We start from the raw sequence: 72,089 nt of genomic DNA, 5'->3' as shown, positions 1-72,089 counted from the left end.
TTATTTTTTAATAAATTGTATACAATCACAATTACTGCTGCGGGTTTAACCAATGCTGGCATAGATCATTAGTACAGTGCTGTTTATGCAGTAACCCTTGCTGGTTAGATTTTTGATAGCGAGATAGGTGTAAGGAGGAAAGGACAGAAAAGTTAGAGATGAGAGAGAGAAAGAGGATAGGACAGGCAGATAGAGAGGTATACATTCTTGGATTAACATTAGCGACCGTTATATCAACTGCACTTCGTTTTATCTCAACTCGAGATTAATGTTCACCGTGCCATGTCCGTGCTTCTGAAACACATATGTGAGCAAAAAAAACAGGTTGATAACGGGCGACGTCTAATGTGCGCTGTTCATCAATGTAAAGCAGAATTCAGAATTTGGAATAATCCTCAGATATATTGCACCGAGTGTAGTGTGTCCATACCATGGTGCTGAAACAGAAAGTTAGATACACAGGCAACTTCAAAATTCAAGCATTGGCAACGCTAACAGGTCTGGGATTGGTTGTCAGCCATTATGTTGTTTGCAAAATGTTATTGTTGTGGAAGTTGCTGAGCCCTTGGTAATCTAAAAAAAGAAAGAATATTGGCTAAGAACAAAATTGTTTTTTGGTCTCAAACAGGATACATTTCGATAGCAGTCCCTGGGACTCTGAAGGGAACTACTTTGTGTGGGAGTGTGATTCTGGTATAAGGGCAGAATGCTGTCACTCATAGTGAAGGTAGCCAATGGCTGCAGTGGGATTACCCAGTCAGTGCTTAATTCGAGCCAGTTATTTCCTGTGGGTGACCAGCACTTATTTTTCCAATCAGAAATTTAACAAACTCAAGTGAGGAAAAAAAAACAGCTCGGAAAGATGTAGGAAGAGAAAGACTGCAAAACTGGGAGAAAGCAAGAACGTGCAAAACTGAGAAAAAAGGGGCAGAGAGCTTCTGATACCTGATTAAAGAAGCATAAAGTGGATTTAACCCCTTCGGTGCCCATGACGGCTCCCAGCCATCATGAGTCACGGTGGGCATGTGCTGATGACGGCTGGGAGCCGTCATGACCACGCCCGCGATAGGATTGTTCAGCACTGGCGCGGAATTTCAGCCGCAGCCAAGGTGTTAAACTACCAGCATTAGTATCCAACATGTCAACATCTAATTGCCCCACAGTACACTTCTGAGTAGAGCTCTGGGTACTGGCACTTTTTCTTTCTCAAATTGAGCACTGCCCTCTGCCACATGCTGTAGAAAGTGGACAAAAATTTGAATGCCACAATAATGGGTAAATGGATGAAGAGGGGTGGCTACCATCCTTATAAATATGTTTATTTTATATCTCATTGTAGAAAAAAACGAACGGCCTTGGCTAATTCCAGACTTAAAAAATATAGGAGCAGATTTACAAGTCCTGACGCATCTCTGCAAATCAGCAGGGATGTGCCAGAAAAGTTGCGACACGCAATTCCCTCCCAACGCCACCACGAATGCGTCGCATGTACAATGGGGTGCACCTTGGCACAAGGATAGGGTGATGCGTGTCGCATCCTGTGGTGTAAGTGTGGCGCATTGCTGGAGTCGTGTTGCAAGTGCGGCGCATTGCTGAAGTCGTGTCGCAAGCGCAAAGCTGCTTCAGCATTGCTCAGGGTTGCCCTATGCCTAACATGCTGCGTCACTCCTTGCACTTGCTTTAAGCAGGCGCAGGGTTTTGACGTAGTCTGGACTTAAAAGTGACTCCGTGAAATCTTGTAGATTTTACTGTGTCACTTTTTTACGAGGCGTTCCTGCGACAGAACGCCCACCCTGCGCCGGAACGCCCACATGAAACCTAATACAGATTTCATGTGGCACAGGGCTTTACAAGGTGACACATCTGCCTAGATGCGTCACGTTGTAAATAATGATTCAGAAAAGGGGGTGGTGATGAACAGAGTGTCTGAATTAAGCAGACCACTCTTACCCAGTCCAAAGATCAGGGCTTGATCCATCACCTTTATTTAGCTCGCTGCACCATCCCAGCTCAGAACCTGGCTATATGCAAATCAGTCTGTCCCTGGCCCAGTGCATCATGGGAACAGGGCAGACTAAACTACCAAGCCAATTCTTCACCAGAAAGGAGACAAGCTACAGGGGACCGGTTTCTGGCATTTCAGCTGTCGTCGGCCCGGCTTGCTTGAATCCTGATGGTGCAGTGAGCAAGTTGTAAATAAGGCGCAATGTGGTGCATGGTTTACGCCGCTGCTGCATCACAGAAATGACGCAACGCTGGCGTAAATGTGGTGCATGGGGCTTGTAAATCTGCCCCATATTGTTCATGATTCAGTGATGGAATATTGTTCCTAATAAAACACACACACAAACACACGTGCACACACACAACATAACATACCTATCATTACAAGTGCCGGCTATTGACTGTAATGAAGTGTGCATTTACTATTCTAACTCCACACGCGCTTTGATAGTAGTGGAAGTTATAAAGCAGATCAAGGCAAATATAACTTCACTTTTAATTTTTAGATATACTTGCTTGAAAGTACCTAAACTCACTATTTGGACCAGTCCTTCAGACACACACATATATGGACACACACACACACACACACATCCATCTCCACCCTCCCCCTCCTAAATTTAGCTAGAGGAAGATAAATACAGCAACAAAGGTCATAGATCATGTATTGTGGATGGAACACAACCAAACACACCATTGCATGTATGTAAATGCACCTTTATAAACATACTATCATCATGCAAGTTTAGGTACTAAATTTGTAACGACTTTGCATCCAAACCGCAGTATGCTACTGTGTCATTCTCCTAGTAACGTTGTGAAGGATTACTCACTGTAGCTCACAATTTTTAAAGCAACTGAGTGGCTGCATAATACTAAATAATACATTTCTTTTGGCGTGACTTAGAGTTCAGTGGTAACCGAAGATTCTCTAATATCTGGGATAAACTCAAAATGTGGAATACAATCCACCATTTGATTTTTCCTCTCAATATTATTCCTATGATTCAGCCCGTGAATTGTACTCTATATGCAAGCTTGTCATTACATTTCACCGTCCCATGACACACCACCTTGATTTAGATATTCCTATAGGCATTTTTTTAAATGCATCACATTTTGCTTTAAGGAAAACAGGCTGTGTTTATAAAAATGATTGCTTTATTCAAAAGCAATCACAGACCTGGTGATCTGCTGACCCCAACAGGCCACTGTCCCTATGATGGCAGTAATTCCTAATGGCGCACAATTTATTACCTACCTCATGCGTATTAATGAGGTTGGTCAAATTGTGACCCCCTGTGAATTTTCTGAACCAAAATATTTGAATATATATCGGTTAGCAGAAAAAGCAATACATTCAGTAAAAGTCTTTGCGCAAGTTGAGACCAGTTTTAATGAATGCATTGTATGAACATAGGGCACATCGGGCCAGATGTACTAAGGTTTTTTAGGGGCGCAAAGGGGTTTTTGACCTGTTTGTGCCTGCCAAAAACCTGTGGCCCATGTACTAATCCTATTTTGTGAGTCGCAAATTAAGTTACGAAGTCAGGGTCCGTACATGTATGTTTTCGACTTTTATGGTTTTTATCTAACCGAATAAAGTGATTTGACTGACTGACTGGCATGTTACGACTCGCAAAATAGAATTAGCGACTCGCTATTAGGAAGGAGCGTTCTAAGGCATCCCTTCCTAATAGCGACTCTTTAAGCTATGTATGACTGTTTGTCGAAAAAACAGTCGCAGTTTACCACCCTTCACAGAAGGGTGGTAAACCACTCGCAAACGGGAAGGAGTCAGCTTTGTGAGTGGCTCTAAAAATACTTTTTAGGGCAGGCAGTGGTCCCAGGGACCACTGCCTGCCCTTACCAAAATGAAACTGAAAAGGTTATTTTTTATTATTTAAATGCATCCCATTTTGCTTTAAGGAAAACAGGCTGTATTTAAAAAAAAAAAAATCTTCTTTATTGAAAAGCAGTCTCAGACATGGTGGTCTGCTGATCCCAGCAAGCCACGATCCCTGGGAGTGCCAGCCATTCCCAATGGGGTCGCGAATTGAGCTTGCCTCATTAATATGCAGGAGGCATGCAAATTGCGACCCCATCGCGAATCGCAAACAGTGTCTTAGAGACTACTGTGCATCCCAATTTACGAGTCACAAATTACAAGTAACAAAAGCGGCGCAATTTGCGACTCAAAAACTGGAAGGTCGCACATCTGGCCCTTCATGTTTTCATGTACTGGTTGTTATCTATGAGCCACATTCCTTACTGGGGTGCTAGTGGCACAAAATAAACACAGGCCCAGGTTGTCAGAGAGTTTGCGTTGGGTTTGAATTCCTTTTTTAACACAGACCCAATGAAAAATCCAAGTTGGTATTTACAAACCAATGGAGATTATGATTTGCATAGGTTTGTAACAAAATGTAATGCACTGCTGCTGCCCTGCTTCCCTTAGGGCCAAGGGTGCATTCCATGGGTGCTACATGGGCATTCCCATGCAATCCCCCCATGGGTTTTGATGCAAATCCATATCTAGAAAGATTTGTAGACATGGATTAGCATGAAAATCCTGTGCCTCACTGAGGCTGGCATATCGAGGGGAAATATTTCAATTTCGCCTCTTATTTTCCTGTTTGTATGCATGCTGCATGCAGGACACATGCAAAGACGGAATTGCCTTAACCCCTTGACCGCGGCCGGAAGTCTGCGCCTGTGCGGCAGATTCCGATTGCGGGCGTGGTCATGACGACTCCCGGCCGTCATCAGCACACGCCCACCGTGATGCATGACGGACGGGAGCCGTCATCTGCACGCAAGGGGTTAAAGCATAGTTTTTTGTGCAGCAAGTGGCCCCTCCCTGCACAAAACCTATACTGACCACAATGTACACAACCTTGCACTTTGTCGCTAGGGGGCCTGCGTTGGCGGGCGCATGGCTGCTGAAACTGCACCCGCACAGGGAGCGAGCTGAACGGCGCCACTTCTATGTAAATACGGTGCAGATCTGCTCGCTCCAGTTCATGCAAAAAGCTGCTTCAGTTGCAACAGCTGCTTCACTTGCTCAATTGCGTTGCATGACTTATTTATAAATCTAGGCCTTAGAGTATAAATTACCTGACATAGCAACGTGCACGTGAAGCACATAAGTACTAGAATGATGAGACACGTAAGCACTTTCTGGAAAGAAAGGCGAGTAATGAAAGTGACAGGGGCTGATATTTTCTAAGCTCCTGTTACTGCAACTGTTAATACTCTTTTTTCCCCTAATCGCTTTAAAGGTAGGAAGACAGATTGTCCTTCACCCAGGTGTCTTTTCTACGGGTACGTTTCACACAAACACACCTTACTCTGTGTTTAATTTGAGCCTTGGATTTGAATGTGTGAGCAGCGTAAAATGAAACAAATTGTATTTATTTAAACCAATCTATAATCCAATAAGCTCGCCGTGCAACAGTGCAGCACGTAGCTTCGGGAATCAATGGGGTGTTCCCAAAGGACGCTGTCACATAGCAAAAGAGATGCAATCGTATCTGCAAGGACACCGGATTTGCCAACACATGTAGCTTGGTTGCAAATAAGATTCATAAACAGATTAGTCTAATGTTATTTGGGCAGCACCCTCTTGTCTGAGCAATTAGGCCCGGCGTTTCCTGTGCAGATAATCCAATTAGGCGCCTCGGAGATGTGGCAGGCGGAGGACGGGACAAGAAACACCTTTACTCGGCTGTCAAATTAAAGATTCACATGGCGCGGCGCTGTCTCCTGAGCTGGAAGACAGCTGCTGCTGCAGAGAAAGGCGGCTGGGGGCGCCATGCGCAAGGGAGGGGTGGGACGAGGCATCGGAAATGCAAGTCATTCTGCACACCCGCCACAATACGTTGAAACCTCAATTTCTGATATAGGTTTTTCAACCCTTGGCATATTATTCACTCCCATGGGTTGTATAGTATATATGAAATATTGGAGGTGGTGGGCCGAGCTAGGGGCGTGATTTACAAATGGCCTTCGCAGTCCTGGGGGGAATTTCCGCAATGAGAATATTTTACACAAAGAGACATTCGTTTTTTAGGCTAGGGGAAATTAAATGATTTGCCCAGAATCACAGGATGTTGAGATGATGCCGGGACTCAAACCTGGTTCCCAAGTTTCAAAGTTAGTAAAGGAAGGTGGAATATTATGTAGTGATGCTGGTTAGGCTTCACCGTGCAATGCTCACGAAATATCCCAAAGATGGTCCTCGAGTTCACAATAATAAATACTTAGCTCAGTCCAGGTAGAGTGGCAAAAAGCATTCAGGCTTTACTAGAGGAACGAACGTGTTAAGCATTTCAGAGTACCAACATGGACGAGATTCTGTTCTGAGCATGTAGACTCCCCCTCAACTGCGGTGCCTCCGCTATGAGTGTGGAGGCCCTTTGTGAATGAGGCCCTCAGTCTCTGGGATGTTCCTCACTCTGTCTCCCATACCAAATCACTTGTATTGTTCTCTAGAGTTCAATACTCACACCTAGATTTGTTCCAGACATACGTGAACCCCCTGTGAATTCTGTTTTCCCTGCAAAACATGTCATTACTCCAATGAGCTAATAACACCCAACTCTAGCTCAGAGTTTGTCCACCAATGAAATCCAACGCCACATTGCCCGCTTAAAAATGATTCAAACCTGCATGTCCATCATCTACATGAAGCTTAAATCAACCAAAACTAAGCTTGCATTCAATATTAGTTGCTACAAACATCCACAAATAGATATCTGCCTTGCAACTCAACCTTAAGAGTTTTGTCCCTACCCTCAACACCTCTAACAGATGACTTGGAGACACCAACATAACAATGAAGGGTGATGTCAAAAATGATTCAAAAACCTTGTGTCCAATTGCACTTCTGCTGCAGAATAAATTCCTTTCTATCCCCTAACAACTCTTGGTTGCCCAGCACCAATGGGGGTCACATTTTGCTTAATGGTTCTTCGACGCGCAGTTGACACCCGTAAAAGATGAAATATGAACAATAACAACCATTGGGAATATAACCACATTATCCCCATCCTAAATATTCACTTTCCCTCTGTCCTTAAATGTAATGTATTGAATGGTGGTTGTTGCAAAGTGAACCTTTTTGATTTGTCACCCCCAGTTTTTCATATTGAATGTGTCGAAATTAGCTTGAAACCCTGATTGACAAATTTAAAATGTCCTATAAGGCCATAGCATAAGGTGCAGAAATACACCTATGGTTTGGAAAATTAAGTGCCACTTGTGCACTGCAACACCTATTGTGGCATTGTGACATCCACTACAGTGATACTGAAAACATGGCTCCAGGTTCACCTGGAGTAACCCGATTGCTGCAGAGTACAACCAGCTGTCTAACCTGTCAAACTAACCCTTTTAGACAGACCTTCCCATTTAAATATCAGTAAGGGACCCCTATGTAGGCGTGGTAGCCTACAAGGAAGGTTGAATGGTATTTAAAAGTGGGGCATGTAGAAAATGAATGTTATCATATCTCTACCAGGACAAGACTTCAAAAGCTATGTTTACTGTGGCAGGCATATCTCTCATATATACAAAGTCAGTACAGATTAAAATAGTAATACTGCTATCTCGGGATTGACACCAGCTAGAAAAATAATGAAATCAATATTTTTAATACTTATGAAAAATCCAATTTAATGGTGCAGTTGGATTTTTATTAATATTAAAGGAAGGCAAACATTTCGAAAATTACCTTTTTCCTGCCTGAACCTTCAAGAAGCTAATTGGCATTAGCCTCTGACAGCTGGTCAGCCTGTACTTGGCCTGAACAAGGTGTGACTGAGGTATGAACTTCTTCCCTGGAGCTACACAATAGGTCAGTTTGATTGACTGGCCGACCTGAATGGGCAGGGATGACTTCCCTGGAGTTTAATATAGTGCAAACTGAACCTGAAGGTATTGGAGTGCTTTACATGAGCACCGGTTATGTCACACAAAGAGTCATTTGTTTTTAAGGCTTGGGGAAATTAAATGATTTGCCCAGAATCACAGGATGTTGAGATGATGAGGAGACTCAAACCTGGTTCCTTAGTTTCAAAGTCAGTATAAGAAGGTGGAATATTATGTAGTGGTGCTGGTTAGGCTTCACCATGCAATGCTCTCACAATATCCCAAAGATGATCCTTGGATTAATAATAATAAATACTTAGCTCAGACCAGGTAGAGTGGCAAAGACCATTCAGGCTTTACTAGAGGAATGTGTTAAGCATTTCAGAGTACCAACATGGACGATAAGTAATTGACACAACTCGAAAGAACTTCAACACCAATGTATATAAATAAAGCTGCATTCTTTCTTAATTTAGACAACAAAACAAACAAAATTAGATACATATAAATCACAGAAATTCACTAATGCAGAACTTTTGCATTGCAGTCAATAGGAAAAAGTGGTAGTGCCAATTGGTCACTTTGAGGTCGAGTTGCAGGGAACCCAAGGAGGGTATAGGTTTACCTTGCTTGAGAAGCATGGTTGAAGAGTTGTCCTGGCTATCCTTGGTGCTGAAGCGGGAGCCTCAGTAGAGCAGGTTTTATCACTTACAGAGTGCTGGTGGGGAACAGGGTGCAAAAAGTCGACATCGTAGCCACTGCTGATGTTGGATAAAGGTTTTGAGGCATTCCCTTGAGGTGCAGTGAGAAGTAAAGAGGTGGCTGGCTGACTGTCTAACATCAAGCCTTGGCAGTGGTATGCACAATAGAAAGTTATTTTAATGTCCAGAGGTCCTGAGGAACACAGTAACCGCCTGAAACTTTGTGGAGGTCAGGACTACATTTCCCACAATGCGCTGCACCGTTTACTTCTGGGCGATTCCTCGGGGGGCTTGATGGCCAGCCATTCGTCGGTTCTGGTACATTGTTTTTACAGGGGACTAGTGCCACTAGTTCAGGTGAGTCTGGTGATTACTTTGGCTCTAAAAGGGATTCCTCTGCCTGGGGGAAGGGAGCTTTGTTCCAGGATGAGTTGCGTTTGTGCAGTTACAGGAAGGTTGTCACAGGTGATGAGTGTCACGCATTATGTTTGTGCAGCTCTTATTGTCGCAGACACAGGTCTCTTCATTTGTCCTTGTTACAAACCAGATCAGAACTGAAGTTCTGGTGTAAGGGGAAGCCCTTAAAGCCCTTAAATCATAGATTTAGGGATGTGATGGGGTGTAGGTGCAAGTGGCCAAAGTTATACTAGCCCAGTGGTTAATCTCCTGAGGTGACCACATCTGGAGGTGTAGGTCACCTTTTCTACACAGAACCCACATTCTACCATTTTGGAAAGTGGCAGAAGTCTTCCTTAGCTGTACAGAGCAGGTATCCCACCCTAGAGGTGTGGCTAGCCTTCTGGCGTTACCTCCTAAATACCTAGTTTTCCCACCTGTCCAGATGCATATGTGCCTATGTGCCTGGGTGCAGGGGGGAGCCTGGTTGCATATCACAGGTGGCACAGCCTTTAAAGCTCAACGCCTTGATGTGCCACTTCACTAGTCGGCTTGTCAGGGAGGGAGGTGGGATCTCCTTCCCATCCAGGCCATTGTTTCTGACTCTTGGAAGAGTTCTCACCTCCTGGCAGGAGGTCAGATTCCTGTCTGTGTGGCAGCCAGCGCAGGTTGGCAGCCAGAGCACAGGAAAGGCTGGGGCAACCAGGTGGGTAACCTCTAAGGTAGCCACCTGAGTGCATGCCACACCATCCTCACCACTGAATTTGTGTCAGAGGTGATAAGGTACCTTGTTGATTCCAAACACAACATATATAGGCGGTTCCATAATGGAGTTGCCAACCTTAAGTTTGCCCGGGTACCAGCCCATGTTATCCTATGGACCATCTATTACTTACATTGTCCTTTAATGGTACGGACCACTTGAGGGGCATATAGCTTGCACCTACTGGTCCATACCCTAACTATAATGCACCCTACCTCGTGGGGTTTAGTGGGACTTCCTTAGGGGTGACTGGCATATATCAATAATAGTGCATTGACTTTGCCACACATGGTAAGGGCAGAATCGAGTTTGAGAAGTTTGCCCTGGTTTTGCAGTCTGCAATGGCAAGCCTGCTGTCAGGAGTTTACTTGGATCATTCAGGGTGGCATGAACAGTGCTTCAGACCCTGGGGAGCCTTTCAACATCCATGCCCTGGGTACCACAGGTACCACATACTAGGGACTTATAGGGGGTTAAAGCCCTTTGCCAATTGGGCTTACCAATTCACACATATCAGTTTTAGGGAGAGAGAACACTGAAACTGGGGACTAGCTAGTAGGCTTCAGTGCACTTTCAAAGTCATAACCATCAGCATTGGGGCAAATAATTGGGGGCTTACCACACATAAAAGGCACTTTCCTACAGTCAGCAGCTCTGGTTGTAACACCACTTCCTCTCCCCAGCAGTGTCAATTCCCACAGGCAGGTCTACCTGAGGCACATGTAGAACATTTTCACTCTAGAAAGGGATCAAACTTGGCCAGATAACAAATATTGTGTATCTCTTTTCTGGTTACTAAGGGACACTGTTTTGTTTTACTAGACTTCTCGCTCCTGTTTTGTTGTGGGTCCAGAACTTGCTTCAAACTGGACTTTAGTTTTAGGTATGGGAGGACACTGGTGATTTCCTATGACCCTCCCATGCACACCTCTGATCCCAAGTTTAGTGGAGTGCCCATGAGTCCCCTAACCCACTTGCTAGTGCCAATCATAAACGTAGAACACCAATGCACCATCCAGAGAACACATCTTGGACCTGCGAAAGATCAGAAGAGGACTGAGCATGCTGTCTGTGATTTGAGAGGAGCCCTGAACGATTGTACCGGATCCATCTTGTACCCACGACAATCGGACTCCAAAGATCAGTTGGCTGACCTCCATTGTAAGTACAGGTACACAACAAGCTGACAGAGGTCTTTTCCTGGAATTGCCCATCTTCCTTGTAGCAACTGCACTTGGGTTGGAATTTACTGATGACCTCTGTCCATCACTCTCAGGGTCTCTAAGTGTCCTCCCATGAAGTCCTGGGGGCTATAGAAGTGTGCTTCTGAGGTTGTTTGGGAATCAGAGGAGGGTTGTGAACCTTTTATAACTTTTCATCCAGAGCTTCAGTGGAAAGTGCCAGAAAAAATATTTGAGCAGCAGTTTCCACTCAAGGATCCTATATTTCTTCCTCTTCAAAATCCAATTGTACCACCAACCTCAGGGCACTTCCATGGGTAGTACCTATGCTCCCAGCCTAGCATGTCCATATATGTCATAATTTGAGCAAAGGGCCATCTTGAATAGATCCCACCCTTACACCCACAAAATCCTGCTATGGCGTCGGTACATAGAAGACATACTAATACTATGGAAAGGTGACAGGTCGTCATGTGAAGAATTCTGTGGGTGGGTAAACACCCTCAATACCTTCCTGCATTTCACCAATACAATATAAGAAACAAGCTTACCCTTTCTTGACTTACTTACCCCCCTTAATGAGGGTCAGTTAAAAACAACAGTGTACACTAAGCCTACTGATTGCAATGGTCTTCTGATGTACAGTAGTCACCATCCAAGGGCACTAAGTGAAAACCTAGCTTTTGGTCAGTTCCTAATACTACGACAGAACTTCAGTATTGTCCAAGACTATGACACAGAAGCAGACAAGCTTGCTACTAAACTTAAACAACGAGACTACTCTACAGGCCACATTAACAGAGCATAAAAGCTGCACGGAACAATAAAAGAGAGGCACTCTTAGATTATAACACCAACAAATCCACCACAGATGACAAACTCACATGTGTCACCACCTTCACTCCTAACTCAAACAGGATCAAAAAGATCATAATGAGACACTGGGGTATCCTACAAACCGGTGAACTCACCATTCAAAAAACACAATTTGCAATAAAGCAGACAAGGAACCTCAAGGACCTCCTTGTCCTTGCTAGACCACAACCGGCCACCCCTACAGTCCAACACCCTCTCATGAATCTTCCCCCAGTCATGGGCCATTTTCCCTGTGGATCATGCACTGCATGTTACCTGACTGAGCACACAAAAGAACTGCCACTGGCCCCCACATTCAGATGGCTACAAAAAGACATACAAATTGCAATACATGCCCATGTAAGCTCCGATACATAGGGATGACCACCAGGATGGCTAGGACAAGGATAATGGAACATCACAGTAACATACGCTGCCATAAAAGTCACACGAAACTCTACTTACATTTTGACGAAATGGCTCACACGCCAGACACCCTTAAATGGACTATTCTGGAAGCACAACCACATTTATGCAAAATGGCCTTATTCAGAATGGTTCAGAAAAGGGGGTGGTGATGAACAGAGTGTCTGAATTATATTCAGAATGGAACAACGCTGGATTTACAGGCTGTCATCAGACACCAGGGGTCTTAATAAAAATATCCCTTGGATCGAAGTAAATAGATAATGACATCAGGATACACACTAGAGTGGTTTGACTTATTTAGTTTCATAACACTACTTATTTAGCTTTGCCTTCTCCGGCCATTATCTGTCTCTGCTAGGGCTGCTAATACATCCCTAACAATGACACCTCTTTTAATTTTTAAGTGATTGAATTTTCTATATATCAACACACATCATCTATGATACACAGAAGCGTCAATGAATTAGAAACCCCATCCTCCCCGGGCCGGTATAGAATCGACACTATATTGTCATAGGATATCCACCTATCACTGAGTTAGACCCTGGAAGTCCAAGGGGTAGGACTACCAGCCTTGACCACTATTTAACTTTTTACTATCATGTTTTACGCGACATTACGGCACATTAATCCAGGTGATTGGATGATCTTGAGTCTCAAAACATGATGTATTAGCCTCACATTCATGCAACCACCTTGCTGCATCACTATCAATCAGGATGAGTGGGAATCCTGACTCACCCAACATGGCGCCGTTTTAGAGCCAGCTGTTGCCACGCCCAGTGGCGGTGCACAAAACCATTCCAGATGTCTACTGACACACGCCAGTCTCTGCATGCTAGATCAGACTCAGTATATACAGAGCCCCGCATCAGCTACCCCTACTCCCGACTTGGTGTAGGATGGGGTACTTGCCGGCCATCTCAGCAACTGCTGAAAACTGCACAATAATCAGAATCAACTTTTCGATTCTACACAAGCCTGGGTCGCAGCACTATTTCCCAATACGGAGTTACAAACAGCGCAATAACGTTCAACAGTATTTTACTTCAGTTTTTACCATTCGTTTTATTATACTACTCCTGTAGGATGCAATAATTCAGCTTTATCCCTCCACCATTGACTCGAGGGAGCATGTCATTCGCCCTCAGTGATTTTAACCTTGGTGGTTTTTATTCACTGCCCACATCATTATTGTTGGTTCCATTACACATGTGCTACTGCACCTCATTAGTCACGTAAAAACTAGTCACTATTATGTTTCTTATACAACACCACGGAGTTAAGAGGAGGCTACCACAAGATATAAAAGTTGTCAATGCCATTCTAATGAACTCATATATCGCCTTTTTATTCTCCTTCTAAGCTGGTCGACGTTTGTTAAGGTACCTCACTGCTAGGTTATTATTAAAGTGTTGGATCACCAATGTGATATTACAAGTGATCTAACCAAAGTGTAGATAGAACATTCTCAATTGGTCCTGACGAATTGCCAAGTGATCATTCTGACACAATAGGCAAGAAACATGTTGACCTCATAGCACAATGGGACAATGTTCCTATAAATGTCTCTCACTATCTGGTTTCAACAGGGACCAGTGGACTCATCTGAATAGAATTGTTACTCTGGAATACTACTGGCCACCCTTTTTAATCTTATACCTTCCCACACCTACACTGCACATCTGCACTCACATATCTACACCTCTAAGCCCTTTACCCACACTGCACCAAACGGCTTGGGACAAAAGATCTCTGACAAAGAGCCTCTCATAGGGTGCCCATCAGGCATTGCAGCGCCGGCCTGACAAGGAGCATGCCATATTACGAAGCATGACACCAGCCTGGGTATGTTAGGGCCCCACTTACCAAATTGGAAGACACCCTGTCTCCATCATAATATCAGGGCACCACTTTCCTAGCCTTCTCATTATATTAGCTCCTCTTCCCAGGAACAGCATATGTCATTTGATTCTACATTCAAGGATCCTATCACCTCCAAAAATATGTCTAAGTCATATGGTGTTTTGGGGGTTTGGAAAATATTCCGCAAGAAATCTCAAAAACTCCAGTGCTCCTGCAGGGCCAACCTGCTTCAGATATCATCCTTTGGTTCCTTGGCAACAGATACAATTTTGGTGGCAGCCCCTGAGGGAGGATGTTTCGTCTCAAAAAGTAACAAAGTCCCATTTGGTGATGGCACTGTCCCACAAAAAGTTGTCAAAGTCACTTTCTGAAGTGGGTTTAGAAACTTTTTCATACTTTTTGACTTCCAGACTTTCACGAGGACCAATTGACTTATCTAACCAGTGCTACATCGCAGACAGCTTCAAATCACTCCTAGAGCCTGGTCTACTGTGAACATTGACTATTATTGGCACTAAGCATTTCTTGGCTATGTTTGCTCTTAAAATATTAAAAAGCCATATAACTGGTTTTCTTACTGGATTTTTTGTCATTTTGGTCTTCTTTCACCCATAAGATATTTATCTTTATTTTTAAATTGTTTGCAGAGCTTTATTGTTTTTTTGTTTGACTTTTTCTATGTTGTAAGCACTGCTTCAATACTTTACACATTGCTTTGAAATATTGTACCTCTAATACGATTTTCAAAAATATAATGCCATTAGATGTAGATTTTCTATTATTAACTAGAACAGGGCAATATTTTTCTAAACAATATTAAGGATACAATATTTTTGTCAGTCGATATTTAGAACAGGGGAATGCAAAATTTGTGGCATTTGCTTTTGCATAATTATGCAAAAATTCCGAAAACGTAAGGGAAATTATGCATATTTACATAGAAAGCAAAATCTGCAATTTGTGCTATATGTTAGCACATAATGTATCCTCTTATCCATTTTGGACATGAGGATGCATTTCATGCTAAACAAATTGCCTAGACAACACAAGTGCTGCAAACAGCAGTCACTCAGATTCGGTTCGTCCATGTTATCCCCGTGAGCTGATGTAAACATGTTGCCATATTTACATGGTGTAATCGAGTAATTACAGAAACGTTGTGTAGCAAGCATAACATCGAATTACCAAAATTATGAAATGATATTTTGCTATCTGTGCCAACCACATACCATTGCCATAAAAAGAATGTAGATCCCAAGATCCCAAAAGGGTTGATCAAGATAACTGTCTTTTTCCAATGCACCCTACGCTGTAGAACAAACACCTCTCACCTCTCAACGATCACCTTCTACAACAATTCAGTAAGTAATAAGGGATCTACCTCTTCACTCAGTATTCCCATCTGGTAAACAAACGTTCCTGCAACCTCCCACACATTGACTGTCCCACCATCCTCCCACACTGGCACCCATTTGTCTATTATTTAATTAGCTTCTCCCTTAAAATATACACTGGTACAGAAGTAAATCATTTCTCTATAGAATGGAAATGCCTTCAGTAGTTTGGAAATGTACATGACTTGTATTTAGTGTGGAATGCACACAGTTCTGTTATTTATTGGCGATTTCTTAAACACCCCTTGCTGTTGCGGGATGATGCATGGTAGCCTTAATTTAATTTGCATGATATTTTTTAATCTATATTTTAATCATATTGTATGCATGATGCAATGATATTGCTTGTCTGTTTGCTTCCTCATAAAATAATTACAGATAAACAAACAAAGTCTGGAGAAAATCAGCAGTTTGTCTCATTGTCATAGAGAGACTGCACGGTCGTTTGTTGAGTGATGGCAGGCGTCCCTCTTCGGAGGCGGGGCTTCCGCAAGCATAATAAGGCTTCCAGCTACCACAGACATATCCCACAAATGATGAAAAGCAAGAGAGGCACAGAGTGACAAGGTGGAAGGGGGGGAAGGGACAGCGAATGAGAAGGAAATGGATGGCATGCAATGCAAATGAGCGTTTTCTGCGTTGAACCTCGGCTTGAAGGCGCTCCTGCAGAAATGAGGTAGCGGGAGATAAACAGAGCCAGTCAAATGAGATATGATTAATTTGTGGCAGTCCATGGTGGGATAGAAGTGTGCGGAGTGCTGTGAGTGAAGGAGTGGTAGAAGGACGCATGTTTCCTTCAAATAGGAATGTCCAGCATCAGATCATGACGATGGTGGTATCCAAGATGGATGGATGACGTTACAACGCATACTTTTACAACGCCGACCTTTACAACGCATTTTTTACACCGCAACATCCATTACAACGCATACCATTACAATGCATGCCATTACAACAAATTCTTTGAAACTACCTTTACAACGCATTCCACTACAACGCATACTACATTTACAACGCATACCATTACAACGCATTACATTACATTGCATGTAAGGTAAGTATTGGATAGTGTAGGGGTAAACATTACTATTCTAACTCCAGGGGGTGCAACAGTAGGGTAAGTGTTGGCTAGGGTAGGGGTTAAAATTACTATTCTAACTCCATGGGGTGCAACAGTAGGGTAAGTGTTGGATAGTGTAGGGGTTAAAATTACTACTATAACTCCATGGGGTGCAACAGTAGGGTAAGTGTTGGATAGTGTAGGGGTTAAAATTACTATTCTAACTCCATGGGGTGCAACAGTAGGGTAAGTGTTGGATAGTTATGCTATGCGTTGTAATGGTATGCGTTGTAATGACTGCGTTGTAATGGCATGCGTTGTAGTGGTGTGCATTGTAGTGTCATGCGTTGTAATGACTGCGTTGTAAAAGCTTGCGTTGCAATGGGTGTTGCGTTGTAAAAGTTTTGTTGTAATGGTTGTGCGTTGTAAAAGTTGCGTTGTAATGGTTGTTTACCATCCAAGATGACTAGTGTAACTAATTTCTATGCAAATGATTCGCATTCAGATTCATTGTATGTATATTTATCTCACAAGGATATCCTAAAATGTAAAAACTGATTCACACTCACATTCACTGTATGTACATTTATCTCTACGTGGATATCCTGAAATGTAAATGATTCCCATTCAGATTCACTGTATGTAAATTTATCTCAGAAGGATATCCTGAAATGTGAATGATTCCCATTCAGCTTCATTGCATGTAAATTTACCTCACATAGATATCCTGAAATGTTGGCATCCTCCGCCTCTTCCGGACCAATGCTCAATAACCTTGATTTATTCATCAGATTTCGGCTCCACAAACAGCACAATCTGATCATTACCTCTCACACAGAGAGTCAAAAGAACAAAATGCTCTTTCTGTGTTCGATTTTTCCTAAATCAATCTGCAGAGCTTGTGACATTGAAGAGCGCCCAGAGACTCTTTGCTTCCCACCAGTGTTGCAACTTAAAATTCTAAGTTGGAGGATGATGGAGATCACGTCAAGGAAAATACAAATGAGTGATTTTAACCTCCCCAAAAATGACTCTACGGATACATTTCAAAGAGTGATATATATATATATGTAAGGCTGTTCTGTACATTACTAAATGTATTCATTCAACTGTGCTCTTACTTAGACTGCTGAAATACACAATGATTCACTGAAAGTCTGTTGTTTCTAATCTGAGCTGGGTGAGTTGGACAGCACCTGGTGTAGGGTATGTGAACTTTTTCTCTGTGGTTTGTTGCATGCCCCAGAAAGCAGAACATCTACCTTGGTACAAGAAATGGCCCACATATTATGATGGCGTCAGGCCCAATGTGGGATCACTTTTGTGATAACGCCCAAAGATGCAACATGATCCTGTGTCTCTTTGAAGATCCAGGAAGTACCAGGTCTTGTTCTCAGTTCCAGTATGGAAAGCAACAAAGGACTGTTTTCTGCTACCATTCAATCCAGGGTGGCGCCGCTTGGTGATCTCTGTCACTGGGAGGGGAAAATCTGCCTAAGTATGTGATGTGTTGTTGGAGTGAAACTGCCCGCCTTTTCATCAGATAGACCTACAAGTCTAGAGGTCAACATTGGAAGCAGAAGACATTTGATGTTTGCCTGACAGTAATCCTGGACTCTTAAGAAAGGATAGGCAAGCTGACAGGGCCAGAGGTCCAACAGGAGAGAGTATAGGTTCAACGCAGAACGTTGTAGTACAGTTACTTGAACGCAAATTATTTTACCAATGTCAATATTTTCCCAGCACAAGAATTACCTGATCGCAAGTCCAGAAAGGTGGAGCATCTTTGAGCTGTGTCCAATTCCTATCCATTGAAAGTATTCCCATTCTCCGAGACCCTGCACACTGAGATGTGGTTATCTGACCATGCAACAGACAAGAAAGGAGTATAATCTTGGTGGCTCTGAGAGACCATCATGGAAGCCATTAACTCCTCACTTGTGCATTTCAGGTTGGCCATCTACACAGACCTGTAGATTGCTTCATGGAGACTTTTGATTTGAGTTACCAATGATTCAGCATTCAAACAATTCACCCACTGCTGTTCAACACATAACACTGCTGCTGCTAGGTTGTTCCTTCCAGGCTCACCATCACCTTGGGTCTAATTTTATCTAATCCAGCCACTCATCCTACTCTGAAGAACCCCATTGAATGTGAGGACCAATAATCCCAGACTATTCCACTGACAGTGCCCTCCCGGGAATTACATGTAATCTGGGGAATTAATTGTTACAGTTTTTAACATTTTAAACTTTCAGACATTAAGACTATATGGCACTTCTAATTTTACTTGGCAGATGTGGTCTGATCTGCTTGATAACCTCTTCTGCTTAGTTGTTAAAAGGTGCTGTTAAGCATCTGATCAGTGTTATCTGTGTAGTGGGTGCTCTGGGGAATCGGAGTCACTCTGATTATTTTCGATTGGGAAACTACGCGAAAAACTCTCTTATATTCATGGCAGGTTTGTGGCAGGCGTGTTATTGCCATTGCAATATCTCAGGCTATCTCTCCTTCATGAAGAGGGTATTGCTGCAAGGGGACTGGCTGGGCACACTCGTCCTTAGTAGGGGTGGGCATGGCATAACTCATGTAATTCCATTTAGCGTAATCACCGGGATTACCTAAATATTCTGTGAGATTACATTGAATCACGTGAAGAGTAATTCTGCATTTACCAGTATTTTCTTTACACAAAAATGAGCCTTTGCATCCAAAGTGGACGCAAGGATGCATCGTGTGCTAAGAAATAGCGCTAAATGCAACAGGATTTGAATGGCGAGCATGTGCAGCCACACATTTAGTGCACTTGGGGTAGGATTTTCCCACAAATTACTCCCAATATTTAGTGCTAGTTTCTTATAGCCAAATTAGCACCAAATGCACCCTCTTGTTCAAAATGTACGCAAGGATGCATTCTCCATTAAGAAAATAGTGCTAAATGCAATAGAACATAAAGAGCTGCACGAGTAGCCGCTCATGCTCCCCAAAAGTGCTCTTGTGGTAGGATTTCTTTGCCCCATATTACTCCTAATCAAGCAAGCTGTCATAATCGTATTTCTATTAGTAATTCCGCATTAAAGTGTACCATGGAACTACTGGATTTTCTCCAAATACTCCAGTATAATTCAAATTACTCCCCGATTTACTCCTTACAATTATTGCTCTCAAGACTACCTCAAGTACACATCAGAGCAAAATATTCATCAGATTGTCACCATGAGTTACTGCTGCAGTTTTGTTTTTTGGTAAAATTCTAAATAGTCATCTTGATAAAATACAGAATTTCTCCCGTGTGTAGGACGAGCTGTCTGGATCTTGCCCAGACCAACGAAGAATCGGGAAGATATGGCTGGCTTGGGAAGTTATCCAGCAGGAATCATCTGTAGAATGAAGTTCCACAGCTCACCATCAGAGCTCACTAATCGAGTTTTTTCACACTCTGCAATCTGTCCCACCAAGTCCTTGGGCAGAATGGTAAAATCAATCTCTTTGTGTATCTGTGGATGTGAGTGCCTTGTCTTGACTGTGCAAGCACAATATACCAAAAACCCTGAATACTCAGTCCTGGAGCAGAAATACAAATAATTTAACAATTTAACCAACGAATAGAAAAAACCTTCTACTGTGCTGGAGAATGGCAAGCACCCTACTGAACTACATTTCCCAGCATACAATGCACTTAACACAACCTACACAGGCACTTCTTGCTACATACACAATCATCATATCTACCCTTGAATATAAGCAATGAATAAAATAACATCCTCTGATTTATCTCTACATATACTGAATCAATCTACGTAGTCCCTCTCCCGCCAGATGCTCCCAACCCATCCTGTATCAGAACATAGGGAGTTTGAAAGAAGATGGTAGTGACCTGCTCAAAACAGGCTCTACCCACTGGGCTCACAGGCATGGTGGCATAGTAGGATTTTCGTGACCATACTGCAAGCGATTAACTTACTTCCCTGAAACCACAGGTGGGGAATAAAAGATAAATATAACTGCAAAAGGGGCAGTGAGCCCTTCTGATGCCTGGGTCTAAGTACAATTGCTGCACCGATTATAGTCACACCACTAAACAGGTACAATCATCTAGATGCGGATGTCTGAAGCATACAAAAATGGCCACCATCTGAGGACCAGTAGTAGAAGGATCAAGCACTTAGAGGTAACCTTTAGTTATATTCAGTTATAAACAATCTCTAAAAAAGCATCAGAATACCTTTCAGAGAGCCACGGGGCATGCAGGGGCTTCTCGGCCCAGCCGTGTTGGTTGAGGCCTTTTGCTCCTGATGTCCCAGGGCCCGGATCCCACTCAACCCCTTCTGTACTTGACTATCGGTGGTAGCTGTGATTGAGCAGTCAAGGCTCACAGGGTGAGTGGGGGGGATGTAGATACCGGTCAGTGAACACAACATATAACTAAAAATGCAAACAATAACTAAATGTCCTGGCCAAGCACTTACTTTTATAAGAAAAATTAGGATTTTAATTCTAACTCTACACAGGCAAAGAAATGCGACAATTAAATGCGTTAACACAATCCCCCTTGAGGCCGGGGCTCTAGTTGTTGTCTGGTGAATACCTGTCCTACTTTCCTTTGTGTAATGTGTTCAGCGTTATCCCCCATTCACTGGTGGTCGCATCAGGGAAAGAAAACTTTTAGGTCATACTTAAGAGTTCTCCCTCCTGACCTTTTAGGAATTTAGTGAAAAGTCTTTATGATACTGCAGCACTATTAGCAGCAATTCCTCCCGGGTCCAACTGGCCCAGTTCTTATCTTACCCTCTCTCGCAGCACAGAAGAGTTCAACAATGTGGCAGGAGCTGTCAAACAGGCACTTACGACTCCTGCTCAGTTCAGAGCAGCACACGTGGCAGCACCCAGCGGCACAGGCTCTCTCTCTCCTGAGGACCGCTGCTGGAGGTTTACCAAATTTCTGAGCAGCTTCCTGCTCTCGGAAAAGTAGTAATTTGACATTGTTCAATGTGGTTGGAGAATCCTTCCTTCAGCTCCAGACCAGAGCAAGCGAGGAAGCGAGGTAATCCATGGCACAAACCTGCAAGTCTAAGGACCTCCTTACAAGATTGGCAGTGTGGGGCAGTTCACCACCATCCCACTCCCGCACCGCCAAAAACGAACACTGTCTGCCCACCAGATTACGATACAAATCGTTGTCAGGTGGGTGGGCAGCATGGTGGTCCCAACGGCAGTGCAGTAAAAAGGTTCAATAAGCCTTTAATACTGCTCCACCGTGGGACCGCTACAGTGCATTCTAGCACGGCATTGACAGTAAAGTCCTTACCATGCTGGAAATGGGGGGGAGTGTGCCTGCATACAGGGAGGCACAACCTACCTGCATGGGGCCTTTGTTTTCCCACCGCCAGCTTTTACATGGTGGTGCTGAGCACCATGTAAGGCTGTGGTCGGGAAACTGAAAATATGCATGGTGATGCTGCAGCAGACCCATCAGCATATTCTGAGCACCGGACCGCTGCACCACAACTAGGGAACCTGGCGGTTGTGGTGGTCACACGGTGGCCCGACCACCAAACATAATATGGCAGTCAGACTGCTGGTGCGGCTGTGGATGGACCACCACTGCTGTGCTCCCGTGAGTCTTGCAGTCCATGGACCACAAGACTCGTGATAAAGCCCATAGGCTCAGTCTCTTCTTCAGGCAGCAGCCCGAATCCTTTGACAATTATGATACTGGCAGCTCCTCCTGGCATGGCAGGTTTCCATGATGTGTGGTGATATGGGCGTAGGCTCTTTCAGTCACAAGTCTTGGCACTCCTTGAGACGGTGCTTTACCTGCAACCCCCTCTGGTATACAGTGTCATCACATCATGACTGTACTAATGTAAGAGGATCTGCATGGTGTTCAACATACAGTTCAGTCTATGGCAGCCCTGAATTGGCTTACAGGGTCCACTCAAAAAAACTTGCACACGAAGGAAGGCCCAATCGGTGCTAAGCTGAATCCTCACACCTCACACTAGGAGTCGTCCCAGTAGGTTCCCCACTGGACCTTGCCTCCTACAACACCCTCCACTTCATCACACTGAACTTGGCAAGCAGACAGGTGGTGGTGCTCCAGGCTGCAGAACAGGTGGTCTTGATATCTCTGGGTGATGTCCCCTCACCCAGCAGGGAGTCTAGGAGGACTTGGCCCGCAGTCCTGGTCACAGACAGACGTCTTGCAGATCTTACCCTTCTCGCACACCCTGTCTGACTTCTTGGCAGATTACACATTTTTAGGGACTCAACCTCCCTTTCTTGTAGTCCTTTTCCAGACACCAAATGTGATAAGGGTCTGGATCTTTTGAAGTTTTATGTTGGGGTTCTGCTTCGTTTAAAGTGGGCACTTCTCATTTCCACCTTCCTTCATGAGAGGCCTGGCACAGCATGCACAACTCCGAAGCTGATTGCCCACACCATAATTCATGGGGGTGACCAGAGTTTACACCTCAATGTCAGCCACAGTGGTATGTGCTGCTAGGGATTAATTCCAGACTTTCAGATCCTCTTATCAACTCCACCTCCCTTCCTCTCATGTGTCCAGGCCACTTCATTGTGATCTAAAACTGGATCAAAGAGCAGTCTTTTCAGATGTAAAGGGAGTCTCTTCCTTCCCTCCAGTGTGTCCCCACCTAGATCACAGGAATGCAGCAATACACAAATCTGTCTGTGGGGATTCCTCTCCTCCTTGTGTCTTCAATAGGCAGGTCCATGCTTCCTAAAATGGAACTCAGGGTCCTCCATAAAAAGTACCATTGCAGACTCACTCATTCAGTGTATTTTCATAGCACACTTTCCGGTCAGCACTAATACCTCTATGCATTGTTCCCCCAAACAGCTTAGCCAGTTTGCAGTTGGTGTGCTCTCCTTTCTAAGGAAGGTTTGGAACCTTTCAGAGAGAGAGATAAAAATATTTGTCTGGTTTTGCAGTCCCTCCGCCACTCGGGCTTCAAGGAAGGCGTAGAAAACAAATGTCTTACCTCCGAATTTCTCCCCGTCGCACTCATAAATAGAAAAAAAAAGTCTTCAATTTTCCTCTGCATTGATCTGATAGTATTTTTTTTTCTTGGAACGGATCCATACTTCATTAGTGATGTCTGTAGAACAATTGAGGATTGTTTCGTGACCATCTAATAGGAAGATCGTCAGATACACAAGGACACCAGAGTACTGTTAATTAAAATATGAACTGCATCCTCAAATGAAATCTTTTCAATAATCTATGCAGAATCTTAATTGTTCAGAATGGTAGGAAATGAACACGGTCAGCTTATCGAACAAAGACATTCAAACTGCAAAGGAAAACTCCATTCATGAGAGGAGGTGCTGCTGAGTTTTGCGTTAGTCCTTAAGGACATGGCCTCCTTCAGCTTGCATCTGCCAGCGGCACTGCCACAGGAACAGTAGCTGCTTCTGACAGAAAGTGGGTGGGGGATAGATGTCAAGTTGCCAGCTGGAGAGGCTTCAGTGCTGTTCTTGCACCTGCTGTTAGGGGGAGCAGTAGAGATCTGAATTCTGAGAGGAAATAGAGGTGCCAGAGGTTATGGGTTGTGATTAGTAAATTGGCTGTATTACAACTCCTGCATTTCAGCAGGAAGGGCTTATGGAATTGTTAGGAATTTGGGACAGACAAATACTTTCTGGCAGGGCCAGCTTTAGCACTGGTGGCACCGGGTGCAACAATCTTTTTCGGCAACAATCCATGACCTCCTCCTTGGATTCCCTCACTGCACCCTGCAAAAGTGCCCCTCATCTCTCCATAGCCCTTATCTCAAAAACATTTAATTTGTTTTAAAGCGCTGGTAAAGACTGGCTTTACTAATCCACTCAGCTATCCACATTTAATGGGCCGATTATGATTGCGGAATTTCCGCATCCTCTGGGCCGGCGGAAGCCACCGCCGGCCCAGAGGATGCGGAAAAACCGCAGCGGTCCCACCAAAGACCCACCGCCACATTAGGATGTCTGGTGGGTCCTGGTTTCCGTCTGCAGCTTTTCCGCCGCGGTTGGCTTACAACCACGGCGGAAAACCTCTAATATGGTGGCGGTGTCTCTCAGACATCGTCCACCATATTAGGATGGGCTTCCAAAGATGCTTTTCCGCGGCGGGTTTTCCGCTGAGGAAAAGCATGTGTATCTTCACTGGGGGGGCCCGTTGCGGGCCCCCTAGGTGAAGGGGGGGTGGGGGGTGCACATGGGGGGGTACCTATGGTACCCCCCTGCATTTGTATACAGAAATCGGCAGGCACCGCGCGGTGCCTGCCGCTTTCTGCATACAAATGCATTGTATGCATTTTTAACATTGCGGCGGGTGCAGCTTCAAGCTGCACCCGCCGCAATGTTAAAGATATAGGATGTTACCGCCACCCTGGCGGTCACATCCTAATCAGCACAGAGGGAACGCCGCTGCCCATGCGGACGTTCCCTCATACTCTGGGGTCGCGGACGGACTCAAGTCCGTCCGCGATCCTAATGACCCCCAAAATATCGATCTGTTATTTGCAGCAGGCGTATTAACCCGCTCAGCTACTTTATGGCGAGTCAAAACTGCCACTAGGCATAACTTCCATCACTCTCTCTCTAGCGGGAACATCAATCACAAGAGTTACATTGACGTTTTTATTGCTGCCTGAAAGCTGGATGCCCAAGGAACTCTGCAGCAGGTGCTTTGAAATCTTAATTTATGCTCAAACACAGCAACTACCCTCCTCAGGCCAGTGCCCCCACCCAGATCAGCGCCCAGTGAGGCTGCACAGGTCGCACTATCCTAAAGCCGATTCTGCTTTCTGGATTGCATGTCTTTACAGGTGTTTAGGGAATGGTGTAGAGGTGCTGATTATAGAAGAGTGCCTCATAAATTCTGCGCTGCCAGTTTTTCACAACAGGAGATACTTGGAAATGCTTCTGCTCCCGCTTTGGCTCCCATCCATCCCTCCCCCCATCCATTTGCGATATTAGCACACCTCAAAGTGCACTGACATTACAAACCCCACCAGATCAGCGAGGAAGGAGCAGCTGATTCGCTCCTGGGTGCATCGGTGGGGATCCTTCCCCACCAGAGTGGGAAGGGTCGATGCTGTGATGGACTGAGACGGCAAAGCAGCCCTGGCAGTTTTATGGTGTGGGCTGGCGGGGGCTGTGGTAGTGCGAGGGTGCAAGTGCGAAGCACTGCTGCTTAACTAAACCAGCCCCCAGCATTGCTGCTTTTGTTACTCGGGGCTGATAGTGCAGCACTGCGGCAAAACAGGCCCCGGTAACAAAACCGCCCCCACCGCTCAAAAAAGGCCCCCCACCCTTCCAGCCTCCTGGGGAAATTCCCAGTGTCCACTATGGCCAGTCCAGCCCTAGATCAGGCATAGAAGGAGGCATCAATGGAAACAAATTCCTGCTCAGCAACCATGGATGTGCTGCAGAACGCAAGCAGGAGTCCACAAGACCACTTGAGAATTCTGTGGTTTTGGGGGAAGTTGGCCCCTTTGTCACAAGGGGTGATGCCCCATGCAGACATAATTTTTCCAGTGAAATACTTATTTCCCTATGGGGGCTGATTGGGCTCTCTGAGGGCCTGATCAGCACCCCAGGAGAAAAGAAAAACTACAGCCGAAGTGACCTCGACTGTTTTCAACATTTCCCTATTTCCAGTTTCAAAATGTTGGTATTGTTGAAATGTAATTACATTTATATAGTGCTCATTAACCCTGGAGAAGAGCTGAAGTGCTTTATGGCAGGCTGCAAGCTGCCATAGAACCCAAAGGTTAATGGATAATCCGGTGGATATTGTTTTTTATTGCCTGATATTGGGACTAGTCTTGTGCTCTTAGACCAAACAGATATAATTGTCTTAAAAACAAATCCTGACAATTGTATATGAATTCTTTTCATAGACTGGCTGTTGGTTCTTTTAAATCAAAATGTTACGACATTGGTTGTATTTTTTTTATTAGAAAGTTGGCAATCCTGTGAATGCCATAATAAATTAACTGTATCTGGGGCTGACAGTATGAATGGCATAATGAGCAATGACTGGAGTGGGAAAGGCGACTAGCGCTGTAAATGAGTAAGGGCCTGATTACGAGTTTGGCAGTTGTCAGACCACCAGACTTGCGGTGGCTGTGGTCTGTCTGCCGAATTACCACTTCCAAAGTTATTAAGGCAGAGGGTCACCAGCAGTGCCAGAGAACAGTTGTTCCCTGGCAGTGGCAGAGCTGTGCCACAATATAACATGCTGGGCGGGACTGGCACAGAGTGGTCAAGGCATGGACCACATGCAGTGGCGGGGTCACAATGATTTTAGATTGGGACACTAAGGGGGATCTGGAGGCAACAGGAGGAGGAAAGGAACCGGAGCAGAGTTAGCCATGCAAGCGTGTGATTAGGCTGCTGTTTAGGTTTCGCCTGGCGTCCACTGCGCAGCAGTGTTTGCGCAGGCGAAATCTTATGTTAGACAGTACGGGGCTTTGTCCCACCTCTCTCTTCCATTGGCTAGCTCCATAAATGGAGGCTAGCCATTGGAAGAGAGATGTGTCAATCTTCGCGGGAGCAGATTTGTGGGCGTTCCGTAAATTTTTACTCATCCCGCCCCTTTGCGATCGTCATTGCGGCGGTGGGTGGTGTTTTAAAAAAAAATGTTTTAAAGGTTTTTTTGGCCATTTTGAAAGTGTCGTTTGCAGGAGTGGGTTGCGCGATTTCAGTTTCCTGGCTTTGCTAGCAGGTAAGTCGCATTTATTTATTTATTTTTTAACATTTTGTTTTTTACTGCGTCCGTGTTGCTGCAGGTTGGTAACACATTCAGAGTTGGCAGAGGTTTGCCTATTGAAATAACCGGTTGTCCTTTCCAGTACAAAGCGACAGAGGATTTGTAAGAAAGAAGTGCTACTGTTACAAAGAGCATTGTGTTCTGACCCTTGAGGGAGGGCTAGCCAGGGCGAGGCTAGAGGCTGCTCGGGTTGCCGGGGGCGCTCCGCCGGTATTGTGGGGGTGGCGAGACGCAGCGGTCTCCGAGCCAGACAGAGCCCGGCCCAGAGGTTGGCCTTGGGGCCGGTAAAGAGATCCACACCCTCTGCCTCCTCCCCGACAGTGAGCCTCTGCCTGCCTGCTGCTTCCGGGTCTGTGGGGCTCCTGGGAGGCCGCAGTCCTGCGAGGAGGGACGTCTGCAGCATGGCACCTTGTAGGAGAAGCGGCATCACTAGTATTTTATCCTTTAAGTAAGGGGTAGTCTGTAAGAAGCGGGTGGAGTGGGGTTGAATAATTCTTGTGCTGTTGACTAGTCTGACCGAGAATGAGGCAGTGTTTGTAGTACTCGCTAGAATAACAATCCCAAAATCCAGTGTGGAGACTGAGCATTAATCTTCTGCTTTCAGCTGCTTGGAGGAGATTAGTTGCTTGAATTACTTTGAGCAAGAGGCGCTAGGCGTTGGCAGACCTAGTCAATGAGTGGTATGAGAGCGAGGGAAATTAAAGTGTGACCGTTTTGTGCGTTTATGAGATCGAAGGCAAAAATCCATCCCAGCTTTAATACGTACATATGTGTATGCGAGGGTGTAAAGAGCAGTAACTTTTTTGGTTATTTTTTTTTTGCTTGTTGGGCATACGAACATTTTCCAATATCTGGGTCTCCAGTCTTTCCATGCAGGTGCTTCGCATGGAGATGTATTCAATTGTCGATGTTTGTAGGGTTGATCCTGTACAGAACTCAGACGTCATGATCTCCTTCGCCTAACAAGCTGCATTGCATTCCTCTCGCCCTAAGTAAGGTTAAGGAGTTCTAGAGCTGGACGGATTTGCAAGTTTAAGGTCCGACATGGTCCCCCCCAACGCCCCCCCTCCCACACACACACACACACTCACTGTGCCTTTGGATAGGGTTTGAATCGTACTCTGTTTCCTTGCCAGTAACCTTGAGACGTACAGTACCAAACATGAAGGTGCAGTTCTGTGGGTGTGCACTTTAATGTAACCTCATTAACTAAAGCCTAAGCTCTTCTGTCAAACATTATCTGAATATGATGCCACTCTCTTGGGCTCGATGTATGAAATTGAAACGTTTTGCAGAATGTATGAAATATGTCATCTTTTTCATATGAAGGCCAAATTGTGGAAAACTGCTCCACCGGTGGAGACGGGAAAGTGGGCAAATGTCAGTTTTTCCTTACAGTTGTGTTTCACCGAGGACAAAAAATAATCTAGGGCAGTGATTCTTAACCTGTGGTCCGAGGACCCATGGGGGGTCTGACCGGACTTCTCAGGGGTTCTGTGACTGTTTAATAAAATTACATAATAAAAATAATAAAGTATATACAATTAAAGAAGCAACAGCAACATTTAAACTTTGAAAACTTTTTCTACACGTGAATGTGAATTAAACAAAATATTTCAATACTTGAGCACTTGTTTGGTTTATACTTGTTTATGTGTATTTGTGTGTATTTTGAGGTTCAAATCACAGTAGTTGCTTGGGATCCTCGATTTCAAATAAGGATTCAGTCTGGGTCCCCGCATTCAAGTAATGATTCAGTGGGGGTCACTGAAATTAAAAGGTTATGAACCACTGGTCTAGGGAGAACTACACAAAGCCCTAGTTGCTCGTTCTCCCTAGAGCATACAGAGCTTAGAGAGAACCATAGAAGTCCCACTAACAGGCCAGTTGATTTTCTTGCCTCCTGCTTTTTAGGTTTCGCCTGGCGTCCACTGCGTAGCAGTGTTCGCGCAGGCGAAATCTTTAGATTTTCAGTAAGGGCCTTTCACCCGCCTCTCTCTTCCATTGGCTAGCTCCATAAATGGAGGCTAGCCATTGGAAGAGAGATCTGTCCGTAATTCTTGGAGCAGATTTGTGGGCGTTCCGGTGATTTTTTCTCATTCCGCCCCTTTTACAACGTCATGCGGCAGTGGGCGGTATTTTTTTTTTTTTACGGCATGTTTTGGTCTTTTTGAAAGTGTCTTTTGCAGGAGTGGGCTGCGCGATTGTCGTCTCCGTGGCTTCTTTCCGTCTTGTTTTTTGTTGTCATCTTTGTTTTCCGTCTTTGCGTGGCTCGTTATTGTCGTGTCTGTTTTCTGTCTTTGCCTGGTATGTATGCTCCTGTTTTTGCATTTAAGCTAAACTCGTGGCTGTCGTCTTTCTTTTCCGTCTTGTGTGCGTGAGCTCCTCACCCCCCTCCCTCTTGTTCCTTGTGTGCGTGCGCTCCTCACCCCCTTCCCCCTCATTGCTTGTGTGCGTGAGCTCCTCACCCCCTTCCGTCCCTCGTTGCTTGTGTGCGTGAGCCTCTCACCCCCCCTCGTTGCTTGTGTGCCTTTAAGATCTAAAACCAATGCAATCCCTGTCTCACAAGTTTATTGAACATAAACGCCATCCGTCCTAGTTACATCTGATTACCTAGTTCATGCTCATTGTAAATTTAATCTATTTTTATGAGGATGTGGATTGAACAACAATACTGATCGTGGAGCATCAAGTATATAAGTTTAATCAGATGTAGGGGTGCTTGTTACTAACAAAACTGCATCCTTTTCAGCACAGGGCAGCCTAGTGGAGGTAGGTAAAGTCTGTGAGAAAAGTGAAATTGTTAAAAACGCTGTGGTTGTTGGTTAAGTGCCATTGTCTTTTGTTTTTGTTGCTGAAGATGCATGGCGGAAAAAACTGCTTCATTTCGAAGTGGTCACGGTGATAATTACTTCCCGTTTTTTCAATTGTAAGTAATGGGTTTGCTGCTTTAGGGCCTGGCTACCGTTCTAACTTGCTGCGAGTATACTTTAAATCTGTCATACTCAATGTATGGCCCATGGGGCCGCTTGCGTCCAACTTGACCTTTACATGCGGCCCCTCCTTGTAAACAGCAGCAGTGTGTGGGGCTCGCAGTGTGTGGGGCTCGCAGTGTGCGTGAGCTCCTCACCCCCCTCCCCACTCGTCACTAATGTGCATGCGTTCCTCACCCCCTCCCCCCTGGTTGCTTGTGTGCGTGAGCTCCTCACCCTTCCCCTCTCGTTCCTTGTGTGCGTGCGCTCCTCACTCCCTCCCCCTCGTTGCTTGTGTGCCTTTAAGATCTAAAACCAATGCAACCCCTGTCTCACAAGTTTATTGAACATAAACGCCATCCGCCCTATTTACATCTGATTACCTACTTCATGCTCGTTGTAAATTTAATCTATTTTTATGAGGATGTGGATTGAACAACAATACTGATCGTGGAGCATCAAGTATATTAGTTGAATCAGATGCAGGGGTGCTTGTTACTAACAAAACTGCATCCTTTTCAAAACAGGTCAGCCTAGTGGAGGTAGGTAAAGTCTGTGAGAAAAGTGAAATTGTTAAAAGCGCTGTGGTTGTTGGTTAAGTGCCATTGTCTTTTGTTTTTGTTGCTGAAGATGCATGGCGGAAAAAACTGCTTCATTTCGAAGTGGTCACAGTGATAATTACTTCCCATTTTTAATTGAAAGTAATGGGTTTGCTGCTTTAGGGCCCGGTTACTGTTCTAACTTGCTGCGAGTATACTCTATGTACGGCCCATGGGGCCGCTTGCTTCCAACTTGACCTTTACATGCGGCCACTCCTTGTAAACAGCAGCAGTGTGTGGGGCTCACAGTGTGTGGGGCTCGCAGTGTGTGGGGGGGCTTGCAGTGTGTGGGGGGGCTCGCAGTGTGTGGGGGGGCTCGCAGTGTGTGGGGCTCGCAGTGTGTGGGGATGGCTCGCAGTGTGTGGGGGGCTCTGTGTGGGTGAGTGGGGGGGCTCGCAGTGTGTGGGTGGGCTCTGTGTGGGTGTGTGGGGGGGCTCTGTGTGGGTGTGTGGGGGGGCTCTGTGTGGGGGGGCCTCTGTGTGGTTGTGTATGTGGGGGGCTCTGTGTGTGTGTGGGGGGGGGGGTTCTGTGTGGGTTTGTGTGTGGGGGGGGCTCTGTGTGTGTGGGGGGGGGGCTCTGTGTGTGTGGGGGAGCTCTGTGTGGGGGGCTCTCTGTGGGTGTGTGTGTGTGGCATTTGCGAGAGATTAAGCTATTGGCATTGTAAATGACAATGCCATTTATTTATGTTTTCAAAACCAACACATAAATAAAAATCTTGTCATTTACAATGCCAATAGCTCTAACTTTTGCAAAGGCGAAACTGTTGCATTGAAAATGCTTGTTTTACATGCTCTTTGATGTAGCATGTATATTGGGATCCCCAGTATTATGGGGCAAGAGAAGGCCAAACTATGCAGCAGAGATGAGTAAATTATGCAGCAAGAAAAGGCAAATCATGCTGCATATTGTGGCATATTGTGTACTAGTATTACTTCATCATTTGTAAATTTGGTTACACTGTATGGCCATAGGTTGCACCTCATTAGTACCATTTTAACATCCCAATATACCAATAAGAAACAGAGAGGTGACCAGTCCAGCCTTGCAAAGGGTCTTCCACTGCACTGCAACACATGTAGCCGCATTTTTATTACCTTTGAACCATTTAATCTAGAAACAAATTTGTTATTGTTAAAATCTGCAGATTATGGATTATGTGGCAAATGCGGCAAATCTATAACTATGATAAAATGGCAGAGGCCCGGATTTGCAGAATTCAAGTGACCCTATGTATATTAAGCTACAGATATTGTACCTGGATCCTCTTCTTCACTGCGGAGTATTGTTGTTATACAATCTGTGGATATGGTGTATACTTGGAAAATAAATAAACACATATAAAAAAAAGGTTTCTAGGGAGCTTGGGGGGACCCTGTAGCTGCATTTTAGTTAGCACACACAGGTGAACTCCTACTTCACTTGTGAAGATTAAGCCAATTTCTGGGGCTTCCACTAAACATTGGAATAATGCACAAACCAGTGTACATTCCCATTGGTCGCATGGTTTGGGCAATACCCAGCTTTGCACCAGTAATAAGGAGAGACATGTATTTGATTTTGAAGTGTATGCTACATTGCACTGATCATTGTGTAGCAATGCCCCAAGGACCTTTCATACAATTACAGGTTGTTAAAAATACTCCAGGAAAGAATATAGTCCTTGATCCTGTATTAAGGACGACTGCTGTTCACACAGTTCATACCAAGCAAAAGTGCTCATTATGGCATCAAGATATGCATGCTGTGGGAGAGCTCTAATGCTTATATATATAGCCTTAGAGTGTACACAGGGAAGGACTCCACTATATTGATGGTTTCCCTTCTATGCTAGGAATCAGTGTATAGATTGTATGGGAGTTTGTCCAATCACTTCTTTATAAAGGTTATCATTTTTATGTGGACAGATTCTACACAGGAGTCAAGTTACTCAGCAAACTGCTTAAAGCTGCTACTGTGATATGCAGTACAGTTAAATGTCGCTGAAAATGATTCTCTCGGGTACATGTTTGTAAGCAGAGCCAACAAGCCGGGAATACTGGGGCCGATTCACAGAACTAACTTAAGGATAAATCCTAAACTTACTACCATTTTGGTATTTACAGAAGGCACTTACTTATTTTAGTATTCACAGAAGGCACTTACTCATTTCGGTATTCACAGAAGTTAGGAGTCCTAACTTTAGGACTCCTAAATGCCTTCTTAGAATACCGAAAGTCTTAAAGTTAGGATTTTTCTCAGTTTAGGAGTAGTAAAGTTAGGACTCCTAACTTTAGGACTCCTAAATGCCTTCTGTGAATACCGAAAGTCTTAAAGTTAGGATTTTTCTCAGTTTAGGAGTAGTAAAGTTAGGACTCCTAAATGCCTTCTGTGAATACCGAAAGTCTTAAAGTTAGAATTTTTCCCAGTTTAGAAGTAGTAAAGTTTGGACTCCTAACTTTAGGACTCCTAAACGCCTTCTGTGAACACTAAGGGCCAGATGTAGGTAGACATTTACCGACCGGCAAATGGCTATTCTAGATGCAGGTGGGCCATTTTACCGAATCGGTAAATTTACAGAATCGGTAAATTTACTGAATCGGTATTTTTACCGATTTGGTAATTTTGAAATGTAGGTGGGACTCTTCTGAGTCCCACAGGTTTTACCGAATCGGTATTTTACCACCCAATCCAATTGGGTGGTAAAATACCGATTCCAGGTGTGCATGCACATGTGTGCATGCACACCCATGGCATGTGACAGACGGACATGCCCTTAGGGCATGTCTGTGTGCCACATGTCACACATGCCTTAAATCGGGGTGCTATAGGGTGTCAAAGTGACACCCCCTGCACCCTTGCAAAATTCGGTATTTACTGAATCGCTAAATACCGATTCGGTAATGCCCATTGATTCCTATGGGCTTCAATGCCCATAGGAATCAATGGGCATTACCGAATCGGTATTTACCGATTCGGTAAATACCGATTCTTACAGAATCGGTAATTCAATTACCGATTCTTTCTACATCTCCCTCCTTCTATTTTACCGATTCATAAATACCGAATCGGTAAAATTAGGTATTTATGAATCAGTAAAATATACTTACCTACATCTGGCCCTAAAGTCTTAAAGTTAAGATTTTTCTCAGTTTAGGAGTAGTAAAATTAGGACTTCTAACTTTAGGACTCCAAAATGCCTTCTGTGAATACCAAAAGTCTTAAAGGTAGGATTTTTTTCAGTTCAGGAGTCCTAAAATTAGGAGTCCTAACTTTACTACTCCTAAACTGAGAAAAATCCTAACTTTAAGACTTTTGTTATTCACAGAAGGCATTTAGGAGTCCTAAAGTTAGGACTCCTAACTTCTGTGAATACCGAAAGGAGTAAGTGCCATCTGTGAATACCATAAGGAGTAAGTGCCTTCTGTGAATACCAAAATGGTAGTAAGTTTAGGATTTTGTCTTAAGTTAGTTCCGTGAATCGGGCCCTATATATCCATGCTCACTATAATCCATAATGAAATCACTTTCCCGGTCACAGTTTAGGGTCAGTTGGCAGAAGTTCACAAGCTCAACAATACATGGCAGGGTGGATCAGGTACTGCAGCCATATAAGAAGTTGTTTACCCACGTGATCCAGTTAGCAACATACAGTGCATATCCTGTTTACTCTCAGATAACCACAGGGCGATCAGTGTCTTTACTTGAATATAGGTTAGCCATAATTGAAACCAATACTGCTGGAGAAGCAGTAGCCTCTACTTCATCTGCTGTGAAGGATGTTGCAAGGCCACAAGTTTGGCACTTTGCTGACCGTGTTCCTGTGACAAAGAAAACGAGTTGATCATACTGTCATTGCAGAGTTTGCTCTAAACTTGGAAACTGAAATGAGAGTTAGCAATAATGACCCCAGTGGTGTATGATGGTTTTTTAACATGTTAACCCTAAAATGTTTTTTAACTGTATTTATTTATTGTATTTGTACTTGTTGTTTGTGACTTTATGTATATATTTGCCATTGTCTTTGTATGATATTAAGTTATCGCAATAAAGTATTTTGACTGACTGACCCCAGTGCCTTTCTCAGCCAGACCTATTGTACGTAACAGGAAAGGATCAAATTGGGGGCAATGTCAAGCCAACATTGGGCTTCACATGGTCCCTGGTTGATCTGTTTCTGTTTATGGGTGAGACACCCAGCCACACAACTTTGACTACCTTTTTATTGAAAGACATGTGGAAAGGTTGAGTTGTAGGAATTTTGCTGATCTGCACAGATTTCCCTCACAGAAATGTGAGGAAAATGCATGATTTTGGCAAAGTTTGATGTTTGCAGTTCATTGTGGGCAGCAAAACGAAACCGCACCCTGGACAACCAGCTGTCTAGTTTTGAACACCCGGAGGAGTCGAGGGTTTTTAGTTTTCAAGAATGTCTGGACAGTGCGCTGCCATCCTCCTTTGTTTGATAAGGTTTCCTTGAGCTGACGAGCTCCGATTGATGAACATGTGCTCAATGAGAGGTATAGAGACCTGAGAAGACTGTGAACAGGATTTCAGGAACCTCTAACGCAACTGGGTACAATCTACTGAAGAAAGACAATAATACTGAAATAAGGGTCTAGAGAGACACAGCACTGGCTACACCAACAATGATAAAAACAAGTCTTTTGCTGAAGTGTTACCATGCACTGCATTTACCGCAATGCATCTGAGTCAACTGAGTAGTGAGATTTGAGACAGTAGGCTCGCTTCCCCCTTTGTTTTGTTCAGTTTAGTCGAATAGTGCCAATGTTATTAAGGAAATAATGAATGCCTTTTCATGTAAACTTTGACTTAGCCTGACTGCAGAGTCACTATTACTGTATCCGCTTTACACACATATATACTCATATATATAGCAATATATTTTTTATTTTCTTTATAACTTAAGCACCATTTGACAAATCTCTATCAAACTTTAAAAAAAAAGTTCAACCACTTTGGACCTTCATAGAAGGTTTTGCACTGATCCAGCAAGTGGGGGGCTAATAAACCAAGTTAGCTCTCCTATACAGAAAAACAGGTGATCTAAATTACAACAAATTTGTCACAAATTTCGAACTTTACTCAAAAAGTGCGCTTTTTTTGTGATGCTAATCCGTTCACTAGTTATCGATAAATTAGTGAATAAAACAGTGCTATTGGCGGGCATTAAATCTTACATTTAAGAGATAACTGGTACTGCACTATCTCGGCGGATTCAAAATTCAAAAAGACTCAATTTTTTCGCATCAGCCATTTCAGGACTATGGATCCTTGAATAAATTTGTTGACTAGAAACGGTTTGATTGGCTGCTCACAACATTGGTAAAAAAGGGTGCAGCTTCCATTAAGGGGCTGAGTGACTCGGTTCTCGTGACCCAAAAAATAGGATGATTGAGCTGAGAAGTAGGCAGGGTGAGTGACTGCTGACAGTCTGGACCATGTAGGGTGCTCCAAAGATAACCCTGGTGTTAAAGAATAATAATAAAAAAATACATTTTGGACATGGATCCATACAACAACTGAGCAAGTCAGTGAGGCCTCAACTTTGGTTCAGTTCTACAACTTCATGTGTCACACAGCAATCATCTCTACCATAGTGTTGTAGTTCTATGCAAGCTTTGTTTGCGGGTACCAGATCTCAGGTACTGGTTCCTGTACTGCAGTACCAACACCAGGAAATTATGCTTGTAAAGGAACACTTATGGTTTAGCCCTCTGCAAAGGACACTGTTTAACTACCTCATGAGGGATGGGTGTGAAATCTGGCCACAGGCAAGACTGTGTGGCCAACCTCTGTTCTGTACAGACAAAGTATGTACGCAGTGGAGGGTTTAGTTGCTTTTGAATGGTTGGACGCAGGTACTGGCCAGAGGCTAGGCCCTGCAGCCAACCTCCTGCCTGCCTGTTGTGGTATGGGTACAGGTTCTATGCAGTTGAGAGGTAGATCGGCTTGCAACTTTCTCACCGGAGAGAATATAGTAAAAAGCCCTAGAAATTCACTGAAAAAAACAAAGGCTAAAGTGACATTATAGTTAGGTGTTGAAATGAAAAAGAACTTGTATATAAAAAACGAAAAATATTGAAAGGCCTCTGCTTTAGTTTGGTGAACTAACCTTGACATTAGTGTACACATCACTGCTGACATCGTCATTAAACGATTGTGTCAACTATTTGTTTTGTGGGATGGGAGTAATTCAACACGTAAAAAAAGAGACCAATCATTTTATATAAGTTAAAAGATAATAGACACTACTTTTGCTACAGAAATTGAAGATTGTCAACGCACCCACATTTAGTTGATGTCGCCATCTATTTACTTGTATTCATTCCACTGAGAAACAAATAACCTCCATGTATTTTAATGGATTCACATACTTTTTAAAGGTCGACCACCAACAAAAAATTGTTTGTTATGAATTCATCTTAATTGGAACACCAGCTAGAAGAATAATGTACAAGACTCACACCATTTACAATCAAACGCTTTTCATGTATGCATTAGTCAATGATATGCCACTTTTGGCAATGTGCATTGGCTAACCATCTGTCATTTTTCAAATACACTACAAACCTTGATGAGAAGAGCAGAATGGCATACAACTTTAGAGCCATGCTTAAAATCACACTATGAGTTAAAACGTGTAAGTGGTGACCCCTATATTGTACATTCTTGAACAATGTAAAATTACTCACAAAGATCATGGAAGTACTGCAGCTAAACATAAATACCCTACAAACCTTCACTTAACTTAAAATATGTCTATAGCTCAGTATTACACCTTTTGTACAGGGGCTTGTGGCCAGCCATGTACAGATGGCTAATCTTCTATGAACACAATGTTTTACTTTTCTCACAGAATTTCGGTGACAATCTTTGCCATTAAGGCAGAACCTACTTTCAAAAGTGCCTTAGCAACCCATACCAGGTGCATTCAGCCTTTATCTCGTTAAAGAAGCAGTACTGCTTGCACTTGAATCTTTACTGATAGATAAACCATGCACCATGTGATCTCCCCCATGCATAGCTCCACTTTGCTCCAGGGCACATCTTATGTCTATTAAATGCACCCACATGTTTAATCTGAGACATATTTGCTAGTACATGACTCTAAACACTACTAAAGTTTGGCTTTTTTTAGAAAGATACATGAATTTGGGAGACATTTTCATAAAAGTATTATAGATGTCATTAGTGATGCCATTTAACGTTATAAGCAACGCAATATATGATATCATGAGTCGTGTGTGACGGGGCAATAATAACAGTTCACTGAGCTATACCAGTGAATCTTATCACATTTCAACGTCTAACTATGGCATCACTTTAATCTTAGCTTTTTTAGTGAATATATATTAATTCCGTTATAGTTTCTATTGAGAAATGATTTTTATATTTTCCTTTAACGTGTGATCCCATATAAAGAGTTGAACAAAAATTTGCAATCTTCTTACTCATTCAGATAGGTTGTGGCATTCCAAGTTTAATAAAGATTCATCAAACATACAAACAAGTGAAACCCATTTTAGCTGTTTTAGGAAATTTGACTGAAATATGTAGCCCAAATGGCTGAATGGGTTTATACCAAGCTTGGCAATGAAAGTAGAACTTTACTAATAAATCATGATTTATTTTTTGCTTAGGCATTAACCCATTTAGTAGTTTTTGTGATATACCAGCATAAATATTGAACGGGATGCAAAAGGTTAATTCTATTGTTTATCTCAACTCTTTATCTATCAATCAACAGCTTTTATCTCTATCAAACCCCTGACACTCACCAAATCTACAATAAGTAATGCAGTTGATATCAGTAGAGAATTGGGCTCTGTAAACAGTGCTTACTCTGTGGAGAGAGTTTACTCTACACCACTCAGTTTGCAAACAGTGAAACTCTCATGAGAAATACACCACAGAGTATTAAAAAGTATCTACTAAGAAAAGTGCAACAGTTGGCAATAAAAACACTATTGGCTTAAAATAGGCAATATCTGAAGGTGCTAAAGGTCATACTACCTGCAGTTTTCATACTGTGGTAAAAGCTTTACAGATAGCCCAGCTTCTGAAGCAAAACAAACACATGTACATAAGTTAGTACCTGGTACACACAGTCTCACACAGTCTATGTTAAGTAGTGATTGTCATGCTGAGAAGATTCTGTCTAAAAACTCAAGGCTGCTTACAATACTATGTTATGTAGTACGTTGAATCTTTGCCCAGCTGTAAACCTTACAGGCATTACCGAAAAACACAAGTCATATGTCACCTGCACACAGAGCTATGCTTAAATACAAAGATTTATATTGTTGTCATATGGTGTATTAGGAGCACATGTGCTTTGTAAACACCTACACCCATTAGCTGGACCCAGGCTCTACAAACTTAGGTAGAAATGTAATATGGTACTTACATGCCACTATGTAAACTATACAACAAACTAGCACACTTATTTGATGATGTCATCAATGATGTTATTTGTGATTTTATCAGTGATGTAATAAAAGATGTCATAGAACATGTCATGTGTGATGTAAGCTGTGAGGCCATACGCCGTGCATGGCGGGGGCACAAGTTATAGTTAATGCTGCTAACTGTAACTGGTGAATTTCTATAGTTTTGTTTTTTTCAAAAAGTTAATGTTGTCATTGACAAATTCACCTAAGTATAACATTAGTTTAACATTTGTTTTTTTTAGGGAATTTCTAAGGTTGTTTTAAAGAATAAAAACTTATCTTTCCATCAGACCTAACTATAACTTTACTTTAACCTTTGGTTTTTCATTGAATTTCTATTTTTTTTTGCATAAAGTATTATTTTATTAGGGTACATAAATCCAACCCATCACTGCGCTCTGCCTTTGACAGTGCGTATTGGGAGTGTGGCTGCAGGACCTGTAGCATGTGAAATCATAGCAGTAAATAAAACACTTATGACATCAGAAATTGTATTACCTGTCAGAACACAGTGCATGGTACAGTGGCAATAAATAGTTAATGTAGTGTTGCGAATGAGGTGACAAGACTGTGGGCCTGATTTAGATCTTGGCAGATGGTATACTACATCGCAATGTGACGGGGATCCTGTTCGCCTGTATTAGAAGTGCATTATATCCTGTGGTACTGTAATACGGCGGATGAGGTATCTGTCACGTCTGTAGTGGAGTTTCCCACACACAAAGTTCTAAATCAGACCCTGTGTACAGAAGTGCATGAGTGATATAAGTATGACTCATAATAATATAAAAGCGGTGCTTAAATTATAATTTCAACAGATACGTTTTGAATTTGTTATGGTTGTGTAGTTTAAAGGTGTTTTTGGCACAAATAAGATAGACATGAGTGTCTTTGTTGAGTTTAATTTGGGTTTGTGTACCAAACCTAAAAAAAAAAAATATATATATATATATATATATATATATATATATCTATATATATCTATATCTATCTATATATATATATATATATATATATATATATATATATATATATATATATAGATAGATATAGATATATATAGATATATATATATATATATATATTACCTACTGGCGGTCGCCAGTAGGTATATATAGTTAGGATTATTTTGAATAGGGATTTCTGAAAATTCGATGTCGAATAACTTTGGCGTTGATGGACGGAATTGGCTGACATTTTCAGGAAAATGGCACGTTTTGTTTCTGAGCGTCCCCTGAAAGTTTGGGGGGGTTTCATCAAGCGGGGGCCGAGAAAAAAGGGGGGTCCCAAAACGTGTTTTTAACATTGAGTTTTCCTTAGGGCGGTTGGACTCACTTTTAGCTCGAACGGCTGAATGGATTTCCACAAAACTTGGCAAAATTGTAGGGACTGGTAGCCCGATGTGCCTTTGCTATGTCTCAAGATATATGCTCCAGTGGTTTTTACAAAAATTAACTTTGAAAAATATATATTGGGCTACATTGGGCTATATATATGTTAGAGCCCAAATGTAGCCCAATGTAGCCTAATGTAGCCCAAAGATGGCCACCAGAGACAAAAAAACCAAATGTAGCCCAAATATCAGCCAGATGTAGCCCAACTATAGCCCAGTGACAGAATGTTCCAGAGTGTTCTAAAGAACAACTAGAGCACTAACAGTCTTACTTATGACAAAAGTATGGCACACCTGAAGTCATCTTGATTGGAATAAAGTGTTAACACTTAAAACATTTAATTTGCAAAGGAACAAAATGAGGGGGTTCATTTTGCCATAGAAATTATGATTAGTGCTGAAGAAAGAAAAATTAGGGCACATTTTGAGTGACTTCTCAAATCCTCTTATATTTCATTAAAAAAATTCTGATATGCAGTCTCCCAAGATGGCCACCAGAGACAAAAGAGCCCAAATGTAGCCCAAATATCAGCCAGATGTAGCCCAACTATAGCCCAATGACAGAATGTCCCAGAGTGTTCTAAAGAACAACTAGAACGCTAACAGTCTTACTTATGACAAAAGTATGAAGTCATCTTGATTGGAATAAAGTGGTAACACTTAATACATTTAATTTGAAAAGGAACAAAATGAGGGGTTTCATTTTGCCATAGAAATGTTATATATATATATATATATATATATATATATATATATATATATATATATATATATATATATATATATATATATATATATATTACCTACTGGCGGTCGCCAGTAGGTATATATAGTTAGGATTTTTTTTAATAGGGATTTCTGCAAATTCTATGTTGAATAACTTTGGCGTTGATGGACAGAATTGGCTGAAATTTTCAGGAAAATGGCACATTTTGTTTCTGAGCGTCCCTGAAAGTTTGGGGGGGGGTTTGGTCAAGCGGGGGCCGAGAAAAAAGGGGGGTCCCAAAACGAGTTTTTAACATTGAGTTTTCCATAGGGCGGTTGGACTCACTTTTAGCTCGAACGGCTGAATGGATTTCTATGAAACTTGGCAAAATTGTAGAGACTGTTTGCCCGATGTGCCTTTGCTAGGTCTCAAGATATGTGCTCCAGTGGATTTTGAGAAATTAACCTTCGAAAAAATATATATATCTGTGACAGCGTCCCGGTTAGCGCCCCGGTTCGCGTACCAGACGCGTAACGGAACTTCGCGAGGAGATGCGGATTGGCTCTCCGGTGACTGTCAACATTCTAAACAGTCCGGAGCGGCCGCCATCTTGTCTCTCGGTAGGATCGAGAGACAAGAGGTGGAAATAAACGAAGGGGGAAATGAATGAAAGGGGGCAAGGTAGACCCCTCCTGACCCCCTAGGATTGATGTGGGGGCTATTAAAGGGCCCAGCGGGGCAAAAAATGTAATAATTTTTTTTTCGATTTTTCGCTGTGGAAGCGCTACTTGGTACGTGAACCGGGTAGCTCACCGGTAGCGTAACGGGAGTCCGCCATCTTGTGTTTCGGACGAATTTAGTCACAAGATGGAGGATAAACAATGTTGGGAATAGGTATAACGGGGCACGGGAGACATATCCTGACCCCCTAGGTTTTCTGAGGGTGGCTGAGGAGGCCCATATATGTAAATTTTCGCACGGTTAGCGCCCGGTCCGCGCACCGGGTAGCGTTCTGGAAATCGTAACAAGGGGAAAACCAAGGGAAATAGTAAAATAATATTTTAGAGTGCTTTGAGGTAGGGTAGCTCTGAATAGAGCTGTTGTGTTGTGTGGGTGATGTAAGTACCAACATGTAGGTACCAATGAAGAGTCTAAAATTCAATGTACACCGTCTCCTCTGTAGATATTTTGTATGTTCTAATATGGGTTATTTAAATGTAAATGTGTGGAAAAGCACTTCATGCTTTAAAGCAATTGTATTTTTGAACTGATTGTTCTTTCCTCTTAGTCCTCCTCTTTGTTTTTTTTTCCCCACACTCTTCTTCAGCATGATAGTTGATAAACTCGTTCCCTCAAAAAATTTATATACATAAAAAAATTATATTAAATACATATAAAATATATTTTTCCTTTAAAAGAAGAATACATTTTGCAGCTTTTGATATTTGCTATTAAAAAAACTTTGAAATTCACTGAAAAAACCATAGGTTATAGACCATATATAGTTAGGAATTAGCATTTACAAAACCTTGAAAATTCACTGAAAAAGGGCAAGATGGCGGTCTAAGCGTTAGACCGGTTAGCAGCACTTTCGCTGAGCTCCGCTTCACCGCTAAAATCGTGGATCACTTGACCCGCCGAAGATCGTTTTTTTGCTGAAATGAGATTTATAACTGTTCAGGCTTCTTGAAAGACAATTAAAATGAGACTCTGATCGACTGCTGTTTAACGAGGCAAAAGAGAATTGTCAACTCCGAGGGGAACTTTGTATCGAGCCCCGAGAGAGCCTTTCAAGCTATCGCTCTAATTAACACTCCCACTCTGTTTTTTTTTTGTTGCTCTGTACAGACGCTATGCTACAAGGGGTAGCATATTTTAATAAAAACAGGAGAACCCCCGAGACATTTACAAACTTACTTGGGCTGACACGGAAGCTTGCGGTTTCTTCGTACGCCCAGTCAAACGGATTCCGAGCTCAGCCGGTGACTGTTCAGCTGGGGAGAGCGTGTCAGGCAGTGCAGCCGCTGCCGCCTCAGAGGGACTTCGTGTTCGTGTTCTTGTTCTTTGCGAGCAGCTTCTACTGTGGTCTCTACGGTGAGCAACAGCGATTGAAGAAAGAGACGCCGAGAGCAAGGAAAACAACAAGAATGCCCCCGAAAAGTGCTTCAGCTGCTGCTACTAGAGCACGAGTAGCAAAAGCAGCCAGAGCACTGCGCAAGGAAATTGAAAGGCAACAACAAGAAGGCTCACAGGATGGGGAAGAGTCCGACTGCGCTCCAGCCAGAACAGCGAGATCAAAGTCGAGGAGGCAGCAACCCACAGTGTCTACATCCATCACTCCAAGACAGGAAGCCATCGCATCACGGAGAAAGCTAAGTACTACTAGGGGGAAGTCAGTACTTGGTTTACTGTTAAAGAAACATACTGTTCAGGCTAATCCTCAGGCCGAGACTGAACCACCATTACCTCTATCCTTAACTGATGATCAGGGCAGCAGACAAGATGTGGCCCCCCCTGACCTACCCATGCCTCAGACAAATGACTCTTTGGGTGTAAATAACGAAGTATCTGAACCACTAAGCGCTCCCCCTATCCTCCAGCCTGTTGTGGATGTATTAAATAATTTGACCGTCCTGGAAACTGAATCGACTATTGAATCAGCTAAGACTCCTGAACCCATACAAACTAGCGAAATGGCAGAGGGGTTAGAATCCAACAAAAAGCAGATTGAGGAGGGGCGTGCCATGTCCTTTACCGGGCCAGGTGGAAACATTTTAGGAGTACAGAGTGAGCTGGCTATTTCATCTGGGGAGACAGCTATAACCCAGACATTACTTACAACACCGACTTTGCGGTTAGTTACTTCCGAAGAGTCAATATCTGGAACTTTACATCTTGTGCAAACTGTAGTAAATATATCACATGGAGGTATTAATGACCCGACAACGAATTTAACTTTGCTACAAAGTGCTGCTCAGATTCTGGAGGTTGAGAAGGATCCTAGTGAGTCCTACTCTTTTTCTGATGAAACCGGGAAGCTCGGAGCTGATGTGGTAGGGGAATGGTCAGAGAGCTTTGTCTCTATGGAAGAGGAGGAGGAAGATGATGAACTGGAATCTCGCCCTTACTCTTCAGAAGATAGCTATGGGGATGAAAGACAGAATGTTAACACAGTTAAAACTAAATCTAAAATAGGTACTAGAATTATGCAAAATAATCTAGCTAAAGAATGCTCTGATATTAATCATGGTGCCAACTCTGCTTTCTCCGAGATACCTCCTACTGCGGTTGAGACTATTCTACAAGCAATAGCTGCTCATAGGGAAGAGACCGCGTTAGACAGTAAAAGATCTCAGGCAGCCCTACGTAAAATGCAGGGGGTCGTCAAGAAGCTCTCTAAAACTTGCAATCATATTGGTGAGAGAGTTACTGAAATGGAAACAAGGGTTATGACGGCAGAAAAAGATTCTTCTGAGAACTCGGAGAAAATAAAGTTACAGGAGGCAGAGCTAATGGATATAAAATGGAAGCTTGAGGACTTCGAAAATAGGCAGCGCCGCAACAATCTGCGCATCCTAGGAGTGCCGGAGAAAATGGAGGGGGAGAATATGCGAGCCTTCATTATTAAACTTTTTAGTGTTTCTATGCCCGAAGTACAAAACTGGAACTGGGAATTAGAAATACAGAGGGCCCATCGAGTTCCATTCAATCCACCACCCAAGCCAGGGGTGTACCCGCGAGCTATTTTAGTATATTTTGGAAACTTTTTGCTACGGCAAGTGGTGGCTGAGAAAGCGAGACCGGATCACAAACTGTCTTTCAATGATTTCTCATTTTTCTCAAGGCCTGACTTTTGCCACGCAACTGTTGAAAGACGTTGGCGGTTGCGCCTACTGATTAAACCATTCCAAGAAAAGGGAGCCTTGGCTTATTTGAACAATCCTGCTAGACTTTAAATCATTCATGGTAGCAAGACAAGGTTTTTTCAGTCAGAAATTAAGGCAAAAGCCTGTCTTGATGAAATATCATAGATGGACCCTAGACAATCTATAGTCATCTCTGGAAAGTAATCTTATTTGTTTAAGTAAGAATAGCATGTACTTATGAATGATATATTTTTTGTAATTTAATCGTTGTTAACTCTATAATAGCTAGTTGATTCGGATTGAGAAGCTTCATTAAGACCTGACAAGATACAGGGCCCTCTTGATTAAGATCATGGTACATAATGGCTTGTATTTAGCTTCTTCTTTTTTCTTTTATTTATTCATTAGGGAATTTTCTTTTTTCATTTCTAATTCAGGAAGCGGTAGCTCAGCAGAAGTGCAGCACTTCCATCACACAGACTCTAAGTGGAGTCTGAATGCCTACGAAAAGGGGAGAGGGGTCAGCTAGGAGGGACCAGGGGAGAGTTCTTGGGAGGGATTGTAGGGGACATGGAAAGGGGAAGGGCAAGGGGGGGAGCGGGGAAGGGGGGCAAAAAAATAAAAAATGAACCAGGGTTAGTGTCAGGAGCAATGTTAATTTTTGAATTAAATAGAAAGGTGATACAGCAGGACAAAGAACATAATATGAATAAGTATAAGAATATCATGCAATCTTTTTATATTAATAATGGGTAAACTTAATGTGCAATCCTGGAATGTAGGGGGGCCCCTATCTAGAGACAAACGTATTAGACTGGGAGAATTAATTAAACTAAATCCCGTAGATATTCTGTGCATTCAGGAGACACATATTCCTTGGAATAAAAGAGCCCTATTAAGTCTTAAGGGGTATAACCTGTTGATAACAACATCCCAATCCTCAAATATAAGGGGAGTAGCAATTTTTGCAAAATCATGTTTTGGCCATGGATTACGTTTTTTATCGGATACACATGGAAGGTGGGCAATTGTTAAACTCGCCAATGGAATTACTATATGTTCCATTTATGGATCGAATCATGATGATCCCGCAATATTTGATTTCTTGGAAACAGAACTAGCTACATGGCAAGGCCCGTTAATTTTCTGTGGTGATTTCAATATCTCGCTTCTTCCAGCATCTACTACTCAAACGCCGGAACAGAAATATACGGGCCGGAAACCAAGAGTATATCGTGCAGTTAAGAGTTTAATGTATAGTTTGGGTTTGATCGATATATGGTTATTAAATAAACCAAATGATCTTGGTTATACGTACTTCTCCCATCCTCACCAAAAGCATGTTCGGATAGACTATATTTTCACTTCTAGAGAATTAGCAACTCATTCTAACATAACCAAACCACCTAAGATAATTTCGGATCATAACTCATTAGTATTACTAACCACTTACGATAATAATCCCACCCAAAAGTGTCCTTGGACCTTTGACAGGAAATTACTAGCTAATAATGAATATATCAATTACATTAAAACCTGGACCAATGAATTTTTTAATATGAATCGTTATAGCGCGTCAAGAAACACTGTTTGGGATTCCTATAAAGCTGCATTAAGGGGTGAGACTATTAACTATCAAAATAAAGCCCGAAAGATCTTGAAAGAAAACTATGATTTGAAAATTGCTGCCTTAGCTAAAGCTGAGGAGGAACACATTGTTAAAATAACGCAAAATCAAGAAGCCGGGAATTTGATGACCCAGGTAGCAGTACTGAAATCCGAATTAAACACTAGCCTCAGCCAGAAAGCTGCCCAAACATATCAAACACACAGGAAGTTAATTTATGAAAGTGGGGAAAAAGTGGGCAGACACTTGGCTCTCTGTACACGTCAGAAAAATACAAGGAATAATATTTCTTCAATAGTAGAAAATGGACAGACGTTCACCCATTTGACAGATATTAACTACCAATTTCAAAGATATTATCAGAATCTTTATTCAGAAGATACTCTAGCTACGGAAAAGGACATAATAGACTATTTGGATAATTTTCTTACTAATACGGAGGCTACGAAGTTACTAGATGATGTCACCAAGGAAGAACTCGAAAAAGAAATTACATTAGTAGAGGTGGGGGTTGCTTTATCCTTATTATCTTCTGGCAAGGCAGCAGGCCCTGACAAAATTCCGATTGATTTATATAAGATTCTTAGTCAACAACTGTGTCCTATTCTACATGATTTATTCCTTGGTATTCAATGTAATGGTGTTCCACCAACATCTTGGTATGAGGCTAAAATAATTGTTTTTCAGAAAAAGGGACAATCCCCCGAACAATTAACCTCATATCGTCCCATATCCCTGATCAATTTGGACTCCAAATTGTATGCAAAGGTTTTGGCGCTCAGACTCAGTGGGGTCGTTGAACATCTTGTCTCCCCGTGGCAACATGGCTTCATCCCTGGTAAAGGAACTACAGAACACACTCGTCGAGCAATCACCCTATTCGACGCCATGGTTGCTACGGGGGGACAAATGTCAATGATCCTACTTGACGCTGAGAAAGCCTTTGACCGTGGCTCATGGGACTTCCTTTGGGAAGTGCTGAAACGTAATAATTTCGGCCCTAAATTTATTAAATCTATTAAGTCAATGTACCTTCATCCCAAAGCAAAAATTCTAGCAGCAGGACTCTTATCTGAAAATATTAATATTGCAAGGGGTACCAGGCAGGGATGCCCTTGTTCACCCCTGCTTTTTGCTTTATATATTAACCCCCTTATCTTGAAACTATTAGAAAACAATATTATTAAACCGGTCATTAGCTGCCAATTCGAAACTAAAGTATTGGCCTATGCCGATGACATCGCGGTTACTACATCTGACCCGATTGAGGCTATACGTGAAATAGAGAAAGTGACTACTGAATTTGGACGTTGCTTAGGCTATTCTCTTAACAAAGGAAAAACGATTATTTTGTGTACAGATAATATCATCTGCCTGGATCAATGAAGAGCCGGAAAGGCTACGTATCTGGGAGTTGTTATTTGCGCAGATACTAAACTATTATCAAAAGCTAATTTTGATCCATTACTGGCCAAGATTAAGAATGATTTTGAAAGAGTTAATAGCCTCCATCTGCATATCATAGGAAGAGCCAATTATGTAAAAATGAATACGCTGCCTCGATGCCTGTATCTTTTCCGGGCAATTCCTTTAGCTACTGATCAGGAAACCCTAGAGTTGATTAATTCACTTATTTCTAAATTCTTGTGGCAAAACGGTAAGATTCGGAGATCTCTGGCGCTATTATCATTACCCTTTGATAGAGGTGGTCTTGCTATTCCTAATATAATTTTGTATCACTGGGCAGCATTTTTAAAACAACTCACACCTATGATTAATGGCTATAGTGTAGAGAGCCCAGAAGGAGTTGAAAATATTCCCACAATCTACGAGCTTCTTATAGGTCAGGAGGCTAAGGGTTTACTCCTACGGAAAACTGAGGCAAGAAATTATAAGGCTTTTAAGGGAGAAGTTATAAATAGCGCATGGAGGATTTGGAAGAAAGTGACTAAATATATGCATATTTGTAAGATTAATCGATATACGCCTCTTTGGCGGTCAAATGCCATTGAAGGCAAGGAATTTAATGCTGTTGTAAAGAAATGGGAAAAGTTAGGAATAAGAACAATCGGTGACTTCTTAGTAAATAATTTTGACTCCACCTTTTTTGATTTAAAAGTTAAATATAAGTTAACAAATGGAGACTTTTTGAATTACGCACAGATATTTGCTAAATTAAAGGCCAAAGAGTCCTCAACCTGTCTTTCCAAAGTCGAAATTTTGGATGCAATTCCCAGAATAAACACCAGGATTGGAACCCTCTATAACATTCTTTTGACTCAAAAACAGGATGATCTTGATAAAATTGAAAATAAATGGACCACAAAATTAAACAATCCTAATGTTGACATTGATAAAGTGTTAGAGATGAGCCAGAAGCTACTTATGGCAAGCAATCTTAAAGCGCAACTGTATAAAACTATATTTGACCTGTATTTTACCCCTGCAAAATTGTTCTTATGGGGGAAACGTGAGAATGATTTATGTCCTAGATGTAACCAAGGACCTGCTACTCTAACCCACATGTTTTATAACTGTCCTGATTTGATGGTAATCAAAAATATGATACTAGCCTTTTGGGAAGAGGTATTTAATCATAAAATACCAGAATCAGCAACCGTATTCTTACTAGATCATGATTATTCCCTAAATTTAATTAAATCTGAAGAAAGATTAATTTTTATAGGTACGGCAGTATTAAGACTAATTTTATCAACTCGCTGGAAAGAAACAGATCCTCCTAGCTTTCTGATGTGGCTAGCGCGTTTCCTAGCGGTTTATAGATACGAAACAGCTATTTTTGAAACAAGAGGAGTCAAATCTAGGGACCGCGGGGAGGCACTCTGGCGCCCAATAACTAGATGGAAAGCCGGCATTATATCTAGCGGCATTGGCTGATTCAAAAATTAATGTTCATATCTCACTTGTCTTAAGTATTTATTGCTGTACTTATGTTGATTGTGTTTAATGTATTGTGTCTTATTGTGTTTGTTTAACGGTCCAATTTGCATGACCTGCTGTATAGTCAACATTCTATTTATCTTTGTTATGTTTTGTTTCATTTTTTCTTTCTGTAAAGTTGCTCCTGTTTTTCCTGGTTACAAACAAATAAAAAAAAAGAAAAAAAAGAAAATTCACTGAAAAAAACATAGTTTATAGACCATATATAGTTAGGAATTAGCATTTACAAAACCTTATTTTACTCACACAAAACCATTGAAATTCACATATATAGCTAGTTGCACTAACTATATATCGCGCACCCGCAATCCACTGCTGATCATGTCACATATTACATCATTCATGACATGGTCAGTGACATCACTGATGACATCACTGATGACATCTCAAATGACTTCACTGATGACATCTCTGACGACAACATCCAGTGACTGTATGTTTCTGTAAAGTTAAAATATGTCTTACATATTGAAGAATGAGTGGATGTATAAGTGTCTGGATGAAGGATTTAGTAGGTGCATGACTGACTGTATGAGTGAGGGATTAAATGTGTCTCACTGAGTGCATGGGTTAGTGACTAAACTGTCTTAATTTGTGCATCATTACGTCTGTTGTTCTGTAAACTGCTGCATGTGTTGATCAGTAGCTATATGAGTAACTATATGGGTTATTGATTGGTTGCCCAAGTATTTGTATGGGAGACTGAGTGTGTGTGTGGGTGGCTGGGAGGTGTATGACTCTGTGCATAGATGTGTGAGCAGTTGATTCACTAGATGTATTGGTTCAAAAGTGCATGTGGAAACAGCTGTACGGGCGGTTGACTGTGTGCATGAGTGTATTGGTGAGTGAATGGATATCTCAGTGCTACATGTCAAAGTAAGTACATATGTAAAACACAGTACATGTGAGAGTTGACATATATAAATAACTGTGCATAAGAGCCAGCGAATGTGTGAGGCTGTATGGATCATTGTGAACTTGTATCAGGGATTGTATAGGAGAGTAAATATGTGTTAGTATATGTTTGAATAAGTAAGGTGTGTATAACTGTATAGTTGAGGAAATGGAGGTGTGATTGATTCTTTGCATGACTGACTAGGTGTGTGAGTAACTCCATGCATGAGTGACAGTCTGTGAGTGTCTGTTTACACTGAGTGTATCTAAGGTTATATTAGAGTCTGAAGAGGTTCATCGTATAATCACATGAATGATGTCATCAGTGAGTTGATCAGTAATGTCAAATGAGATGTCATCAGTGATGTCATTTGAGATGTCATCAGTGATGTCATCAGTGATGTCATTTGAGATGTCATCATTGATGTCATCAGTGATGTCATTTGAGATGTCATCAGAGATGTCATCAGTGATGTCATTTGAGATGTCATCAGTGATGTCATCAGTGATGTCACTGACCATGTCATGAATGATGTAATATGTGACATGATCAGCAGTGGATTGCGGGTGCGCGATATATAGTTAGTGCAACTAACTATATATGCGAATTTCAATGGTTTTGTGTGAGTAAAATAAGGTTTTGTAAATGCTAATTCCTAACTATATATGGTCTATAACCTATGGTTTGTTCAGTAAATATATATATATATATATACATTTATATATATACATATATATATGTATATATATATATATATATATATATATATATATATATATATATATATATATATATATATATATATATATATATATATATATATATATATATATATATATATCGGAAATTTTGCCTAGGGAACTCCTGCAATCCCCCAATCATCCAGAACCACACAGGAACAGACGAAGGCTGACCCAGTTGGAGGTGCAGGTGAGTAATTTTATTTAAATTTCAGCATGCCTGCATGACACGTTTCAGCCTTCCAGAGGCCTTGATCACATGACGCCTTGGGAGTAACAATGCCGCATTTAAAGTGCAAGGTGCAATGTAACCTGTTACAGGGTTGGTTGCATGACAAAGAGGTTTGTAGACATAGACAAAATGCATGTTAGTTTAAGAATCTCTTTAAAACCGACATGGCAATAAAATTCAAAACACAAACGGCAACATCATAAATAGCTTAAATACTTTAAGAATATAAAAACACATTGTAAGTGTAGGTATTCCTTATTAAAAGTATGAGCTAGATAAAAAGGAGAATTAAAAATATTATAGACATTTTAATTCATCCCCTGCTTGTGCAAAATATACACAGTTGTGCAAGCTGGGAAAAATGAGAATAAAACCAAAGTGAGTGATGATTCACTTAGATAGCCTATCCAGCTATTAAACATCAGTCCAAAGGGACATCTATGAGTCTATGTCCAACTAGATTTGTCAGTGCAAATATAGCGTGCAAAAGTGCAAAAAGTGATAAAAAAGATTGTGTAAAAATATTAAAATACAATGAATTCACGAGGTTAGGCCAAAAGGGTGAATGTGTAAAATATATGATGGTAAAATATATGGGGACCAACCTATAGGCATGTGTAAAAATCTTCCCTGGAGTTCAAGCTCTGCGGAGTCTTAGTATCAAGCTCCACGATGTATTTGGTTTCCAGGGCATGTAAGATGGCCTCCCTGTGTCCTCCTCGTCTGAGGGGGAGAACCGAGTCAATGACAAAATACTTAAGGAGCTCGCTCTTATTGTCATGCCGTTCTTTAAAGTGGCGTGCAAGTGGATAGGAGGCATCACTGACGTTGATTGCCCTGATGTGCTGGAGTATCCTTTTGTGGACCTGGAACTTGGCACTGCCAACATTGCATATTAATATATATATATATATATATATATTTTTTTTTCAGCTCCTTGGGGAATGTCCAACAGGTTAGGCAGCACTCGAGCACAGCAGTCCATTAAGCGCAAAAGCGACAAACACCTTCACGCATTTACCCATATTGTGAGTCCTGATTGGACGGCTCTAAATGAGTTATTCACGTTGGTTGCTGGGAGGTGAAGTCCAAAGTATTTATTTAAATGGTTGCGCTCAAATGTTGCTGCAATTTTTAAGCTCTGCATGAGCCCCGGAAAGCGAGTATGCATCAATCCATCTGCTGTGCCCCACTCACAGAGTCACTCGTGATTAGTGACTTGGTGGTCTCCATTTTCTGGAGTGGTGCAAACCCTGCCGCAGTTTAGCCACACATAGGTTCAGCTTCTTGGGGAATGTCCAACAGGTTAGGCAGCACCCGAGCACAGCAGAGCTTTCCCCATCGCTTTATTTGGTACAGCATACACGTTACCCAGCAATTAAAACCAGCGGACCACAGCCCTGATGCATTTCGAATGACTTTCTTTTTCAAGGGATAATTGCAGTCCATTAAGCGCAAAAGCGGCAAACACCTTCACGCATTTACCCATATCGGGAGTCCTGATTGGACGGCTCTAAATGAATTCTTCACGTTGGTTGCTGGAAGGTGAAGTCCAAAGTATTTATTCAAATGGTTGCGCACACATTTTGCTGCTAATTTTAAGCTCTGCATGAGTCCCGGAAATCGAGTATGCATCAATCCATCTGCTGTGCCCCACTCACAGAGTCACTCGTGATTAGTGACTTGGTGGCCTCCGTTTTCTGGAGTGGTGCAAGCCCTGTGGCATTTTTTGCTTTGCTAATAACTTTGGCTCTGTTTGATGACTCTTCACAAAACTTTCCCTAAAAAACGTTTATCCTCCTCAGCGCCTTCCTGAAAGGTTTTGGGGTGATCTATCAAGCGGGGGCTGAGAAAAAAAGGGGGTCCTAAAATGCAAAATGCACATGCATTTTCCATAGACTACTTTAAGATAGGTTATAACAAAGCCTGCTGAACGGAATTACACCACATTCAGCAGAAAGTTAGATCTTGGTCCATACATTCGGCATTTTGTGTTTTTCTGTAAATCTGGTCAGTTGTTTTTCAGATAATAAGGGTAAATAATTATAGATGTTTGGAGTGTTGGGCTCGCTAGAGTCTCTTAGTCTCTCGGGGGATTGCTAACTTAAAAAATAGACCATTCTGATTTGCACATGAAGCTTTATTTCCCTTAGGCCATCTTGATCCCACGGGAGTCAGACTCCCACGAAAGCAAGTGCTCTAATTGGCTTCTTCCAATGTGAGAAAATGTTGCTGCCAGCCATTACAGGACTCGGGGACTTAGTCCCATGTCCTGAAGTTCTAAAAAAACACAGGGGCATATTACCAACAACTAGCGATAATTTTTGTCTCTAACTTGTTTAGAGACAAACATTATCGCCGCACATCGGCGATTTTTATCGCAGATAAACCTTGCTATTAGCAAGGTTTATCGCAAATGCGATAAAAAACGGCCGAAATGCATGAATATCGCTGAAAAGTCAGCGATATTCATGCATTATCGAGCAAATGCTCTTAGCCATGTTATCCACCTCCCATTGGATAACATGGCTAAGAACTGCTCAGGGCAGGTGTTAGCTTTTGGAGATATTCGCGCTTAGCGCGAATATCTCCAAAAGTTGGTAATAGGAGATAGCGATGTTAGGGACTGTTTCCAGTCGCTAACATCTTGGCACGCCCACTTTGCATGTCATTAGTGATAAATCTCACTGACATGCAAAGTGGGGCCCAAGTTGGTCGCTATCTCCTATTAGCTGTCACTAACTGGTGTTAGCGACAGCTTGGTAATAGGGAGATAATTTTATCTCCGCTTTCTTGGCTTTTAAAGCCAAAAAAGCGGAGATAAACCCCCTTGATAATATGCCCCACAGATATATGGGGCAGGGTACGGATACCCTGACCCCTAGGCCCCATGGGGGATAATCAGAGGGACCACCATGTGTCCAAAAAAGAAAACAATGGCAAAAAAATGCAGCAATTCCGTGACACTTTCGCAGGAGCAGAAAGGGAACAATAATAATTAAAATGACAGCTGGGCCGCATTTATTTATTATAAGCCTTGGGGAGCTGTGTTTAAAAAGGGTAACCCACTCTAAGGTCAAAAACAATTTGTATAGGGAGGGTGGATGAATTGTCCCCCGCCCGAGCCATTAGTGACCCCAGGGCAAATCCTATTATTTACGGGGAGAGGGTATGTGAGACCCCTTTCTCGTGCCTCAATAGTCCCTGGACAGCCAACCCCTGGGTCTGACATTAATTTTTATGAGAGGGGAGCTGCACGTCCCCTCTGTGAGACTTGAGAGGGCCCGGGGACCATACCCCCTGGACATAGTCATTTTATGCTCATAGCAGCACTGGTAGCTGACTTTAGATCTGGTTCCCTGCTCGCAGTGATGCGGGCATGGAAACAGATCAAAAAAATTGCTTCCACCCCCAGGAAGCATACTTATTTAGCAACTCCTTACAGCGGGTAACAATTCCGCCACCTGCTGGATGCGCAAGAGCACCCACCTTTGGTTGTGCGGGGGATGGTTGTCCCAGGGAATGGGGACCACGGGCCGTAATTGACACAGGGAGGGGGGCTGTGTGTCCACCGCCTCCTTTAACATGGTTCCTGGTACCGGCAGATGGGGTCCCCTATGCCAAAAATACCCCAGGAAATGTGGTGCATGCCAACCTCTCCCTTTAAAATGGTGCCAGGCCCCAGGCAATGGGATCCCTGGGGCGAAAACCTGCCCCATGGGGAGGGGGCTGTGTGTCACTTTCCCCTTCAAAGTGGTGCTAGGATCCAGGTGATGGGGTAACTCGGGCAAAAATTGTCTTAGGGAGGGGTTGTGTGTCCCACTCCCCATAAAAATTACAGTGGACCTTGGGGGATGTGGTCCCGGGGGACTAAATCTGTCCAGGGTGGGGGGCTGCATGCCCCTCCCCAACCAAGCATGGCTCGTTGTGGTTGATTGTTAATGGGAACTACGCTACTTGTAAAGTGTAAGCAATAGGTTAAATGTTGCATGTAATGCTCGTTTTCAACACAAAAGAGAATTTTTTCTATGTTGGCAGTAATGATGCCTGTGCTTCTCCTGAGCTATTTTATGCTAACTTTCAGACATTCTAATTCCATAGTAATTATTCTGCAACATGCAGGAAAACAAAGCTTGGCTGATGTCATCAGTGATGTAATCAATTACATCATTTCAGATATCGTCAGTCATGTCATAAATGATCTCACACAACATGTCATGAGAGATGTTATATGTGAGGTCATAAACAGTGCATGGCGGGGTCAAAAGTTATGATTAGTGCTGCTAAGTGTAACTGATGAATTAATGCGTTTTTATCTTTCAAAATGTTAATGTTGTCACTGACAAATTCACCTAAGTATAACACTACCTTAACCTTTGTTTTTTTCAATAAATATATATATATATATATATATATATATATATATATATATATATATATAACGCTCGAAACTCTTCTTAGCTTTCAAGAAAGAGGCAGCACTCGTAGACCAAGAGATATCACGGTGATTTTAATCGGGAAACAAAAAGCACAGACGCGTTTCGGCGTAAGCCTTTGTCAGTGTGTCACTCGTGACTTACAAACAGCCAGTTAAGTATAGGTGTTGACAAGCATTAACATAAACATAGGACTTCACCCCTGCATACCACTATGGGCGCCATTTTGGAAAGGTGTTCTATCCATTACAGGGATATAATTCATATTCAATCCGTGAGTTATAACGTTGCAATAAAGCCGTGGATCGGCTAGTGTCCTCATGTATAAGTGGTCAATGCAATTTTCACAAACCGATACAGGCAAAGAAACAAAATAAGAATAACACAGCAATTCATCAAAGATTAATCAAAGATTAATTCATCAAAAATGAATTCATCAAAAACATATCATCAAAAGGAAATTCATCCAAAGGGGATATGTCCTGACATGTAACATACATTATCAGATTATACAGACTATCCAAGGTATCAGAGGGATATCAAAATTCATCAGGCTTGTCAAAATTAACTTCAATTATATGAAACCCTGTTTGAGAAAATAATTGCTGAGCAAAATCATTATCCCTTGATAACAGGTTCCATCTGTACATATATATACATATGCATTTACATGTCACCCCATACGCACCATATGAGTGATAAATATAGTACAGGGGGAGAGGAAGGAGGGGCGGTAAGAAAAAGGAAGGGTTTGGAATGAAGGGTGGGAAAGGGGAGGGAGACGAAAAGGGATTTAAGAAAGTGTAGAGAGGGGAAAGGGAATGTTGTGCGTAGGTGAATGTCCTCCGTTTCTCCCAACATCAAATGGAAAAGATTCAGTATTTTAAAGATGGAATATATACAATATATACAGTATGTGCAATTCTTATTACTGGAGAGACAGTCTTACATGCAGGATCTCCTAAGGGAGTGTATAGTAGTTGTAGTTTCATTTGCCTAGATGACATGACAATTCCTCTCCACTATTAAGTCCTCCTGGGTATTTTGTAGAAAGGTCTACAATATACCCCGATTCCAATCTACGGAGTCTCCTTAGCCGATCACCTCCTCTTACATTGGGTGGAACAATGTCCAATCCAAAGAATGGGAGTTTGGTAGGTCTTTACCATGTTCTTCGGCAAAATGCCGGGCAACCGGGTATGCGATGTCTACTTTCTCGATTGCCCGCTGATGTTCCAGGATCCTCAGTTTGAGTTCCTTGATGGTGCTGCCAATGTAGCGTATGATTCAGAAAAGGGGGTGGTGATGAACAGAGTGTCTGAATTAAGCAGACCACTCTTACCCAGTCCAAAGATCAGGGCTTGATCCATCACCGTTTTTTAGCTCATTGCACCATCCCAGCTCAGAACTTGGCTATATGCAAATTAGTCTGACCCTGGCCCAGTGCATCATGGGAACAGGGCAGACCAAACTACCAGGCCAATTCTTATACTGGGAAGGAAACAAGCTACCGGGGACCGGTTTCTGGCATTTCAGCCGTCTTCGGCCCGGCTTGCTTGAATCCTGATGGTGCAATGAGCTAGGGACTCACATCTGAGTATACCCTTCCACGCTTATGGTGGACAAAAATGATTCAGAAAAGGGGGTGGTGATGAAGAGAGTGTCTGAATTAAGCAGACCACTCTTACCCAGTCCAAAGATCAGGGCTTGATCCATCACCGTTTTTTAGCTCATTGCACCATCCCAGCTCAGAACTTGGCTATATGCAAATTAGTCTGACCCTGGCCCAGTGCATCATGGGAACAGGGCAGACCAAACTACCAAGCCAATTCTTATACTGGGAAGGAAACAAGCTACCGGGGACCGGTTTCTGGCATTTCAGCCGTCTTCGGCCCGGCTTGCTTGAATCCTGATGGTGCAATGAGCTAGGGACTCACATCTGAGTATACCCTTCCACGCTTATGGTGGACAAAAATGATTCAGAAAAGGGGGTGGTGATGAACAGAGTGTCTGAATTAAGCAGACCACTCTTACCCAGTCCAAAGATCAGGGCTTGATCCATCACCGTTTTTTAGCTCATTGCACCATCCCAGCTCAGAACTTGGCTATATGCAAATTAGTCTGACCCTGGCCCAGTGCATCATGGGAACAGGGCAGACCAAACTACCAAGCCAATTCTTATACTGGGAAGGAAACAAGCTACCGGGGACCGGTTTCTGGCATTTCAGCCGTCTTCGGCCCGGCTTGCATGAATCCTGATGGTGCAATGAGCTAGGGACTCACATCTGAGTATACCCTTCCACGCTTATGGTGGACAAAAATGATTCAGAAAAGGAGGTGGTGATGAACAGAGTACTTGAATTAAGCAGACCACTCTTACCCAGTCCAAAGATCAGGGCTTGATCCATCACCGTTTTTTTAGCTCATTGCACCATCCCAGCTCAGAACTTGGCTATATGCAAATTAGTCTGACCCTGGCCCAGTGCATCATGGGAACAGGGCAGACCAAACTACCAAGCCAATTCTTATACTGGGAAGGAAACAAGCTACCGGGGACCGGTTTCTGGCATTTCAGCCGTCTTCGGCCCGGCTTGCTTGAATCCTGATGGTGCAATGAGCTAGGGACTCACATCTGAGTATACCCTTCCACGCTTATGGTGGACAAAAATTATTCAGAAAAGGGGGTGGTGATGAACAGAGTGTCTGAATTAAGCAGACCACTCTTACCCAGTCCAAAGATCAGGGCTTGATCCATCACCGTTTTTTAGCTCATTGCACCATCCCAGCTCAGAACTTGGCTATATGCAAATTAGTCTGACCCTGGCCCAGTGCATCATGGGAACAGGGCAGACCAAACTACCAAGCCAATTCTTATACTGGGAAGGAAACAAGCTACCGGGGACCGGTTTCTGGCATTTCAGCCGTCTTCGGCCCGTCTTGCTTGAATCCTGATGGTGCAATGAGCTAGGGACTCATATCTGAGTATACCCTTCCACGCTTATGGTGGACAAAAATGATTCAGAAAAGGGGGTGGTGATGAACAGAGTGTCTGAATTAAGCAGACCACTCTTACCCAGTCCAAAGATCAGGGCTTGATCCATCACCGTTTTTTAGCTCATCGCACCATCCCAGCTCAGAACTTGGCTATATGCAAATTAGTCTGACCCTGGCCCAGTGCATCATGGGAACAGGGCAGACCAAACTACCAAGCCAATTCTTATACTGGGAAGGAAACAAGCTACCGGGGACCGGTTTCTGGCATTTCAGCCGTCTTCGGCCCGGCTTGCTTGAATCCTGATGGTGCAATGAGCTAGGGACGCACATCTGAGTATACCCTTCCACGCTTATGGTGGACAAAAATGATTCAGAAAAGGGGGTGGTGATGAACAGAGTGTCTGAATTAAGCAGACCACTCTTACCCAGTCCAAAGATCAGGGCTTGATCCATCACCGTTTTTTAGCTCATTGCACCATCCCAGCTCAGAACTTGGCTATATGCAAATTAGTCTGACCCTGGCCCAGTGCATCATGGGAACAGGGCAGACCAAACTACCAAGCCAATTCTTATACTGGGAAGGAAACAAGCTACGGGGGACCGGTTTCTGGCATTTCAGCCCTCTTCGGCCCAGCTTGCTTGAATCCTGATGGTGCAATGAGCTAGGGACTCACATCTGAGTATACTCTTCCACGCTTATGGTGGACAAAAATGATTCAGAAAAGGGGGTGGTGATGAACAGAGTGTCTGAATTAAGCAGACCACTCTTACCCAGTCCAAAGATCAGGGCTTGATCCATCACCGTTTTTTAGCTCATTGCACCATCCCAGCTCAGAACTTGGCTATATGCAAATTAGTCTGACCCTGGCCCAGTGCATCATGGGAACAGGGCAGACCAAACTACCAAGCCAATTCTTATACTGGGAAGGAAACAAGCTACCGGGGACCGGTTTCTGGCATTTCAGCCGTCTTCGGCCCGGCTTGCTTGAATCCTGATGGTGCAATGAGCTAGGGACTCACATCTGAGTATACCCTTCCACGCTTATGGTGGACAAAAATGATTCAGAAAAGGGGGTGGTGATGAACAGAGTGTCTGAATTAAGCAGACCACTCTTACCCAGTCCAAAGATCAGGGCTTGATCCATCACCGTTTTTTAGCTCATTGCACCATCCCAGCTCAGAACTTGGCTATATGCAAATTAGTCTGACCCTGGCCCAGTGCATCATGGGAACAGGGCAGACCAAACTACCAAGCCAATTCTTATACTGGGAAGGAAACAAGCTACCGGGACCGGTTTCTGGCATTTCAGCCGTCTTCGGCCCGGCTTGCTTGAATCCTGATGGTGCAATGAGCTAGGGACTCACATCTGAGTATACCCTTCCACGCTTATGGTGGACAAAAATGATTCAGAAAAGGGGGTGGTGATGAACAGAGTGTCTGAATTAAGCAGACCACTCTTACCCAGTCCAAAGATCAGGGCTTGATCCATCACCGTTTTTTAGCTCATTGCACCATCCCAGCTCAGAAATTGGCTATATGCAAATTAGTCTGACCCTGGCCCAGTGCATCATGGGAACAGGGCAGACCAAACTACCAAGCCAATTCTTATACTGGGAAGGAAACAAGCTACCGGGGACCGGTTTCTGGCATTTCAGCCGTCTTCGGCCCGGCTTGCTTGAATCCTGATGGTGCAATGAGCTAGGGACTCACATCTGAGTATACCCTTCCACGCTTATGGTGGACAAAAAGGATTCAGAAAAGGGGGTGGTGATGAACAGAGTGTCTGAATTAAGCAGACCACTCTTACCCAGTCCAAAGATCAGGGCTTGATCCATCACCGTTTTTTAGCTCATTGCACCATCCCAGCTCAGAACTTGGCTATATGCAAATTAGTCTGACCCTGGCCCAGTGCATCATGGGAACAGGGCAGACCAAACTACCAAGCCAATTCTTATACTGGGAAGGAAACAAGCTACCGGGGACCGGTTTCTGGCATTTCAGCCGTCTTCGGCCCGGCTTGCTTGAATCCTGATGGTGCAATGAGCTAGGGACTCACATCTGAGTATACCCTTCCACGCTTATGGTGGACAAAAATGATTCCGAAAAGGGGGTGGTGATGAACAGAGTGTCTGAATTAAGCAGACCACTCTTACCCAGTCCAAAGATCAGGGCTTGATCCATCACCGTTTTTTAGCTCATTGCACCATCCCAGCTCAGAACTTGGCTATATGCAAATTAGTCTGACCCTGGCCCAGTGCATCATGGGAACAGGGCAGACCAAACTACCAAGCCAATTCTTATACTGGGAAGGAAACAAGCTACGGGGGACCGGTTTCTGGCATTTCAGCCCTCTTCGGCCCGGCTTGCTTGAATCCTGATGGTACAATGAGCTAGGGACTCACATCTGAGTATACCCTTCCACGCTTATGGTGGACAAAAATGATTCAGAAAAGGGGGTGGTGATGAACAGAGTGTCTGAATTAAGCAGACCACTCTTACCCAGTCCAAAGATCAGGGCTTGATCCATCACCGTTTTTTAGCTCATTGCACCATCCCAGCTCAGAACTTGGCTATATGCAAATTAGTCTGACCCTGGCCCAGTGCATCATGGGAACAGGGCAGACCAAACTACCAAGCCAATTCTTATACTGGGAAGGAAACAAGCTACCGGGGACCGGTTTCTGGCATTTCAGCCGTCTTCGGCCCGGCTTGCTTGAATCCTGATGGTGCAATGAGCTAGGGACTCACATCTGAGTATACCCTTCCACGCTTATGGTGGACAAAAATGATTCAGAAAAGGGGGTGGTGATGAACAGAGTGTCTGAATTAAGCAGACCACTCTTACCCAGTCCAAAGATCAGGGCTTGATCCATCACCGTTTTTTAGCTCATTGCACCATCCCAGCTCAGAACTTGGCTATATGCAAATTAGTCTGACCCTGGCCCAGTGCATCATGGGAACAGGGCAGACCAAACTACCAAGCCAATTCTTATACTGGGAAGGAAACAAGCTACCGGGGACCGGTTTCTGGCATTTCAGCCGTCTTCGGCCCGGCTTGCTTGAATCCTGATGGTGCAATGAGCTAGGGACTCACATCTGAGTATACCCTTCCACGCTTATGGTGGACAAAAATGATTCAGAAAAGGGGGTGGTGATGAACAGAGTGTCTGAATTAAGCAGACCACTCTTACCCAGTCCAAAGATCAGGGCTTGATCCATCACCGTTTTTTAGCTCATTGCACCATCCCAGCTCAGAACTTGGCTATATGCAAATTAGTCTGACCCTGGCCCAGTGCATCATGGGAACAGGGCAGACCAAACTACCAAGCCAATTCTTATACTGGGAAGGAAACAAGCTGCCGGGGACCGGTTTCTGGCATTTCAGCCGTCTTCAGCCCGGCTTGCTTGAATCCTGATGGTGCAATGAGCTAGGGACTCACATCTGAGTATACCCTTCCACGCTTATGGTGGACAAAAATGATTCAGAAAAGGGGGTGGTGATGAACAGAGTGTCTGAATTAAGCAGACCACTCTTACCCAGTCCAAAGATCAGGGCTTGATCCATCACCGTTTTTTAGCTCATTGCACCATCCCAGCTCAGAACTTGGCTATATGCAAATTAGTCTGACCCTGGCCCAGTGCATCATGGGAACAGGGCAGACCAAACTACCAAGCCAATTCTTATACTGGGAAGGAAACAAGCTACCGGGGACCGGTTTCTGGCATTTCAGCCGTCTTCGGCCCGGCTTGCTTGAATCCTAATGGTGCAATGAGCTAGGGACTCACATCTGAGTATACCCTTCCACGCTTATGGTGGACAAAAATGATTCCGAAAAGGGGGTGGTGATGAACAGAGTGTCTGAATTAAGCAGACCACTCTTACCCAGTCCAAAGATCAGGGCTTGATCCATCACCGTTTTTTAGCTCATTGCACCATCCCAGCTCAGAACTTGGCTATATGCAAATTAGTCTGACCCTGGCCCAGTGCATCATGGGAACAGGGCAGACCAAACTACCAAGCCAATTCTTATACTGGGAAGGAAACAAGCTACGGGGGACCGGTTTCTGGCATTTCAGCCCTCTTCGGCCCGGCTTGCTTGAATCCTGATGGTACAATGAGCTAGGGACTCACATCTGAGTATACCCTTCCACGCTTATGGTGGACAAAAATGATTCAGAAAAGGGGGTGGTGATGAACAGAGTGTCTGAATTAAGCAGACCACTCTTACCCAGTCCAAAGATCAGGGCTTGATCCATCACCGTTTTTTAGCTCATTGCACCATCCCAGCTCAGAACTTGGCTATATGCAAATTAGTCTGACCCTGGCCCAGTGCATCATGGGAACAGGGCAGACCAAACTACCAAGCCAATTCTTATACTGGGAAGGAAACAAGCTACCGGGGACCGGTTTCTGGCATTTCAGCCGTCTTCGGCCCGGCTTGCTTGAATCCTGATGGTGCAATGAGCTAGGGACTCACATCTGAGTATACCCTTCCACGCTTATGGTGGACAAAAATGATTCAGAAAAGGGGGTGGTGATGAACAGAGTGTCTGAATTAAGCAGACCACTCTTACCCAGTCCAAAGATCAGGGCTTGATCCATCACCGTTTTTTAGCTCATTGCACCATCCCAGCTCAGAACTTGGCTATATGCAAATTAGTCTGACCCTGGCCCAGTGCATCATGGGAACAGGGCAGACTAAACTACCAAGCCAATTCTTATACTGGGAAGGAAACAAGCTACCGGGGACCGGTTTCTGGCATTTCAGCCGTCTTCGGCCCGGCTTGCTTGAATCCTGATGGTGCAATGAGCTAGGGACTCACATCTGAGTATACCCTTCCACGCTTATGGTGGACAAAAATGATTCAGAAAAGGGGGTGGTGATGAACAGAGTGTCTGAATTAAGCAGACCACTCTTACCCAGTCCAAAGATCAGGGCTTGATCCATCACCGTTTTTTAGCTCATTGCACCATCCCAGCTCAGAACTTGGCTATATGCAAATTAGTCTGACCCTGGCCCAGTGCATCATGGGAACAGGGCAGACCAAACTACCAAGCCAATTCTTATACTGGGAAGGAAACAAGCTGCCGGGGACCGGTTTCTGGCATTTCAGCCGTCTTCAGCCCGGCTTGCTTGAATCCTGATGGTGCAATGAGCTAGGGACTCACATCTGAGTATACCCTTCCACGCTTATGGTGGACAAAAATGATTCAGAAAAGGGGGTGGTGATGAACAGAGTGTCTGAATTAAGCAGACCACTCTTACCCAGTCCAAAGATCAGGGCTTGATCCATCACCGTTTTTTTAGCTCATTGCACCATCCCAGCTCAGAACTTGGCTATATGCAAATTAGTCTGACCCTGGCCCAGTGCATCATGGGAACAGGGCAGACCAAACTACCAAGCCAATTCTTATACTGGGAAGGAAACAAGCTACCAGGGACCGGTTTCTGGCATTTCAGCCGTCTTCGGCCCGGCTTGCTTGAATCCTGATGGTGCAATGAGCTAGGGACTCACATCTGAGTATACCCTTCCACGCTTATGGTGGACAAAAATGATTCAGAAAAGGGGGTGGTGATGAAGAGAGTGTCTGAATTAAGCAGACCACTCTTACCCAGTCCAAAGATCAGGGCTTGATCCATCACCGTTTTTTAGCTCATTGCACCATCCCAGCTCAGAACTTGGCTATATGCAAATTAGTCTGACCCTGGCCCAGTGCATCATGGGAACAGGGCAGACCAAACTACCAAGCCAATTCTTATACTGGGAAGGAAACAAGCTACCGGGGACCGGTTTCTGGCATTTCAGCCGTCTTCGGCCCGGCTTGCTTGAATCCTGATGGTGCAATGAGCTAGGGACTCACATCTGAGTATACCCTTCCACGCTTATGGTGGACAAAAATGATTCAGAAAAGGGGGTGGTGATGAACAGAGTGTCTGAATTAAGCAGACCACTCTTACCCAGTCCAAAGATCAGGGCTTGATCCATCACCGTTTTTTAGCTCATTGCACCATCCCAGCTCAGAACTTGGCTATATGCAAATTAGTCTGACCCTGGCCCAGTGCATCATGGGAACAGGGCAGACCAAACTACCAAGCCAATTCTTATACTGGGAAGGAAACAAGCTACCGGGGACCGGTTTCTGGCATTTCAGCCGTCTTCGGCCCGGCTTGCATGAATCCTGATGGTGCAATGAGCTAGGGACTCACATCTGAGTATACCCTTCCACGCTTATGGTGGACAAAAATGATTCAGAAAAGGAGGTGGTGATGAACAGAGTACTTGAATTAAGCAGACCACTCTTACCCAGTCCAAAGATCAGGGCTTGATCCATCACTGTTTTTTTAGCTCATTGCACCATCCCAGCTCAGAACTTGGCTATATGCAAATTAGTCTGACCCTGGCCCAGTGCATCATGGGAACAGGGCAGACCAAACTACCAAGCCAATTCTTATACTGGGAAGGAAACAAGCTACCGGGGACCGGTTTCTGGCATTTCAGCCGTCTTCGGCCCGGCTTGCTTGAATCCTGATGGTGCAATGAGCTAGGGACTCACATCTGAGTATACCCTTCCACGCTTATGGTGGACAAAAATTATTCAGAAAAGGGGGTGGTGATGAACAGAGTGTCTGAATTAAGCAGACCACTCTTACCCAGTCCAAAGATCAGGGCTTGATCCATCACCGTTTTTTAGCTCATTGCACCATCCCAGCTCAGAACTTGGCTATATGCAAATTAGTCTGACCCTGGCCCAGTGCATCATGGGAACAGGGCAGACCAAACTACCAAGCCAATTCTTATACTGGGAAGGAAACAAGCTACCGGGGACCGGTTTCTGGCATTTCAGCCGTCTTCGGCCCGTCTTGCTTGAATCCTGATGGTGCAATGAGCTAGGGACTCATATCTGAGTATACCCTTCCACGCTTATGGTGGACAAAAATGATTCAGAAAAGGGGGTGGTGATGAACAGAGTGTCTGAATTAAGCAGACCACTCTTACCCAGTCCAAAGATCAGGGCTTGATCCATCACCGTTTTTTAGCTCATCGCACCATCCCAGCTCAGAACTTGGCTATATGCAAATTAGTCTGACCCTGGCCCAGTGCATCATGGGAACAGGGCAGACCAAACTACCAAGCCAATTCTTATACTGGGAAGGAAACAAGCTACCGGGGACCGGTTTCTGGCATTTCAGCCGTCTTCGGCCCGGCTTGCTTGAATCCTGATGGTGCAATGAGCTAGGGACGCACATCTGAGTATACCCTTCCACGCTTATGGTGGACAAAAATGATTCAGAAAAGGGGGTGGTGATGAACAGAGTGTCTGAATTAAGCAGACCACTCTTACCCAGTCCAAAGATCAGGGCTTGATCCATCACCGTTTTTTAGCTCATTGCACCATCCCAGCTCAGAACTTGGCTATATGCAAATTAGTCTGACCCTGGCCCAGTGCATCATGGGAACAGGGCAGACCAAACTACCAAGCCAATTCTTATACTGGGAAGGAAACAAGCTACGGGGGACCGGTTTCTGGCATTTCAGCCCTCTTCGGCCCAGCTTGCTTGAATCCTGATGGTGCAATGAGCTAGGGACTCACATCTGAGTATACTCTTCCACGCTTATGGTGGACAAAAATGATTCAGAAAAGGGGGTGGTGATGAACAGAGTGTCTGAATTAAGCAGACCACTCTTACCCAGTCCAAAGATCAGGGCTTGATCCATCACCGTTTTTTAGCTCATTGCACCATCCCAGCTCAGAACTTGGCTATATGCAAATTAGTCTGACCCTGGCCCAGTGCATCATGGGAACAGGGCAGACCAAACTACCAAGCCAATTCTTATACTGGGAAGGAAACAAGCTACCGGGGACCGGTTTCTGGCATTTCAGCCGTCTTCGGCCCGGCTTGCTTGAATCCTGATGGTGCAATGAGCTAGGGACTCACATCTGAGTATACCCTTCCACGCTTATGGTGGACAAAAATGATTCAGAAAAGGGGGTGGTGATGAACAGAGTGTCTGAATTAAGCAGACCACTCTTACCCAGTCCAAAGATCAGGGCTTGATCCATCACCGTTTTTTAGCTCATTGCACCATCCCAGCTCAGAACTTGGCTATATGCAAATTAGTCTGACCCTGGCCCAGTGCATCATGGGAACAGGGCAGACCAAACTACCAAGCCAATTCTTATACTGGGAAGGAAACAAGCTACCGGGACCGGTTTCTGGCATTTCAGCCGTCTTCGGCCCGGCTTGCTTGAATCCTGATGGTGCAATGAGCTAGGGACTCACATCTGAGTATACCCTTCCACGCTTATGGTGGACAAAAATGATTCAGAAAAGGGGGTGGTGATGAACAGAGTGTCTGAATTAAGCAGACCACTCTTACCCAGTCCAAAGATCAGGGCTTGATCCATCACCGTTTTTTAGCTCATTGCACCATCCCAGCTCAGAAATTGGCTATATGCAAATTAGTCTGACCCTGGCCCAGTGCATCATGGGAACAGGGCAGACCAAACTACCAAGCCAATTCTTATACTGGGAAGGAAACAAGCTACCGGGGACCGGTTTCTGGCATTTCAGCCGTCTTCGGCCCGGCTTGCTTGAATCCTGATGGTGCAATGAGCTAGGGACTCACATCTGAGTATACCCTTCCACGCTTATGGTGGACAAAAAGGATTCAGAAAAGGGGGTGGTGATGAACAGAGTGTCTGAATTAAGCAGACCACTCTTACCCAGTCCAAAGATCAGGGCTTGATCCATCACCGTTTTTTAGCTCATTGCACCATCCCAGCTCAGAACTTGGCTATATGCAAATTAGTCTGACCCTGGCCCAGTGCATCATGGGAACAGGGCAGACCAAACTACCAAGCCAATTCTTATACTGGGAAGGAAACAAGCTACCGGGGACCGGTTTCTGGCATTTCAGCCGTCTTCGGCCCGGCTTGCTTGAATCCTGATGGTGCAATGAGCTAGGGACTCACATCTGAGTATACCCTTCCACGCTTATGGTGGACAAAAATGATTCCGAAAAGGGGGTGGTGATGAACAGAGTGTCTGAATTAAGCAGACCACTCTTACCCAGTCCAAAGATCAGGGCTTGATCCATCACCGTTTTTTAGCTCATTGCACCATCCCAGCTCAGAACTTGGCTATATGCAAATTAGTCTGACCCTGGCCCAGTGCATCATGGGAACAGGGCAGACCAAACTACCAAGCCAATTCTTATACTGGGAAGGAAACAAGCTACGGGGGACCGGTTTCTGGCATTTCAGCCCTCTTCGGCCCGGCTTGCTTGAATCCTGATGGTACAATGAGCTAGGGACTCACATCTGAGTATACCCTTCCACGCTTATGGTGGACAAAAATGATTCAGAAAAGGGGGTGGTGATGAACAGAGTGTCTGAATTAAGCAGACCACTCTTACCCAGTCCAAAGATCAGGGCTTGATCCATCACCGTTTTTTAGCTCATTGCACCATCCCAGCTCAGAACTTGGCTATATGCAAATTAGTCTGACCCTGGCCCAGTGCATCATGGGAACAGGGCAGACCAAACTACCAAGCCAATTCTTATACTGGGAAGGAAACAAGCTACCGGGGACCGGTTTCTGGCATTTCAGCCGTCTTCGGCCCGGCTTGCTTGAATCCTGATGGTGCAATGAGCTAGGGACTCACATCTGAGTATACCCTTCCACGCTTATGGTGGACAAAAATGATTCAGAAAAGGGGGTGGTGATGAACAGAGTGTCTGAATTAAGCAGACCACTCTTACCCAGTCCAAAGATCAGGGCTTGATCCATCACCGTTTTTTAGCTCATTGCACCATCCCAGCTCAGAACTTGGCTATATGCAAATTAGTCTGACCCTGGCCCAGTGCATCATGGGAACAGGGCAGACCAAACTACCAAGCCAATTCTTATACTGGGAAGGAAACAAGCTACCGGGGACCGGTTTCTGGCATTTCAGCCGTCTTCGGCCCGGCTTGCTTGAATCCTGATGGTGCAATGAGCTAGGGACTCACATCTGAGTATACCCTTCCACGCTTATGGTGGACAAAAATGATTCAGAAAAGGGGGTGGTGATGAACAGAGTGTCTGAATTAAGCAGACCACTCTTACCCAGTCCAAAGATCAGGGCTTGATCCATCACCGTTTTTTAGCTCATTGCACCATCCCAGCTCAGAACTTGGCTATATGCAAATTAGTCTGACCCTGGCCCAGTGCATCATGGGAACAGGGCAGACCAAACTACCAAGCCAATTCTTATACTGGGAAGGAAACAAGCTGCCGGGGACCGGTTTCTGGCATTTCAGCCGTCTTCAGCCCGGCTTGCTTGAATCCTGATGGTGCAATGAGCTAGGGACTCACATCTGAGTATACCCTTCCACGCTTATGGTGGACAAAAATGATTCAGAAAAGGGGGTGGTGATGAACAGAGTGTCTGAATTAAGCAGACCACTCTTACCCAGTCCAAAGATCAGGGCTTGATCCATCACCGTTTTTTAGCTCATTGCACCATCCCAGCTCAGAACTTGGCTATATGCAAATTAGTCTGACCCTGGCCCAGTGCATCATGGGAACAGGGCAGACCAAACTACCAAGCCAATTCTTATACTGGGAAGGAAACAAGCTACGGGGGACCGGTTTCTGGCATTTCAGCCCTCTTCGGCCCGGCTTGCTTGAATCCTGATGGTACAATGAGCTAGGGACTCACATCTGAGTATACCCTTCCACGCTTATGGTGGACAAAAATGATTCAGAAAAGGGGGTGGTGATGAACAGAGTGTCTGAATTAAGCAGACCACTCTTACCCAGTCCAAAGATCAGGGCTTGATCCATCACCGTTTTTTAGCTCATTGCACCATCCCAGCTCAGAACTTGGCTATATGCAAATTAGTCTGACCCTGGCCCAGTGCATCATGGGAACAGGGCAGACCAAACTACCAAGCCAATTCTTGTACTGGGAAGGAAACAAGCTACCGGGGACCGGTTTCTGGCATTTCAGCCGTCTTCGGCCCGGCTTGCTTGAATCCTGATGGTGCAATGAGCTAGGGACTCACATCTGAGTATACCCTTCCACGCTTATGGTGGACAAAAATGATTCAGAAAAGGGGGTGGTGATGAACAGAGTGTCTGAATTAAGCAGACCACTCTTACCCAGTCCAAAGATCAGGGCTTGATCCATCACCGTTTTTTAGCTCATTGCACCATCCCAGCTCAGAACTTGGCTATATGCAAATTAGTCTGACCCTGGCCCAGTGCATCATGGGAACAGGGCAGACTAAACTACCAAGCCAATTCTTATACTGGGAAGGAAACAAGCTACCGGGGACCGGTTTCTGGCATTTCAGCCGTCTTCGGCCCGGCTTGCTTGAATCCTGATGGTGCAATGAGCTAGGGACTCACATCTGAGTATACCCTTCCACGCTTATGGTGGACAAAAATGATTCAGAAAAGGGGGTGGTGATGAACAGAGTGTCTGAATTAAGCAGACCACTCTTACCCAGTCCAAAGATCAGGGCTTGATCCATCACCGTTTTTTAGCTCATTGCACCATCCCAGCTCAGAACTTGGCTATATGCAAATTAGTCTGACCCTGGCCCAGTGCATCATGGGAACAGGGCAGACCAAACTACCAAGCCAATTCTTATACTGGGAAGGAAACAAGCTGCCGGGGACCGGTTTCTGGCATTTCAGCCGTCTTCAGCCCGGCTTGCTTGAATCCTGATGGTGCAATGAGCTAGGGACTCACATCTGAGTATACCCTTCCACGCTTATGGTGGACAAAAATGATTCAGAAAAGGGGGTGGTGATGAACAGAGTGTCTGAATTAAGCAGACCACTCTTACCCAGTCCAAAGATCAGGGCTTGATCCATCACCGTTTTTTTAGCTCATTGCACCATCCCAGCTCAGAACTTGGCTATATGCAAATTAGTCTGACCCTGGCCCAGTGCATCATGGGAACAGGGCAGACCAAACTACCAAGCCAATTCTTATACTGGGAAGGAAACAAGCTACCAGGGACCGGTTTCTGGCATTTCAGCCGTCTTCGGCCCGGCTTGCTTGAATCCTGATGGTGCAATGAGCTAGGGACCCACATCTGAGTATACCCTTCCACGCTTATGGTGGACAAAAAGGATTCAGAAAAGGGGGTGGTGATGAACAGAGTGTCTGAATTAAGCAGACCACTCTTACCCAGTCCAAAGATCAGGGCTTGATCCATCACCGTTTTTTAGCTCATTGCACCATCCCAGCTCAGAACTTGGCTATATGCAAATTAGTCTGACCCTGGCCCAGTGCATCATGGGAACAGGGCAGACCAAACTACCAAGCCAATTCTTATACTGGGAAGGAAACAAGCTACCGAGGACCGGTTTCTGGCATTTCAGCCGTCTTCGGCCCGGCTTGCTTGAATCCTGATGGTGCAATGAGCTAGGGACTCACATCTGAGTATACCCTTCCACACTTATGGTGGACAAAAATGATTCAGAAAAGGGGGTGGTGATGAACAGAGTGTCTGAATAAGCAGACCACTCTTACCCAGTCCAAAGATCAGGGCTTGATCCATCACCGTTTTCTTAGCTCATTGCACCATCCCAGCTCAGTTCTTGGCTATATGCAAATTAGTCTGACCCTGGCCCAGTGCATCATGGGAACAGGGCAGACCAAACTACCAAGCCAATTCTTATACTGGGAAGGAAACAAGCTACCGGGGACCTGTTTCTGGCATTTCAGCCGTCTTCGGCCCGGCTTGCTTGAATCCTGATGGTGCAATGAGCTAGGGACTCACATCTGAGTATACCCTTCCACGCTTATGGTGGACAAAAATGATTCAGAAAAGGGGGTGGTGATGAACAGAGTGTCTGAATTAAGCAGACCACTCTTACCCAGTCCAAAGATCAGGGCTTGATCCATCACCG

Source organism: Lissotriton vulgaris, chromosome 9 (assembly GCF_964263255.1).
Source record: "Lissotriton vulgaris chromosome 9, aLisVul1.2, whole genome shotgun sequence".
Taxonomy (NCBI): Eukaryota; Metazoa; Chordata; class Amphibia; order Caudata; family Salamandridae; genus Lissotriton; species Lissotriton vulgaris.
This window is presented reverse-complemented; position numbering follows the sequence as displayed.